At 32.3% G+C, this 72,089-nt stretch overlaps 1 protein-coding gene and 9 non-coding genes across 15 annotated transcripts; 7 read left to right on the top strand and 3 right to left on the bottom strand.

Moving 5' to 3' along the window:
- The first annotated feature begins 32,342 nt into the window (after positions 1 to 32,342).
- Positions 32,343 to 37,467, top strand: LOC112284235 (metal tolerance protein 11). 6 transcript variants are annotated; one of them, XM_024523871.3, is made up of 7 exons: positions 32,343 to 32,616; positions 34,562 to 34,801; positions 34,986 to 35,095; positions 35,337 to 35,582; positions 35,928 to 36,008; positions 36,142 to 36,372; positions 36,695 to 37,467. In XM_024523871.3, the coding sequence occupies exons 2-7, from the start codon at positions 34,609 to 34,611 to the stop codon at positions 37,040 to 37,042; spliced, it is 1,209 nt and encodes a 402-aa protein (XP_024379639.1). In that variant the 5' UTR covers positions 32,343 to 32,616; positions 34,562 to 34,608; the 3' UTR covers positions 37,043 to 37,467. The 6 variants fall into 6 exon arrangements, with proteins under 6 accessions (XP_024379639.1, XP_073391592.1, XP_024379638.1 ...); XM_073535491.2 differs by having other exon boundaries at positions 32,343 to 32,590; XM_024523870.3 differs by lacking the exon at positions 32,343 to 32,616 and adding an exon at positions 32,623 to 32,772.
- Positions 37,468 to 38,121: 654 nt separating this feature from the next.
- Positions 38,122 to 38,193, top strand: TRNAW-CCA (transfer RNA tryptophan (anticodon CCA)). Its single transcript has one exon. It is a non-coding gene; the product is annotated as a tRNA-Trp (tRNA).
- A 103-nt stretch (positions 38,194 to 38,296) lies between these two features.
- On the top strand, positions 38,297 to 38,369 carry TRNAR-ACG (transfer RNA arginine (anticodon ACG)). The gene has a single exon. It is a non-coding gene; the product is annotated as a tRNA-Arg (tRNA).
- Positions 38,370 to 38,400: 31 nt separating this feature from the next.
- Positions 38,401 to 38,482, top strand: TRNAS-CGA (transfer RNA serine (anticodon CGA)). Its single transcript has one exon. It is a non-coding gene; the product is annotated as a tRNA-Ser (tRNA).
- Positions 38,483 to 47,020: 8,538 nt separating this feature from the next.
- Positions 47,021 to 47,102, bottom strand: TRNAS-CGA (transfer RNA serine (anticodon CGA)). The gene has a single exon. It is a non-coding gene; the product is annotated as a tRNA-Ser (tRNA).
- A 31-nt stretch (positions 47,103 to 47,133) lies between these two features.
- On the bottom strand, positions 47,134 to 47,206 carry TRNAR-ACG (transfer RNA arginine (anticodon ACG)). Its single transcript has one exon. It is a non-coding gene; the product is annotated as a tRNA-Arg (tRNA).
- A 103-nt stretch (positions 47,207 to 47,309) lies between these two features.
- Positions 47,310 to 47,381, bottom strand: TRNAW-CCA (transfer RNA tryptophan (anticodon CCA)). Its single transcript has one exon. It is a non-coding gene; the product is annotated as a tRNA-Trp (tRNA).
- A 17,452-nt stretch (positions 47,382 to 64,833) lies between these two features.
- On the top strand, positions 64,834 to 64,905 carry TRNAW-CCA (transfer RNA tryptophan (anticodon CCA)). The gene has a single exon. It is a non-coding gene; the product is annotated as a tRNA-Trp (tRNA).
- Positions 64,906 to 65,008: 103 nt separating this feature from the next.
- Positions 65,009 to 65,081, top strand: TRNAR-ACG (transfer RNA arginine (anticodon ACG)). Its single transcript has one exon. It is a non-coding gene; the product is annotated as a tRNA-Arg (tRNA).
- Positions 65,082 to 65,112: 31 nt separating this feature from the next.
- TRNAS-CGA (transfer RNA serine (anticodon CGA)) lies at positions 65,113 to 65,194 on the top strand. The gene has a single exon. It is a non-coding gene; the product is annotated as a tRNA-Ser (tRNA).
- Positions 65,195 to 72,089: the final 6,895 nt, after the last annotated feature.

The following is a 72,089-nucleotide window of genomic DNA, read 5'->3' on the forward strand; positions in this document are numbered from 1 at the left end:
TACAACCTTTAAAACACAACAATAGAAGTGGAGTAATCCATTCACTTCTAAAACAAGACAAGAACAATGAATTTGCACTCTTATAAAACTATTAAAGATATGAATCTTAAAAAAAAAAAAAAAAAAAAAAAAAAAAAAATCAATATATTCTTGTGTTAATCAACAAGACTAAAAAATTACTCAAATAAAATATTATATTGGACTAGAATGGCTATCGCCAAAGACAAAAAAATTGGAAAGTCTTAAAACAAGATTAAGGATTAGAAAGGCATTGACAAGAATAAAGAAGACTTCACTCTTATCTCCATATATACTTTCTAAGTAGGAGCTATGTGGCAATCTTCTATAGGACCTCTAACATTATTGACTTTACTAGACATATGTCTTAACTTGCAAGACAAGTTATCTATATGTATACCATATAGTTAGCTCGTTCCACAAGCTATCAATATGTGTGATATGTGGTTAACTTGTTAAACAAATTTCTAACCTATCAATCAATTACAAACACGTGTATAGTCAAAATTGAATCTATGAAGCTTTTAAGAAGCTTTTCTAAAAGATATTATAAAATTAATTTATATTCATATACTTCTACTTAATTATATAAGTAACTATTGGAATAAATGTATATATCCATGATACTTTCAGATTTGATGCTACAAAAAATTTCTTGATATTAGCTCCAAAGTCTTATTGTATCCAAAATATCCAGTCATTAAAAAGTCATGACGAGCTTGAAGAACACATAATTATGTTTTTTCTTCTAGTGTATAATTATTTTTTGAAATAAAATAGATTATTTTTAAATTTGAATTTAGAAAAATCATGAGACTTGAAAAAATTATATTTAATATTATGAGTAAGAAGATCAAAAGACATATTCAATTGAACTTACTTGACAAAAGTTGAATCAAAAATCAATATTGATTTTATTGCTCAAAGGTGAAAATGCATTGGCTTTAAAAAAATTATTCTTTGTTGATCAAATATTATATTTTCTTCTTTTGATACAAGATAAGAATGCCTAGTAAGGTCATAGAATACATCTTTTTATTTTTTAGATTGATAAATGATCTTGAAATCAAATCTTCATAAAAACATGCTTTAGCAAGCTTAGTGATAATTCTAAAATATGTGCCAACGTAAAATACTTGAGGTTCTAATAATTTTTATGCATAATGATTAGATTTGAGGCACCTTCAAAATAATGAGGCCATTCTTGAAATACATCCATGATTGTAAGAAGCTCTTTGTCATAGATTTTATAGTTAATCTCAACAGCTGAAATATTTTTCGAATGGAAAGCCATGAGATAGAATTTATCATGTGCTCTCATTTGTAATAAAATGACACTTGTGGAAAAGTCTAATGCATTTAATTTAGTTAAGAATTTCTTGAAAAAATTAATACAATACAAAATTGATGTAGAATTAAATATTATCTTTACAGTTTTAAAAGATGCTTCAACTTCATTATTCTACTCAAGTTTGTTTTTACATGTCATAAATGTAAGAAGAGCCACAACTTGAAAAAAAATCTTGATGAAGATCTTGTAATAATTGGAAAATTCTAAAAATTATTGCACATCTTTAATTATTTTTAAAATCTTCAAATCTATGATAGTCTTGACTTTCTTAAGATCTATTATAAGACCATTGTTTGAAATGATGTATCTTAGAAAGTCAACTTGAGTAATATGAAATATCCACTTTTCCATCTTAGCATACATTTTTTATCTTTTAATTTTTATAACACACAATAAAGATGAATTTTATGCTCTTCTATAGTCTAAAATTAAATTAATATATTATCATAATAAAAAATGACAAAATCATCAAAAAAATCTACAAAATATATTGTATATTAGATGTTGAAAAGTAATTGTTGCATTTTTGAGTCCAAATGGCATGACATTATATTTAAAATATCCATATTTAATTTGAAATTAATTAATTATTTTATTTTATTTTTTTAATATATATCAAATTATAAATTTTTGTATAGATCTTCATTTGATTTAATTGATTGAGAAGTCTTAAAATTTAAAATATAAGATAATTATTTTTAATAGTGAGCTTGTTGAATCTTTGATAATCTATACACATCCGCAAAAATTTGTTTTTTTTCTTCATAAATAAGATAGGAGCCACGGTTAGAGATTTAGAATGATATATGAAATTTTTAGCCAAATTTTCATCAAAGTATTCCTTGAGAGCAACCAACTTGTTTTGTAATATGCCATAAATTGGTCTAAATAGTGATTGAGCTCTTTCTTGAAGATCAATGGAATAATTATAAAGACAATGCTTTCGAAAAATACTTGCATTTTATTTTTCAAAAACATCTTAATAATCTTGGTATTAGCTTAGAATGCTATTTAAAATATTTTTCCTATTGATAGTAGATATAATATGTATAATAAAAATTAACCTTTCTTTTATAGCATGCATAAAAGTTCTTACACCTATCAATAATGGTTTAGATGTATTGATCTTATTGATTTTTACTTATCTAATAGAATCTTGGACTAAATTATGGAAAAAATTAAGGTTATAAAAAATCCAATTTATTTAAGAATTATATTTTTTTAATCATAATAATTTTAGAATAATTGAATTAGCAAGAGATCTAATTATATTAAATATTATTAAACTATTATGACTACTATTTGTTACATCTAAAGAAATAATTTCATATGTAACATCTTTGAAAGATAACAAATAACCATCTATTATTTCTATATGCATAAATTTGGTTTTTTTAATTAAAAATATTTCTTATTTTTTAACAAATTCTTTGTTTATAAAATAGGTTGAAGCTCATGAATCTAATAAGGCTAAGATTTTGTGATTTTATGGTCCTAAACAAAATTCTATTGTAAAATAAGGTAAAGGATCTAATGAAAGAATATATTCTTTACTAGAAATTATGCAAGATTTCATTTACATGGTTCTTATTGTAATTGGACAAACTTTTTTTCTGATATGTTATTTTCTTTGGTAATCATATTCATCATTTTTTAATTGCATTGCTTCTTTCAATAATGTTGAATAGTGTATTTGGATTTTCCACAATTTAAGCACAAATCTTTTTGACAAAGACAAGTCTTTTCATGCTTAATGAGAAATTTAAAATGTATTGTGTGAATTTGCATAGACTTTGGCTTAGACAAGTAAGCTTCCAAAAACTTAAAAGGTGGCATTATGGCTTGATTTATACTTCTCCAACCAAATCTTTGTTTCTAACATCTTTTAAAAAGTCAAATTTTACTTGCAATAGCTTAAGTAATAAATTACTCTAATGAATCTATTCTCGACTTTGTTAAAAATAAATCTTTGAAATTATATTTTAATCCATATCAAAACTGATTGATAAGGACTTTGTAATTTCATTCTACATCGCAAGCAAGATTTTAAGATTTAGCAGCATATATGGTGGCTAAATGTGATCCTTCTTATAGTAATATGAGCTTAGTATCTACTACCATTTTTTGATCACTTTTTCTAAATGTAGCCATAAATACTTCCAAAAATGAATTCAAATCATAGAATGTTTATGAATCTTTTCTATTAAAGATACAAAGTAAAAGAGAGAAACTTTTGATAGAAGTGTGCCTATGAATCCAACTTGAGTAAATCCATTGAGATATTAGAAAGTATACAATCTTAAACAGAACTTAATTTGTTGCAAAAATCCTCAAAATTTTGATCTTGTTCCATCAAACTTCTTAAGCATATTAGTTCTTACCTTTTTGTATTTATAGAAGTGAGACTTCATAAATTTGGTTGTAAGAGTGATCTATTTGCTTCCTTCAATTGCACAACTTTTTGGCACAGATTTTTGACTTCTTCCATATGTATAGGAATAATACTTCCATGATTCATATTAAAAATATATGAGATTTATATTCTTAGAAAGTTGATAAGCTTGTGAAGATTTGTAATAGTTATAAATCTATTTTTATTTTTGTTGATAGTAGCATCTATTATTTTTTCTTCTATAGAAAACTCAAATAAATTTAAAAAATTAAATTAGGAGAGTTTAATCTCTAACCTTTAATATCAAATAAAAATTTCTATGAAGAGGCGTAATCCATTCTTTTAAGAAAAAAATTAGTATTAAAAAATTAAACTATTTATTTAATGGTGCATAGTATATAATCTTCAAAATATAATAATAAAAGTGGGATAATCCACTCACTTTTAAAAGAAGAGAAGAATAATAAATTAGCATTCTTATCAAATTATCAATGATATAAATCTCAAAGAAAGAAATCTTCAATACACTCTTGTATCACTCAAAAAGACTAAAAAATCATTCAAAAATGATAATATATTGAACTAGAATGATTATTGCCAAAAACAAGAAGACTAGAAAAGTTCAAAATAAGATTAAAGATTAGAAAGGTGTTAACAAGAGGAGAGACGACTTCACTCTTGCGTCCATATATACTCTCTAACTAAGAGCTATGTGATGATCTTCTATAGGATCTCTAACATGTATTAACTTTGCTAGATATATGTTTTAACTTACAAGGCAAGTTATCTATATATGTGCCACATAATTAGCTTGTGCTACGAGCTATCAATACATATGATACATGATTAATTTGTTGACTAAGTTTCTAACTGTTGTTCTTGTTGTGTTCAAGCTTCAGTAGACCAAAGCAATTGAATTAATAGAGGTGGATTCGAACATGGGAAAAGAGTGGTTATATCAATTGGATCTATTAATGTCACAATTGACTGTATTTTGGCTATCTGAAATCAAGTATGAAACTACAAAACACTGGAGCTTACTACTTCTGTCTTAATTCAACCCATAATCTATTCTACGATTATCAATTCAACAATACTTCTATCAATTACAATTCTTTATAAGCAAATAATAAAAAAAACAAAGATGTAGTACCAAGCTTACTCCAGCTTACGACTCTCATAGTCTGGCTCTCGGCTTACAACTCTCATAATTTGGCTCTCATCTCTCTTTTTTCAACTTATTTATCCTACCAAAAAGATGATCCGTTGGCTAGCGGATTCCAAAGGTTATGATCCTTTGAATTCTTAACCATTTATTTCACTAACAACCTACTGTTACCAACTAAACTGCCTAACCATCAGTCTAATTCTCAAGGTTGTCAATAACCAACCAGTAACTTACCACAAAGTTTATTTACCTATTCTACATAGCTCCACTCTTAATTATGCAGCGTCTTTGCAAACATTATTTAGCCTCAATTTATAAAGACGTAGTAGCGTTGGCTTACCACCTTTTGAATTGGTGACCTTCTCCTCTTTACATCTTCATCATCTGCCTCAGTGTTCGAGGATTCTCCATCCAAACGTGCCATCAGATCTTCATTCAACAAACCCAATTCCCATACCTAAGACTCACGTCAGGCAATTTGGTTATCACGCTCTTTTAACATCTTCTGCTATTATTCTGTCAATTCCAAAGGTATCTCTGAAGGTGTTATCGTAGAAATTGGCATATTGGTCCACACTAAATTATTGGCCTCCTTCACTAATGCGGCTAGATTAGTCTACAATATCACAACCTCTACTTGTAGCCGTTCTTGCAGTTCCTTCCAATTGGTCTCCATCTTTACTTTCTGAGATACCATGTTTGCCATCTTCTCCTTAACCACAAAAGAAAACTCAATGCTTGTCAAGAGTTTTCCTCCTACTTCTTACTATGGTCCAATCAATTGGGTCAACTCCCCTTTTTGTAAAAAAGAATCCGTCCCGGATTTATGTATAGTAAAGTTTAAGCCGATTACCATTGATCCGTATCATAAATTTAGTATCCATAAAATCTTCCAATTGTATTGAACCATTTGGAAATCCTTCAATAATTCGATATGGTCCATTCCATCAAACTTGAAATTTTCCTGAAATTTTTTTAAATCGACTATTATAAAGAAGTACCAAATCATCTGGCATAAAAGCCTTTGGTCTAAGCTTACTATCATAATAAGTCTTTCTTTGTTTTTGTGTTGTTTCCATTATCATTAATGCATTGGCTCTAGTTTCATCTAATTTTTTTAATTCTTCTAAATAGTGCCGTAATGAATCATGATCTCCTAATCTAGTAACTATAGCAATTCGTAAACTTTGGACTTCCAATTCAATAAGTAATATTGCTTCCTAGCCATAAACCAATTGGAAAAGGGTAGCATTGGTAGAAACTTTATACGCAGTACGATATGCCCATAAAGCTATGAACAACTTAGTGTCCCAATCTGTTCCTGCTCCTGAAACTGTTTTTGTTAAGATTTTACATAAAATTTCATTAGTTTTTTCTATTTGTCCATTGGCTCTAGGGTGATACGGTGTAGTCTTCTGATGTTTTATCTTGTATTTAGCCGTGAGTACTTCGATTGTACTATTTATAAAATGAGTTCATCGATCACTAACCAATTCTCATGGACAACCAAACCGTGTAATAATATTTTCATACAAAAAGGTTGCTACTGTACTTGCACTATCGATTTTCGTAGCTACGGCTTCAGCCCATTTTATTACGTAATCCATTGCTATCAATATATACCATTTTTGTCCATTTCTCGAGGCTAGTGTAATTGGTCCCATAAAATCAATTCCCTATTTTTCAAAAGGCGCATGAGCCAGAATTGGTACCAATGGCATTACTGAAGTTCTAGTAGGTCGACCCATTCTTTGATATGGGTCACAATGACGGACGAATTGGTGAGCATCTGCAAACATTATTGGCCATCAATAACCAGCCTATAACGCTTTACGAGCCATGCTGTCCCTTGCAAAATGTCCACTACAATTGTCCAAGTGGCACCCTTCCAATATAGTATGCACTTCAGTCTGATAAATACATCGTCGCAAAACTCCATCCTTGCCTTGTTTATATAAAGCTTCACCAATCATCATATAATATGCATATTTTAATATTAAAGGTCGTTTAAGCTTTTCATTAAAATTGGGTGGAAAGGTTTGAAATGTTAAGTATTGAATTATTTCACTATACTTCAGAGTAATTATATCTACCGCAAACAAATCTGCATCGGGTAGTGCATCGTTAATGGGTTCAGTACCCAATATATTGGATAACTGAGATAAATGGTCCACATTGGAATGTGATTTTCTTGGTCTTACTTGAATAATAAAGTCAAATTCTTATAAGAGTAGAACTCATCGTGCAATATGACCACTCAATTGAGGCTTATTAATCATATATTTTAAAGCATCATGGTCGACATGGAAAACAAATTTATAACCAAGAAGATAATGTCGAAACTTTTGTACGGAATAAATCATCCTAAATGCTTCTCTTTCAGTTGTTGTATAATTTCTTTCAGCTACTACTGATTGACGACTTGTATAATAAATAGGGTGATCAAAACCCCGATCATCTTTCTAGCTTAGCATAGAACCAATCACGACATTAGATGCATCCACATAAACTTGGAATGGTTTTGTCCAACAAGGTGTCACCAATATTGGTACTGAAACCAATTTCTATTTCAATGTTTCAAATGCAATTGTACATTCCTTTGTCTAAAATGGACTGGTCCCATCGGTTGGTGGTTTCTTCAAGAAATTTGTCAAGGAAAGGCATATAATTGTGAATAGATAGATAAATCGCCAATAATATCTGACATGGCCGACAAATGCCAAACACCCGTAACAGTCTCTAGTTGCTTTAATTCTACTATAATCTTTATTTTATCCAGATCTGTAGCAATGCCTGCTATCGAAACTATATGACCCAATAGTTTACCAAAAAGTACACCAAATTTTTATTTTTTTAAATTTAAAGAAATTGTATATTTGACACATTGATTCAAACATTGACCTAGACATTCTAAATACCTGATTCTCGTACTAAATGTACAAAAACCATCTAGAAATATTTCTATTGAAATTCATAGATAATCTTGGAAAACTTGTATCATTACCCTTTGAAATGTAGCTGGTGCATTACAAAGCCCAAATGGCATAACCTTATAGGCAAAGGTCCTCTAATCCGTAATAAAAGTAGTTTTTAACTAGTCTTCTTTTGTAATCTTAACTTGATTATAACCAGAGAATCCATCAAGAAATGAATAACATTCATGTCCAGCAACGACATCCAATATACTATCCGTGAATGGTAAAGAAAAATAATCCTTCTTTGTAGCCACATTTAATTTTCAGAAATCTTAGTAGATGCAAATTTTTCCATTTTTTTTCGATACCATGACAATCGGTAAAATCCATTCACTAAAAGGAACAGGATAGATAAATCCAACCTCCAAGAGTTTATTCAATTCTTCTTTTACCATAAGTGAGTATTTTGGATTAAGTCGATGTTGTCTTTGACATACTGGTGTAGTTTTCTCCTCCTCTATAATTCGATGCTCACAAACTTTAGTTGGAATTTCTTTCAAATCCGCATACGACCATGGGAAAGCAGTTTTATGCCATAAAAATTAATCCATCCAAATTTCTTTCTCCTTACCTTTTATACCGTCGTAAATCTATATGATTTAGAGAGCCTCCCATGTACCTAAATTAATTAGTTGACATCGTGGAATTTCAGGTGTCTCTGGACTGATGTTCTACTCAATTCTAAAATCTTTCATAAAATCTGACATATTAGAACTTTTCAACTCTAGTTCAATAGTACTAACGTGATTAACATCCTGTCTATTCATCGAATATGCAATCATATGATCAAAATCGTCAATAACATTTGGAGGAACTAAGTACTCTCCTAGTCCCTTGCATTGGTAGTTTATTCTTGTGTGCTCGACAACTTACCTTGTATCAGCATAAATTGGGTCAGATGCACCAATTTCTTCTTCTATAGATTCATCTTCACAATCCGACATGAATTCTAAACTGACAACTTGGGTTTCTCTGTGATATTGGACACAGTACATTTAAAGCACAATTTTATCATTACCTTTTTTAATTTTCAATGTACCACTGTCCCAGTCATTTCGAGCTTTAGCTTGATATAACCACGATCATCATAATAAAATTAGATATGATAATATAGAGCTTCGTAATTGAAAAATAATATAATCAATTTTGTAGGTAATCTCTACAATTATTGTATCAATACTTCATAAATTACCCATAGGTTTAACTCGATTGGAGTTAGTCATTCTCAAAACTACTATAGTAGACAATAAGTGATTCAAACCCAACTCCTCCATTGTAGTAGCATTGATAAGATTTACACTAGATCCTCCGTCTACTTGCACTCCCGATAATAACATTCCATCAATTGAGACATCAATCATAGGTGCACCCAGATTAGGATTCAAACTTACTTCTCGGATTTCTTTATTTCGAGATCTGCAACAAATTAATGAGAAATTCAAGATAGTTTGACACTCAGGTGCTACCTCCAATAGTTGCTTCATAGAGATCATGGGTCGTATGGTGCCCAAATCTTTTAGAATATCATATGGTTTTGTATTAGTGGTAATTTCTAATATCTATTTCTTCTTCCCAGTCCTAGACACCAACGCAGATAAATTGGTTTTTTCTATATTGGAAATTGATAAAACTACTGGAACTCAATTTGACGGAGCCTGTAAAATCGTTTCTTTCAATGGGTAAGATTGTTCTGCCAATTGGACTGATATTGGTTTTTTGGAATTCACGCCTCTTAGAGGATCTTTCAATGGAAATGACGTTTTTCAAAACTGTGTAGAGAACGAAACACCTTGACACGGAACCGAAGCCTCCGTAATTGGTATCTCATTGAGGTGCACAACCGATTCAGGTCTTATACTGAGTAAGGGACCCATGTCAGGACCTGAATTGGATGTCCCCGTAATTGGGTCCAATTGATCCTTCGTTTCATGATCATCCAAATATTGAATTGGTCCTTTTTCTTTTTGCTTACTTCTTGTAAGGATAGCTTGGATTACTTCTATCCGATGAATTGGTAAATCTTGAGGACCTTGATTTATCTCTTCTATTTTTCTTTGGCTTTGGATCTATTGATCTCGATTATTGAAATTGAACGGAGCATTACATTGCTGATAAGTATGTCCCGACTGCTTGTAATTCATACATACTGGTGCATAATCATCACTGGCTCTGGGATTGGGACATTCACTCGCATAATGACCTATCTGTCTACAACGGAACAATGAAATGGTCTTCTTGCACCCCCCCCTCCCTCCATCTGGCATATTGGGTGTCTCCACTGATATATACCTACTAGATTTGTTCCATGTAGGGTTAAAAAATCATCCTGGTTGTCCCATTTGTACGGAGTGTACTTGGTTCAATGACGCTGGTGGAGCATATTGCTGATACATCTACTACTCCTTCTCGTAGTTCTGGGGGTTTGATGTAGACCCCTGATTAAAATTAGAACTTTAAAAATTATTGAATGTTTGATTTTGTCGATTAGATCGATTTCCATTCCATCCATACATATTTCCCATTTGAACTTGATTGACTTTCGATTAAGTCGGTGGGATCATGGTCTGATTACTGAATTGTTGTTGCCTTTGTAAATGCCAGTAGTTTTGGATAGGGTGCTTTCCTCCGTAAAATGTACATTGAACACCCGTTTGTCTGGGTGATGGACATTCCATATCAAAATGACCTTATTCCTTACAATTATTACACCATACATTAGGTCTCGTATTAGAAGGCTTATGTCATTTCTCCTTATCTTTAGCCAAATTTTCGGCCAATTCTTCTATTTTCTTTATTAGATTTAATTATAAGGCTTTATTTGAATCTTTAACAGTCGCATTTGTGAACAACTCTGGTTGTTGATAGGTTGGCGATGTAAAATAAGGTGTCATCGTTATTGGCACTATTGCTTAGAGTGGTGTAGCATTAATTGGTTGTTGCAACATAACATTCTTCATATTGGAAGCTGCCATTTGTGGATAATTATCCATTGACATATTTCTCGGTTATATTTGTTCGCTTCTTGAACTTCAAATCATCGTGGCTCCCACTATTAACAATTGGTCATAATGACATTCTTCCCACATCTTTACTTGTACCAACGATGCTTCTACCATAGCTGGTCGAGCCTCTTTTACAAATATTTTGAATTCTGGTGGATGCAAACCATTGATTAATATTGACAATATAAACGCATCTGGCATTTGATTATTTGACCATTTATGAAGTATATCTGTGATCCGACCACAATAGGACTCTAAGAATTCTCCCACAAACATCTTCCTATTTATAAAACTTTCTCGAAGCCGATCTTCAAATCCAATTGGTTTAAAATGGATTAGGAAGGCATTCCTCAAGGCCTCCCAATTGAAAAATCTATTCATTGGTTGCCGAATATACCATTCAAAAGCTGTATCTTTTAAAGTTGCTAGCAACCATCTCAACCAAATGTCTTCAGTTCTACCATTATTAGTCACGCACGCTGTCAAGAATTGAAATATATGGTGATCGAGATCAGAGCCCAAGCAACCACTAAAAGTAGGTAATGGTACCACACTTGTAGTTCGGTCTCCTACTGCTCCCATTTGTACTGCAATTGGTACTTTTGGCACTCTCGTGGCCATTGGTGTTATCACTAGTCTCTTTACTATTTGAATCTGAATTTTTCTTCCTTTGGTTTTTGTTGAACCTGTAATTCTTTTTTGTCGTTCTCGTAGGCTATTTCTTATGCGTAATTGCTCCTGTCTTTCTTTTGTTCGTCGATTAATTCTTTGATAATCCTCTCCCCATGATTATCACTCATAATCTTTTATTTTTCTTTACAAAATCAATACTGCCTTGAATTATAACCCACATATTTGTGATCCTAAAACTGATTCTTTTTACGCTCTCATTCAACATATAATTCCATCTTCCATGCAATCAATTTCAAACATTTCATATTGTTATCATTTTCTTGGCAATGAAGCCAAAATCTTGTTCTTGTTGCATTCAAGCTTCAATAGACCAAAGTAATTGAACTAATAGAGGTGGGTTCGAACACGAGGAAAGACTGGTTATATGAATTGTGTCTGTTAGTATCACAATTGACTATATTCTGGCTATCTGAAATCAAGTATCAAACTACAAAACATCGGGGTTTAATACTTCTGTCTTAATCCAATCCATAATCCATTCTATAATTATCAATTCAACAATACTTCTCTCAATCACAATTCTTCATAAGCAAATAATAAAGAAAATAAAGAGGTAGGATCAAGCTTATCCAAGCTTACGACTCTCACAGTCTGGCTCCCATCTCTCTTTCCTCAACCTATTTATCCTACCAAAAAGATGATCCGTCGGCCAGCGGATTCAAAAGATTATGACCCTTTGAATTCTTAACCATTTATTCCACTAACAACCTATTGTTACTAACTAAACTGCCTAACTATCAATCTAATTCTCAAGGTTGTCAATAACCAACCAATAACTTATCACAAAGTTTATTTATCTATTCTATACTAACCTATTAATCAATTACAAACACATATATAGTCAAAATCACATCTATGAAGCTTCTAGAAAGTTTTTCTAGAAGATATTATAAAATTATTTTACTTTCACCTATTTCTACCTAATTATATATATAATTATTGGAATAAATATATATGTCCATGGCGATAATATTACAACATCAATATTTGTGTAGCTTGTGATTTAGGCCTCAAATTCTCTTAAAAGAAAAATTAGATTATACCTTATCAAGCTTATTATTATTATCTTACTTAATTAAAAGTTGGTTTGAAGAATTGATCTACTTAAGGGATTTGAACCAATAGGGTCAAGACAATCAAATGTAGGTTGGAGATATTTAATCTACATAAAAACCAAACTAACAAGCTCAAGAGACTAATAGGCAAGTTAGAGATACTTGATCCTAGTAAGAACCAAATATCTTATAATTTATATTAAAATAGATTGAGTCCATCGCTAATAGAAAGATAGACATGAATATGTAACTATTTGAAGAAGAATAAATAACCACAAAGGCAAATGGTTAAGCTAGAATGTATAAAGAGAGAAAAAAAATCAAGTAGTTTTAAGTCTCAAATATAAGGCTAAAAATATTTTTCTTGTTGTTGTTGATACAAAAAAAAAAAAAAAAAAAAAAAAAAAAAAACTAACCAACTAACTAAATATGAATATAGACTATATTACCAATTCAGATAGTTTTTTTAATTGATTTATTAAATATAAAATTAGTGCCAGCTTGAAATTCAAAGTGATCACCTGCCCGCCATCTTGGAATTCAAAGCTGATGCACAAAAACAGAACTTGTTAGAAGATCACCCAATGGATGATAAAGTAGTGAGTGGGGTGCAAAATTGGGGGTCATTGTGCCAAAAGAGAATAACTTGTGGGTCATTCTTAGTGATTCAACTCAATGCTCAATGCTTATGATTCTAACTCTAGGCTAGTTGTGTGTGTGTGTGTGTGTGTTTTTTATTTTTTATTTTTTTATTTTTTCTTCTTTCAGTTCCATCTCGAGGCTTGAGCATTGGTACTAGATCGGCATGTCGTTAGTTCAGCAATTGTGCGCTCAGATCTGCCCGTCCGTCTTTCCCACCAGAATGCGCGCATGTATCGGATTTCAACTCCAGGTCACCAGCTCAACAATTTCATGGGCTGGCAGTGGGCGCCACAACGTGGGGCTGCAGCGCCACCGGCATCTTCTCTGTGACATGAACGGTTGTAGGTTTGTCTTGTCTCACTTAATTCGTCGGCACTTTTTTTGCTTTCTTCGGTGGCGAGCCGCTGGCGGGGCCACCACCAGTAAGATTCCCTGACACTGGGGTCCAAAAGGTGGCATGAAATGCCACCTTCCTGTCTTGGCGCTTACAGGAACCCCACGAAGCATTTGTTTAATGTGACGCCAGGGTTGATATGTTTTCGTTTTGCAAAAAGACTTTTGGCATCTATACCATGTTCTCTCAAATTCAGTGTAGGTGAATTTCTGGATTTCTCTATACAGTATAAAAACAGAATGCAAAACTAAAATGGAAATGGGAAGCGTGATGCCTAACTCCATGTCATTTTTTATGTGTGTGTGGAATTGCGGTTATGGTGGATTCCATGGTCCATGATACCATCGTTATGTGGATGAATGCTGTTGTCACTCCTATGCCATTTTCAAGTCTTCTTCAATCGCATTGCCACTTCCAATTGAATTTGCAGATATGCAAGGTATAAATTATATGCTTGTTCAACTTGATCAATATTAACGTGTCACTTTCCTTCATTCTGTAAATTATATTACAATTTCATTATTGTAGTTACTTTGCTTTGAGACTTTACTAAATTTTTAACTAAATGTGTTGAAGAATGTACCTTTGCTAGCTTTTGAAATAAAGGAAACAGATAAAAAGAAAAACTCACAAATTTTTGAACTAAGTCTTTTATAGCAACTTAAAGCAATTACATGTAGACAATGTTGCAGACATAAAGTATGTTAATTTCTTGTAACAATTACACTTTGAGTATTTTATTTTTTTAATTTTATTAAAGTTGTTAGTTTAATATATCTTTTGTGAGACAAAGGTGATGTGTACCATAAAAAGTGAGAAAGTGTTGAGATCATTAAATGTAGCTAGCGCTCTCCATAATATTTATTATAGACTACAGTAATTACCATAGCTATAGTATTTAGAGTCTAGTGGAGAAGTATTGTTTATCCTCTCCTCTTTTCTCTTCTTGTATACGAGACACAACAAGATGAATAGATTTTGTGTATGTGAAGCTCTCTCTCCTTAGAAACCCTCTTGTGTGTATGACTTACTACTACTCTTGTGTGTGTGTATGACTTACTACTACTCTTGTGTGTGTGTATGATTTACTACTACTCTTGTGTGTATATATAACTTACTATTACTCTTATGTCTTTCTAAACATTCTCAACGCGTTATTAGCACGATTCTCTTCTACACACTATCACAATTTTTTGCTCTAGTCTTTGACTCTTCAAACCTGTTGCTACCCTTGCTCAGTGTTTGGGTCATGATCTTGTTCTTTTTGCTGGCCCCTTACATATTAGCTGCTTGCTTAGAGCACTTGTTCCTTTCTCGGCCTTACTTGCTCTCAATACTTGATCCACCCTTTGTTTGCTCACTACTCCATGTTACGACCCGCGCTTGCCACCGATCTGCCGCTGATGCTGTCATCTATCGTTGTTGCCATCCTAATGCCACTGACGCTGTCGCCCGTCGCCGTCGCCGCCCTAATCCCGCTACCGCCATCGCCCGCCGTTGCCCACCGTTGCTGTCAAGGACAAGAACTCGATGAAAAAATAATTCAGACAAGTGAGCCTTCACTCAAAGAGAGGTAACAAAATATATATAAATAAGTATATATATTGAAAGAAAAACTGGAATGGCTATTGCCAAAAGACAAGAAAACTAGAGACCCTTGAAACTAGACTAGAAGCAAGAAAGGAGTTGACAAGAGTGAAGAAGCCTTCACTCTTGTCTCTATATATACTATCTAACTAAGGACTACGTGGCGACGTTCTATAGGACCTCCAATATGTGTTGACTTTGTAGGACACATGCCTTGACTTACAAGGCAAGTTTTTCTACGTGTGGGTTACATAGTTAGCTTGATCTTCAAGCTAACAACATGTGTGGCACATGGCCAACTTGTTGATCACGTTTCTAATCCAAAAAGTCAATTAAAGACACCTATGAAGTCAAAGCAACGTCTAGGAAGCTTCTAAGAAGCTTTTATATTAAATATTATAGAATTAATTTACTTTTACCTACTTTTATTTATTTCTACCTATTTGTATATGTAATTATTAGCTTACATGATTATGTTCGTGACATTACCCCCCCTTCTAGAGACGAGTTCCACGAGGAGCGGTCATCATATGTTGATAAAATCTATGATGCGACGAATTATATTCGCTACATATTCTGATCTTTGTTCTCTTCGAAGATGATCGATAGGACCTCTCAACCATCGGTAGTGTCCTATACCAAGGCGGGAAGACCACCCAATTATTTGATCATTGTTGAGGCCTTCGTAACTTCCTTCGAATAGAATATTTGGAACACCATCAGGAGTTGTTCCTACCTCTAGCAAAATCACTAAACATCGGGAGTCCCTTCCTAAATCGTGATACCAAACGCGTTGTATCTCACTATCAATTCGAGGAAGAACATGTTGTTCTTGAAGATCTTCATCTCGATTGCATCGTCTTGAAGGTTGTGACAATCGTAATGTCTCGTCCAACAAGTCAGCAAATGAAGGCTCTTGAGTTCAATCCACTCGTTGTTGGTTCTCCATCTCCTGAGCATCACTACTACAACGAAGCTACGAACAAGAATTGAAAGTAGAATGTTATCTTGCCTAGATGTTGTTTCTTTTATAAAGAAGGTTTTCATCTTGATTTTGATGGATGTCGTCGATGAAAAGCCTCCACCACCTTTGCTGCATTTGTAAGATTCTTTATTGGCTCCCATGTACGTTCACTAATACTATATCCGTGCCAATGGACAAGATATTCTAATTTATTTTGGCGTCGCCTTGAATCTAAGACTTCTTCTACTTCAAACTCTTCATTATTATCTACTTCTATAGGAGGAGGTGGAGCTTGTCGTCTTCTTGGTATATCCACTATCTAGTATGGTTCAAAAAGAGACACATGGAATACTGGATGGATTTTCATTGACTCCGGTAGATGTAAACGATATGCAACTGGATTGATTTGTATAGAAATAGAAAATGGTCCCAACCTTCGATAGTCCAACTTGTCACAAGGACGAGTGGTCTTGATATTGCGATGAAATAACCATACCTTATCACCCTAGAAGAATGATGGTTGTTCCTTTCGATAAACATCCGCATTGACCTTTTGTTGTTCTTGAGCCTCTTTCAACTGTGCCTTCATCGTTGCATGTAGCTCTGATAAATGAATTGCTAAATCTTTCGTAGCAGGATTATCAACTTTTGAAAAGTCAAAAGTATCAAGTCGTGGATGGTAACCATAATTAGCAAAGAAAGGTGTTTGTTTTGTAGAAGAGTGTACCGTGTTATTGTAAGCAAACTCTGCCAATGGCAAAAGAGTTGTCCAATCATCTTGTTGGTAATTAATGGTACATCTTAAATATTGCTCCAAAACTTGATTAACACGCTCCGTTTGTCCATCAGTTTGAGGATGGAATGCCGAAGATAGTTTTATATCCACTTTAAGAATCTTGAAAAGAGTCCGCCAAAATCTTGATACAAATTGAGTTCCCCTATCTGATATAATATCCTTAGGTAATCCATGATAGCGATAGATATTGTCAAGAAAGAGCTTAGTTGTTTCTTCACGTGTGATAGATTTTGTACATAGTACAAAATGTGCCATCTTGGTAAAACGATCTACTATCACGAATATAGAGTCATAAGAACTTGAGATTGGAAGATCCGTGATGAAGTCCATAGAAACAGAAGACCATGGTTGTTCTGGAATGGGTAATGGCTGAAGAAGTCTAAAAGGTCGATGACGAGGAGTTTTCGATCTTGAGCAAACATCACATGATTGTACAAAATCTTTAACTGCCTTCCACATTTGAGGCCACCTAAAATCCCTAGATATCAACTCTAAAGTCTTATTATATCCAAAATATCCTGCTGTTGGGAAGTCGTGACGAGCTTGAAGAACACGTAAACGTGCTTCTCCTTCTGGAACATATAGGCGTCCTTCAAAATAGAGTAGGTTGTTCTTGAATTCAAATTTAGATAGATCATGAGATTTAGAAGAATTGTTATTGATATCACGAACAAGAGGGTCTGAAGACATACTTAACTGGACTTGCTTAAGAAAAGTTAAATCAACAGTCAATGTTGATTTTATTGCTCGAAGATGAAATTGTTCCGGCTTCAAGAGAACCGTTCTTTGTTGCTCAAAAGCTACATCTTCTTCTTTTGGTATAAGATAAGAATGTGTAGACAAGGCATCCGATAAACCTTGTTATTTTCCTAGCCGATAAGTGATGATGAACTCGAATCTTGATAAATACATGTTCCAACGAGCTTGGCGACGATTTAATACGCGTGCTCACATAAAATATTCGAGGTTCTTGTGATCCATATATATACTGACTGGACTAGAAACGCCTTCTAGATAATGATGCTATTCTTGAAAAGAATCCACAATTGCAAGAAGTTCTTTGTCATGGATCTCATAATTGATTTATGCTGCTGAGAATTTTCTTGAATGAAAGGCTACTAGATGAAGTTTGTCATCTGTTCCCATTTGTGATAAAACCGCACCCAGAGCAAAGTCTGATGCATCTGTTTCCATAAAGAATGCTTTGGAAAAATCAACAAGATACAAGATTGGTGGAGAAACAAACACTGTCTTTAAAGATTCAAAAGCAACTTCCGCTTCTTGATTCTATTGGAGTTTGTCTTTACAAGTCAAACGTGTAAGTGGAGCTGCAACTCGAGAGAAGTCTTTGATGAAGATCCAATAGTAGTTGGCAAATCCCAAAAAACATTGGACATCTCTTACCGTTTTTGGGATCTTCCAATCTATAATAGTTTGAACTTTCTAAGGATCTATCATAAGTCCATCATTTGAAATGATGTAACCTCAGAAATCGACTTGAGTAGTGTGGATTACACACTTTTCTATCTTGGCATAGAGTCCTACATCTTTTAATTTTTGTAACACACGACGAACATGAAGTTCATATTTTTTTGGATTCTTAGAATAGATCAAGATGTCGTCTAGATAACATACCACAAAATCATCCAAAAACTCTCAAAAATCATCATTCATTAGATGTTGAAAAGCTGCTGGTGCATTTGTAAGTCCAAAAGGCATGACGTTGTATTCAAAATGTCTATACCTAATTCAAAACGCAGTCTTCCATTCAACTCCTTCTTTGATGCGTACTAGATTGTATGCTCCCCGAAGATCTATTTTTGTATAGATCTTAGCTTGATTCAGTTGATCTAGAAGTCCGGATACTAAAGGTAGTGGATACCTATTTTTGATGGTAATCTTGTTGAGTCCTCAATAATCAACATACATCCGCAATGATCCATCTTTTTTCTTCACAAATAGAATTGGAGCTCCTGCCGGGGATTTAGAATGGCGTATGAAATTCTTAGCTAGATTTTCTTCAATATACTCCTTGAGTTCAGCCAACTCATTTTGTGATAAACTATAGATTGGTTCGAATGGCGGTTGTGCTCCTTCTTGAAGGTCAATTGAGCAATCATAGGGACGATGTTCCAAGAGTGTATCCACATTCAAATACATCTTGAAATTCTTGATATTGGCTTGGAATGCCACTTGAAGTCTTTTCACCAGTAGAAACGGGTGTAGCATAAATAATGTATGGTGATTCTTTCATAGCAGTATGCAAGAAAGCTTTTGCACCTATAAATACGGGTTTAATTGAACTGGACTTATGACTCTCTACTTGCTTAACTACTTTATTAGTTATACTTTTAGAGAAAGTAAGAGTTCGGAAAATCCAGTCTATTTGAGGGTTGTATTTTTTTAACCACGATAAACCTAAAATAACTGGATTAGAGGGAGATCTAATGATATTAAATACTACAAAACTATTATGACCATTGATTATTACTTCTATAGTAAGGATTTTGTGAGTAATATCTCCAGAAGACAATGGACGACCATCTATGACTTCTACATGAACAGGTTTAGTTTTCTTTACTAAAGATATGCTATGTCTTTTAGTAAATTCTTCATCTAAAAAACACGCTGAGGCTCCTGAATCTAACAAGGCAGAGACTTTGTAATATTTAGGTTGTAAAATAACATTTAATGTAAAACAAGGAGAGGGCTTTGAGGAGAGAATAGGACCTTTACTAGAAGTTGTGCAAGGTTCTAGCTGGACGGTCCCTATTGTAGCTGGACAAACTCGTTTTCCGACATATTATCTTCTTTCACAACCATACTCCTCATTTTGTGATTGCGTCGTTTCTTTGGACAATGTTGAGCAATGTGCTTTGGTTTTTCACAATATAAACATAATCCTTCTTGACGATGACGAGTCTTTTCTTGCTCAGTAAGAGGTTTGAAACGTACTGCATCAATTTGCATATCCTCTACTTCTGAATGTATGTGTTGAAGAGGTGTTGGTGTTGCCATTGAATTATAGTAACGTTGAAGTCCACTTGTACAGTTCTCAGATCGGAATTCAAAAAGGCGATTGTCGCACTTCACAGCAAAGTCAATTGCTTGACTCAATGTTTGAGGATTAGATAAGTTGAGCATTAATTTTTTTACCTCATATTGTAATCCGTAGAGAAATTGGCTAATAAGTGCAGCATCATCCCACTTGATATCAGTTGCAAGTTGTCAAAATTATGAAGCATATAATGTTACTGATCGATTACCTTATCGTAAAATACGGATCATGTTCTCCATACATGGATTGAAACTCTGCCAAAAAAACCTCTAGATTATCCAATATTGGATCTCATCGTTCAAGAAAAGATGAAAACCACGATAGTGCCGAACCTGAAAGAAGCGTACCAATGAATCTAACTTGTGATCCTGGAGTTGGATAGCTTTGGGATTGAAGTTCAATCAGAAGTTGCACTTGATTGATAAATCCTCGAAACTTGGATCTGGTGCCATCAAACTTCTCAGATAGGGCAATTCATGGTTCTCTAACATTTGAAGGGCGTTCCACCATAGGAGAAAGGACATGGTTTGGTGTAGATGTTGAAGCAGCTCCAACCATTTCTATATCTTCACTTCTTGCCAATCTTGTTGCTCCTTGTGGTGGTAAATTGAGTTGATGCATTGTAAGCATTAACTTCCTCAATTGCTCTTGCATTTGTACCATTGCACTCTTCATTTCAAGAAGTTCTGCCATGATAACATTTAAAAGAGAGAAGATATCTAATATCGCTCAAGACAAATAGAAAAGAGGACTTGCCGACAAAGAAAATACTAAGGACAATATCAGTTTAGAAGAGGGTAATCCGCAACTTCTAATACGCTTATATCTTATCAAGAAAAAGGACTAATCTACTCTTAATTAAGATTAGACAAAGCTCTAATATTGTAGGTGTACTCTTGTCAATCTGTAAAGGATAAGAACTCGATGAAAAAACAATTCAGACAAGTAAGCCTTTACTCAAAGAGAGGTAATAAAATATATATAAATAAGTATATATATTGAAAGAAAAATTGGAATGGCTATTGCCAAAAGACAAGAAAACTAGAGACCCTTGAAACTAGACTAGAAGCAAGAAAGGAGTTGACAAGAGTGAAGAAGCCTTCACTCTTGTCTCAATATATACTATCTAACTAGGGACTACGTGGCGACATTCTATAGGACCTCCAATATGTGTTGACTTTGTAGGACATATGCCTTGACTTACAAGGCAAGTTTTTCTACGTGTGGGTTATATAGTTAGCTTGATCTTCAATCTAACAACATGTGTGGCACATGGCCAACTTGTTGATCACGTTTCTAATCCAAAAAGTCAATTAAAGACACCTATGAAGTCAAAGCAACGTCTAGGAAGCTTCTAAGAAGCTTTTATATTAAATATTATAGAATTAATTTACTTTTACCTACTTTTATTTATTTCTACCTATTTGTATATGTAATTATTAGCTTACATGATTATGGCCGTGACAGTTGCCCACTACTGGTACCCGCCGCTGCCACCCTATCGCCATACCGCTGCTTGCTGCCGCCATCTTACTGCTGTTCTGCTGCCTTAATCTACAACTCTTTCTTTAAAAATATATATATATATATATATATATATATATATATATATATATATATATATATATATATATATGAATTATATATTTTTGTTTTTTCAAGTTCAAGTTTATCATTTTATTTGACTTTATATTTTAAGGTACGTTTTACTCAACTTTTTTACTTGATATTGTATATTCTTTACAACTTTATTTATAATGAGTGCTTCAACATCTTTAACTGCTTCTACTATGGTTCCAACTATTACCAGTGCATCCCAACATTTTCAAGCTCTTTTATTTCCACCATTGACTGTGGATGGAAACAATTATCTATTATGGGCAAAAATAAAAAAAATAAATTTATTTGTAAAACAACTTTCGGATGCCTTTATATTTGAAAAATCTCCTACAACAAGTATTTCTATATTTCCTGCTGTTTGTTGGAAAGTACTTCTTTTCCTTCATTGTCATGTTATACCTACATTACAACATCAATATTTGAAAATGGAAGATCCTGCAGAATTTTGGAAGAATCTTAAATCTAGGTTTGATCATCAAAAGACCATTTTTCTTCCACGTGCACGTCATAATTGGACTTACTTATACGTCTTGGATTTTCCAAATTTAAATGCTTTCAATAGTGAAATGTATAGTATTGTCTCACAATTACGATTATGTGGACAAAGTATTTCTAAAGAAAAAATGATTGAAAAAACTCTCTCTACATTTCGTCTTGTATTTGCTGTGCTTGCACAACAATACAAAAACATGAAATTTCAGAGTCACTCTGATCTCATGTCCTATCTACTTCTTGCAGAGAAGCAAAATGAGCTACTCTTACCCAATACGAAAGCTCATCCTATTGGAACTACAGTTTCAGAATTTCATACACTTAATATTTTAAAGTCTAAGAAGAAATTATATAAACATGGGAAACGTGCTCATAAGTATCAAGGTAGTCATAGTCAAGACCATTTCTACCCATATAGAAAGAATAAACGTTCTACTATTAATTATAGTAGAAAATAAAAATCAAAGATGTGTTCTTGCTATAAGTGTGGAATGATTGGATATTTAGCACATGCATGCTATACTTTAGAATATTTTATTAAAATATTCCAAAAAAATAAGAAATTACAAGCTGAGGCTCGTGAAGTTCATACCATGGATGCGTCCAAGGATTCAATTGGTGTTGATGACTTAGAGGCTTATATGAATGATAGAACCTCTGATGACGAATCAAATGATGCGCTCATTGATTCTGCAACAATACATACTAGCTTGCGAGATAGATGATTTTTTATTGAAAAATCTTCAACTTGGCAAACTAAAAATATGATGACCATGGCTGGACCAAATGCGTTTTATTTCTAAGATGGCAAAGTGATGGTAAAATTACATGCAGGTTTCATCATAAAATGTAAACATGCAATGTTTTCACCCTCAGCACCTCAGAGTCTGATCAACTACCAAGATGTGCGTAATAATGGTTATCACCTCTCGAGTGCCACTTTAAATAAAAAAGAGATTTTGGTTCTTGCGAAGAATCATAAAGTTGTTGAAAAAGCTTTTGCTACAAAAAATGGTTTATATTGAATTGTGATTCGGCCTCCCATTATATTTAATTTTGCATCATCTATCTCAAAGAGTTGTATTTCTCTCTGGCATGGACGATTGGGACATCCAGGATCCACATTATTTAGAAAAATCATTCCATGTATAACTGGACACAGTTTAAAGCTTGTAGATGTAGACTCTATGGAATTATGTCATGCATGCATGCAAGGTAAAATGATTACTCAGCCTTCAATTTGGAAACTTCCACAAGAATTACCACCAATGCTTGAAAGATTGCATGGTGATATTTGTGGTCCTATTAATCCAATATCATGACCATTTCGTTATTTTTTGGTCCTTGTTGATGCATCATGTAAAAAATTTTATGTTTCATTATTATCAACTCGAAACATGGTGTTTGCCAATCTTATATCTATGCTTATTCACTTTCAGGCACATTTTCTTGATTATCCTATAAAAACATTGCATATAGATAATAGAAAAGAATTTGCATCAAAGTCTTTTGAAGACTATTATACTACAACAGGAATTGAGTTGACATATTATGTTCCATATGAACATGCTCAAAATGGACTTGCAGAGTCATTTATAAAGCATATACAACTCATTACTCGGCCACTCTTCCTTCACACAAATCCACCTGCATCTATGTGGGATCATGCAGTTTTACATATTGCAGTATTAATACGCCTCCGCCCTTCTTCTCTTGAACTTTTTTCACCACATGAGCTCATTTCGGATCGTGTTCCAAATGTATTTCACTTATGAGTGTTTGGTTGCCGTGCTTGGATTCCAGTACCAGAACCTCAATGGCATAATATTAGAGCTCATTGACAAGAAGGCATATATGTTGGTTTTGATTCACCAAGAATTATTTGTATTGTTGATCCATCAACTGGCCCATTATTACGTGCATGTTTGCAAAATTGCCGTTTTAAAAAAACTGTATTTCCATCTCTTTAAAGAGGAGTATCCAATCAACAAAAAAATAAAGTACTCATATTTGAAGCACTAGAAACGTTTACAATGAATCTCAATCCTAAGACATCTTTAGCAAAAACTAAAATTACTAAGATTTTACATTTAAAACGAATCGCGGATGAAATACCTGATGGCTTCAATGATGTACCTAGAATTACAAGAGTTCCTATTAATGAGGCTCAAAATGTACCTGCTCATATTGTAGTGCCATTGACTACAATACCTCAAGTTATAACAACAACAACTAAAAGAATTCTTCGACCAAATAAGCAACCACGTTAGAAGAAAGCTATAAAATTAACTAATCTTGGTATTATTTTTCAAGAAATTGCCACTCATCTTACAAGACTACTAATTCATGATGATATATCCATACATAATGTACCTTCAATTCTTATGAAAAACAATCTTGGAATTGGAAGGAATAAGAACAAGTTGAATAAAAAATTATCTATTCTGTATTGTGCTACATATGATATTTGGGATAGACCACCTATTATGGTAGATGAATCATTTGCATATATGATTATAGAAGTCCTTTCTTACAAGGAAGATGATCCTGAATCTCAAACCATAGAAGAGGCGATGCGTCGCTTAGATTGGTCAAAATAAAAAACTGCTATTGAGGAGGAGTATGCCTCTTTGCGTAAGAGAAAAGTCTTTGGTCTAATTATAGATACTCTTACATCTTGCCTTGTGGAATATAAAATGGTATTAATATGCAAGCGAGATGCTCAAGGCCAAATAATCCGCTATAAAGCTCATCTTGTTGCTCAAGGATTTACTCAACGATTTCGCATTGATTATGAATCTACATATTCTCTAATCATGGATTCAATTACATTTCGATATATTATTGAAATGACAGTTCATGCCACCTTTGAGATGTATCTGATCGATGTAGTTACTGCATATCTATATGGTTCTCTTGATGCAAATATTTATATGAAAGTTCCACCTGGCTTCAAAACGGGAACTCCAAATCAACCCGCTCTAAGAAAATATCGTGGTATTAAATTATGTAAGGCCTTCTATGGTTTAAAATAATCCAGACGAATGTGGTATCAACGTCTTCAAGATTATTAAATTACAAATAATTTTATAAGTGATCTATTAATCCCTTGTTTGTTTATCAAACGAGATAAAACTGGTTTTGTTATCATTGCTGTATATGTTGATGATCTTAACCTAGTAGGCACTACATCTGCATGTGTTACACCTACAAACCTACTTATACGTGAATTTGAGATGAAAATGCTAGGAAAAATAACTTTCTATATTGGTTTTTAGATTATGCATCTTATAGATGGTAAAATTTTTCTCTACTAACTAACGTATATTAGATAAATCTTACAAAGATTTAATATGATTGATGCTTATCCATTGTCCACACCAATGGTTGAATGTGTTCATGATGGCCATGATCCATACTGTCCATGCAAGGAGGAGGAAGAAATATAGGGAGACCAATATCCATACCTCGCAGCGGTGTCGTATTACGTGCTTTCCTGCTCGAGAACGCGCCGGGCGTCTGGCTGTAGAAGGTAGTATGGAGATTCGCCGATAGTCAAGCACTCTATCAATTTTGACTGCTGGAATATAAACGACTGCAACAATGTACCGTAAATCTATACGGATGCTCTTCGACTGCTTGTCGAAGTCTTTTTTGCCCCAGCCGGTAGGTCTCTAGACATTACAGAGAATCCCGAATAATCCAAACTGTTAATCTTCAATACCACTTTGTACTTACGATCTTGTATCCACTGACTGTCTTGTTAGATTAATCCAATAAATTTCATTCACTCCGCATACTCAATCCTATAGACACCCTTTTAATCCTTCAATCATAGACGTAACTTGATTTCACAAAACAGTCAAGAGTATTCAAACCCACTTCATTAAAAATCCCGATTCACCATTACAATACTGACTTCAGCAACGATTGCCTCAGTCTTTCCAAAACTCTGCGAAGAAGAAAAATCCAAATTCTATGTCTTTCTTTCCCCGACCCGAAGCATGAAGCTCCTCTCTCTAATTCCCTTGATCTTCAAAAACCTCCAATGAAATCGAACTAGTAACCTTGCAAAAGCTTGAAAACTCGCTCCTCCGATTCCCCTTCAAACTTATTCTCCCCCTAACCTTATCCTCTTGAATTCCTTCAATCTTCCGTCTTGGATCCGAAATTGGCTCCCGCCGTCAGAGCTTAGATCCGAAATTGGCTCACGTCATCAAGGCCTTCTCCTCCGTTTTTACCTTTAAGAGATCCATTTACTGCAAACAACATTCCCTGAAACGGCACAGAGAACAGGACAGCCTGAAACAAAATCGAAACCCCGTACTCGGGTCCACATTGAGTCGCCCGACCAATTCAGGTCCCATATTGGAAAAGATGCCCATAGTAACCTAGAGGTTTACATAATTGGATCAAATTGGTCCTCACGTCAGATTGGCTAAGACCCGTAGTAAGATCTGGATTTCCCGTAATTAGATTGCATTGGATTGACCGGCCAATTCAGGTCTCATATTGGATAAGAATCCAGTAGTAACCTGGATGTTCTCGTAATTGGGTCTGCATTGGGTTGCCCGGCCAATTCAGGTCTCATATTGGATAAGAGGACCTGGATTGGATTCTCGAAATTGGATCCAATTGGCTCTTCGAAGCCGTCGTGTGAATTGGTCCTTCTCTTCCTGCTGACTCCTGTTATTGGAATTGAACGGAGCATTTCAGTATGCCCCGGCTGACTGTAACGGGGTGACTGAACCTGGCCACTCAGTATTTGTACAGGAGTTGGTCGTTGCTCCCAATATTCGAGGTAACTGAATATTAATAAAATTCCCCTTTCTTTTTATTTTCACTGTATACTCGTGTTACAACACGACAGTGGTTGGAGCACTTTTGTATTTAGCTACATCTACAAGACCAGATATTGCATTTGCAGTTAGTGTTCTTGCAAGATATAGTGCACGTCAAATATTACGACATTAGAATGGCATCAAATATTTATTACTTTATTTAAAAGGTACTGAAGACTTGGGATTATACTACACAAAATCTGGAAATCCAAAATTGATTGGATATTATGATGCAGGATATAAATCTGATATTTCAACAACTAAATCTCAAATACGATATATATTTTTAAGACATGGAGCTGCAATATCATGGAAATCAGTGAAATAAATAATAATTGTAACTTCATTCAACCATGCAGAAATTATTGCCTTACATGAAGCATCTCAAGAATGTATTTGGTTGCAATTAATTGATAAATTCATTCAAACAACCTGTGGATTTTCATATGATGATTCTTCAACTATCTTGCATGAAGATAATAGTGCTTGTATTATACAAATGCAAGTTGGTTTCATTAAAGGCGACAGGACAAAGCATATTGATCCAATGTATTTTAGTTATACTCATGACTTGATTACTGATCCAGCACTTATAATTAAGAAAATTGAATCTACAAATAACCTTGCTGATCTCTTCACCAAAGCTCTCCCATTAATCAACCATCATCGACTTACTTATGGCATTGGTATGCGGTGACATGCTTTTCTTGAATAAGAAAGTTAATGAGTTCTTTAAACAATTAAAAAAAATGATGTTGTACTCTTTTTCCTTCATCTATGGTTTTGTCCTTAAATAAAATAAGGTTTTTCTAGATAAGGTTTTAATAAGGCAACAATTGTTGATCTTATAAGATCACAGAAAAGTATAGATCATAATTCTATATAAATTTTATATTATGTAAATATTATGATGAGCGAAGAGGAGTGTTGAGATCATTAAATGTAGTTGACGCTCTCCGTAATATTTACTATAGACTACAGTAATTACCATAGCTACAGTATTTAGAATCTAGTGGAGAAGTATTGTTTATTCTCTTCTCTTTTCTCTTCTTGTATACGAGACACAACAAGATGAATAGATTTTGTGTGTGTGAAGCTCTCTCTCCTTAGAAACCCTCTTGTGTGTATGACTTACTACTACTCTTGTGTGTCTGTATGACTTACTATTACTCTTGTATCTTTCTAAACATTCTCAACAGAAAGAAAATTAGATAACTTTGAGGCAATGCAGTGTGCATTAGAAGCCAAAAGTGGTGTCTTACTGTGACCATCTATCTGGGGCCAAGTCTTCAACAAGCACACATGCAGACAAAAATATTGAAATAGCTTGGAAAAGAGCATCAATTAAATCACAAATTTTCATTTTGTCTTTTTCTTTTTGAAGGCAACTAATTTTTGTTTGATAAATTCAGTCAATTATTCTAACCACTTGTGATGCTTGAGTCAATTATCCTACTACCTTTATGATTGTAGTATTTCAAATTAAAACCTAAAATCTATTGAGACTCTTTAAAAATTACAAAATGGAAAGTAGACTGAGTTTTTATATGGTATATATTATATATCTAGAAAAGATAAGGAATGAGAAATTGATACTTGGGGCGAAACTTATTTGATTGTTGAAATCCTACTGATGAAAAACCATACATATCAAGTTGCTAAATAGTGCTTGTCTTGTTTTCAATCTCTCTACTTATGAATATGTGGGGATGCATCTGACCATGTAATGTAGCAAATCTGTGCATGGAGCAAGTGCAATAAAACTTAAAATCAGGGTTTGGTTTGTTGATGATGAATATGTAAGCTTAGTCATAATTATTACTGTTACAAATGTTGTCTTACTTCCTCTTTGAAACTCTCGAATTATTCTTTGATATGAACAAATTCAATTAAATCTCATACATTTTTAATCAAATGATACACGTGCATCATTTTAAGTTCTCAAATATTATTTTTATCTTCAAATATTTCCTCTTATTGTATTTTAAACACAGCTTATTTCATGTTTGCTTTATTCTAATTAATTTCAAATAGATTATTTCAAAATAATTTAGCAATGATGACAAGTAAAGATGGAGGAGAACTTCATCTTCTTGTGGTGATTAAATTTTATTCCAGTTTTTAAACTGTCTAATTGATAACTTTTAATCAAAGATATAAGCCCAATAATTGGATGTGTTCAACATCCAATTATAGCCTAATTTACTCAATCTATTATTAGATTCTTCTTTCATAGTTTAATTGAAAACAACATGGATTAAATTTTATCACAAAAACTCACCAGGCCACCTCTTGCTCCCAAATTTGTTAACATGTATAATATTTTATATGCTTGATCTTGATGACAATGATACTTTTATGGGGATTCACAGTCCAGGTTTTTGAATAACGAAATATCAGGGATCTCTCAAAATATCACCTCCCAAAATATCACTATTCAAACTTTATTACCATCTTCAAGTTTCTGAAGTATCATTTAATATTTTGGTGATTTGGAAAAGTCAAAGAGCAATGTGGTGTGGAGTCAAAGAGAGAAGACAATTAAGGCAAGTGAAGTAGTTTTTGATATTTCACCGCCCCTCTTTTGACATTTGGATTCTAAAATCACCCACCTTGGGAGGTGGGTGATTTTGAAGTATCAAGAGATATTTCAAAATATGATGAGATACTTTGGGAAATCATCATGGATGAAATATCACCCAAAAACCTTAAGTCTGAATCCCCTTACCTAGGGGCTTTTAAATAAATGATGTTTATTTGCATCAATATGATTCAAGGCTTGGCTTAATTAATTATTTTAAAATCAATATTAGCCCAATTTGTATGTTAACCATGTATTTCGGCATTAATCTAAAAATACATTAAAACCTTAAATTGTAACCATGAATCTTGACTATAGTTGATTGTTTGTTCCTTTGGTTTTGTATATTTGATACTAGTTCGTAGATATTTTTTAAGTTTTTTTTTTTTTAATTGGGCTTTGCTTGTTTGTTTGAATTATTTTCATTCTTCACCTTTGCAAAATGCTACTTCTTCGAATATTCTCTTATTCCAATACTACTGTAGTAAAATGCTATAAAATATACTTTCAATACCTCATCAGAATAAATTCATGACAAAATTTTGGATTTGCATTTATCAAGTTTATTCATTAGTCTAATATTTAGCTTTTCAATTGCCTTTCTGATTGCTGCAAATCTAATGCCTTTCTCTTTACTTGATGCAGCCAAGTTATATGTATATGTATATGTGTATATATATATATATATATATATATAGTTATTACCTGAGTAGGGCCATTGTCTTCCTTCATCTCACAAAGTTTTAGAAATCTTTGCAGGGACTATTCTGATTTGTTTTCTGCAGATGTGACATCTAAAATTATAAATTTAATTGATTTAATTGATTTTTGTTTTATTTTACACCAAAAGCAACATATCAAATGAAATTAGATTTTGTGTGTAGGGAAATTGGAAACTAAATGCAAGGCATCTTACAAAGAAATATATTTAAAAATTTGGTGCACATGAAATTGACATATTGGGAGGAAAAACTATTTGGATTAATACAATGTACCATATTCATGCTTTTAACATGTGAAATTTATTTTTCTACTTTGCACCTCTTTAATAGTATATATTTTCATCTAATTTACTAAATGAACAATAGTAATGATCGGCTTTTCTGTGAAATAATTTCTGCCCAATTTATACATGGTTTGTTTTTTAAAGTTTGGCATTCCTATGTAGTTGTCAATAAACAGATCGGATTACCAATCAAAATATTTCAGAAGTTACACACGCTTTTTTTAATGCATTGAGCTTCATAATAGGTAATTTACTTCATGAAGTTTGATTAAAAAATAAGAACAGAAAATTACATATTTGTAACAGCAGGCAGTATAAAATAGCATTTGGTGGTAACTTAAAATAATAAAGAAAGTAAAAAATCACCAAAGAACTAATATATTTCACATGTTAGTAGAGGCATCAATTAACTATCGAAAAAATTCCTGTAGATTCCTCCTACTCTGTGCAAATAAATACTATTTTCCTCAAAATTAAAACACAGAATTAACAAACAGACAAACAAACAAACAAGAAAACATCTTCGCAAGCAACTTTTGTTTGTAAATTAATCTCTTTTTTCTCTTCTTCTTTGGCCTTTTTTTAATAAACATTACTAGGACACTGAGCTCATAAATGTGTGATGAAATGGGACCCTAAAACCGCCGCTTCCTTGATGGGGAGAGAACCATTAGGGCCAGACTCCGAGTTGTCACGTTGAACTAATAATTTTCATCCCACGACCCTCAGTACAGGAGAGAAACATTCTTTTTGCTTGTACTAGTGAGACCTCAACTCAAGGATTGCGTATCTTGTTTTCTAACTACAACTACTTTCTCTCTATTTACTTAATTAATTAAGATTTAAAATTTTCTACTCAAGCCATCTGTTGTTTCTAAAACCAATTTTAATGGAAGTGTGCTTCTGGCAGCTTCCGAACTTCTTCTTCGAAGGATGAACGTATCCTTGAAAACGAAGACCATGGAATAATTCTGTTTAGTCTTTCAGAGCCCCCTAGCTGCTGACTGTACTGACAGACGTCAAAACGTGGGCAATCCGCACATGGTGACCTCTGTTTTGCGGAGCCTACTTGGAGCCTACGTGGCCCTTATGAGTAGATGCAATAAAGGATGACGTAATCGGGTAGTGTCAGCAGGGTCTTCCTCACAATGACCAGCTTTGTAAATGTGAACTGCAAGACTGATATATGTTTTGTTTTTTTTTTGTTTTTTTTTTTTTGGAAAGGAATCCGTCGTGGAATTCAATGTGGGCTTTGGGAGTTGGCTCCAATTTACTTGGAACAGAGTTCTCCTTTTGTTGCTTAGACTGATGGTCAACCGTTTCACGTTCTTCTTTTCCTTGATCCTGGAATCCTTCCATGACTATTTTTATACCACAATATGTTAGGGTAGAGTCTGTGGCACCCCACCAATTTTGTTTTTGTTTTGTTTTTGTTTTGGAATTGATACGTATTAATCATAGAAACATTTCCTGAGAGACGATGATTTTTAACATTGAAAGGAAATGCGAGTAGAACAATGCTGGCGAAAAGAATTAAATTCTGCATCATTCTAAGTGAACGGAATGTCTAGTTACATATGATGTGCCGTGATGTGGTTGAACGCCCTCATACAGAACGGGGAGATACCCGGCACATAACGGGTCCTCAATCACACCAGGGTCTGATCCCTTGTGCGAGATGTGTTCGTTTTTGCAGCTGGAGGGAGGCTCGCGAGGGACGCATGAGGCGCTTCGATCCTTGCGAAAAATGCGATCATTTGGGACGATTATTTCCTTTCTGAACGCTTCTGCTTAAGAAGACAGCACTTACGACAACACACAGCATTCAGATTGCTGAGGAGACCTTCCAATTGCCTAGATTCCAGCATGTGGTGTTCACCATTGGTATGGTCGAAGGTTGGTGAGGTGCCGGATGCAACAAGCCTCGTGGAAGTGCGGTAACCTTGGGGTGATGGGTGGGTGGGTTGCGAACTGAAGCCTGGTACGGTTTGGCGGATAGTTTTTTTCAGATCTGGAGCCATCGGGGAGTGAGGAGGGTTGGATAAGCAGAGTAGATCTGGGCTTGGTGCTTGTTAATTGAAGTGTGGGATGAGGACAAGAGGTGGTATCATTGGGAGTTTCAGCGTTACTTCTGGAGGTGATAGACTTGGTTGGCTGCTGCCGTTGAGGATGTGGACTGTGGGGTAGAATAAGGAGGCTTTTTTCTCGCTTGTATGGATTGATTGTGGGCTTCTTGATTTAACTCGTGGCCCTTGATCGTTGATTTTGGAGCTGTTTGATTGTCATGAGAAAGTTGAGACTGGGTCGAGAATTGAGAGTTAAGACTGTTAAGACTGTTGGGGGAGCTAGTTTTTCAGGTTCCCTTGTCCTTAGTGCAAGTTTCGGGGAGGTTGAGAGCATTGCCGCAGCTCTCTCTTGGAGGTTGAAAGTACTAGTGGTTCAATTGAGCGGTTCGAGGAAGAGAGAGTGGGGTATGTGGTGTGAGGATTGAGGACTAGGGTGGCTGCTTTTGTGTTATCTAAAAGTATACGGGAAGACACGCCGTATGATATATTCCATTTGGTTAAAGAGGTAACGCGTTTATTGTACTGGTTCCTTTGCACTGTTTGGATTCTGTGGCAAGTGTGTGGCTTCCTTAAAGTGCTGCTCGTGCAGTGAGTTCGATTCTGGAATCACTGAACTCAACAGCTTTCATTTCATCGTACTTCATCGAACGAGGATATTTCTGCTGCTTTGTTCGTCAATCAGTTGTCGGACGGTTTATTTTTATTTATTTTTGGTCGTTGCATTGTGAAGCTTCTGCAGTATCTGCGCTTTTTTGGCCTGTCCCAGATCACTAGCAGGACATTATCTGTGAGCTGCTCAAACTTTCAGAGTATCCAACTCTGGGTTTTGTTTGAAGTCCTCTTTTCACTATGTCAGTTCTCCAGTGAGAAGAAGAGACTTGAACCTCGCTACAGCATTAGTATGTAGCGTCAAATTTTGATCAGTGACCAAACCGGTTTGCAGTGCTTAACGGACCAAGTTTCGGATGTAGCAGATTTGCAACGTTCCGTCTTGGTTGCAGTCTGGAACAGGATATTTTATGCCGTCGAAGTACGCATTATCTTTACAATTTCGCGAGCGGAAGTTTGTGGTTGCGACAGTTTTGGTGTAGCAGTATAGGTCTTACTGAGGGTTTTCCTAGAATCGGCTAATTACGCCGCTGGCTCTATTTGTGGCAGAACCTAGAAACCCAGCCCGCAGTGGTTGATGTTGACCTTCCGTAAGTTGTTTTGGGTTGGTGCTTTTTGAATGTCCTATAAAGAATCATTGCCTCGTGAGGTCTCTATTGTATAGTATTTTGGTAGGTGGATCGTCCGTACATACTTTAGCAGATGCATGCTTACTGTTTCTTTCATATTGATGGGATTACAACCATCTCTCCTAGGATATTATTTTTGCTGTTACCCCGCGAAATAATCTACATGTACTGAAGATGGTACGCGCTTTTATATTAAATTTTCTAACTATAATTTATGAGAGCCAATTTAAAATGATGCTATAATTTAAAATATGAGTATTTCTACTGTCGCCTCTCATCCCTCCCCTCCTCCACTACCTCCCCCCTCTTTCACATAACACCAGTTAAGGTGTAATTGGACCTCATTAAAAGTAGAGTGCAGTACTTGCGTGGTCTACAGTCTGGTTGATCTGTTTGTGGACAGGATTCGAAGCCTTTGCTACATCTTGTTGGTTTCTTAGCCTTTTCTTAATTGGATGCTAAATTACACGTGCCCATTGCCTACGGCAGGCAGGATGTATTTGGTACATGACACATTTACAGGAAGTTAGTGTTCGGCAGTCCGTTTTGTGATGAACATTCCGTCGAGATCAAAGTTTCTGATCAGCCCAGAATATCCTTACCAAGTCAGGTTTTTGAGCAGGTCTACTGCGATAACATTTACGTGCGAGACACTGCCGCGATTCAACAATGGAGTCCAGGCTAGGCATGACAGAGGAAGGGACGGCGATGCAAGCGTTATTAGGGGCTGACAGCAATGGGGACACACCATGGCGGTTAAATGTGGATTCGTTTCGCTTGCCAGGACATCATCATCCCGAGTCCTCAAAGACTGCTGCTGCCGATTGTATGCAAAATGCAAAATTTGTCATGCAAAATTTTAGTACGTTTCTTGTCCTTGTCCTTTTTCTCGCATGTTTCTCAGGTGATGTTATGAAATCGTTCCAACTCCAACCCCTATTTACGAAGTTGAGCCAGATTCATATAGCTTGAATCACTTCTCTGTCGGAATCTGTACTTTTCAGTGATTCATCAAGACCTTTAACAGGGCAATCATACGTCTGCAGGTGGTGAAAAAGGCATTGATGAATACTACAGGCAGCAACAAGAGATGTTGGAGAGCTTCGTTGAAATGGATTCTATTGCAGAACGAGGGTACACACCCACCACCACTGAAGTGAGTCCTGCAAGCGAATTTTATCTCTGCATATGTCAGTCTAATTTGATATTTCGGTCACCTCCAGTAATTTATACCATTTCGTTCATCACTGCAGTTTGATGCTCATGCATGGTTTTCAATTGTCAAGTGGTGTTGGAAATCCCACGTGCAGTAGGAACAAGAGTAAGAGTGATATTATTTTTCTGAATTGATGATACTTGTCAGTTCAAACCTTACAAATTCAACGTCTGCATTGTAGGAGGAGAGAGACACCATAAAACGAGGAGAAAGATTTGCCATCCAGATCTCAAATATTGCCAATTTGGCCATATTTGCGGCAAAAGTATATGCCTGCCTGAAGAGTGGCTCCTTGGCTATTATTGCGTCCACCTTAGACTCTTTGCTAGACTTGCTTTCTGGTTTTATTCTTTGGTTCACGGCAATGTCAATGCGCAATCAGAACCCCTATCTGTATCCGATCGGCAAGAAGCGGATGCAACCGTTGGTAAGTAAAAGATACGCTCTTTCCGAACTCCTCTAAGTTCAGATTTAAAGAGCAGGAGCTTATTATAATGATGACAACAATTGCTTATGTTATGGTTCTAAAATTTGTTTGAATGTTTTACTTCCGGAAAATGATGACGCACGTTAAAGTTCTAACCAAAGTGATGAGCATTCACCAGTCACGCGTGTCCAATACTCCATTACCACCGTTAATGGGTCATTAAGTAATGAGTTCTAACTTAACAGTCAGTATTTAATAGCAAACTGTGGCTGCTCACAGTAAACCTCCGGTAGACTGTACGATAACCAACGACTTCCCTGTTGTTTTTTCTGAATCCTCCATCAGGGTATTCTAGTTTTTGCATCAGTAATGACAACACTGGGCCTTCAAATCATTATGGAGTCCACCCGGACATTGATCTCACAGGCAAGGCACACTTCTTGGTGATGTTATAGAGGCTGCAATGCCGTGGTTTTAAGAAAACCTTCATCATCTCTTTAGTATATTTGGATACGCCTCATTAAAAAATAACATTGCGGCTTGCACTAATTGAATGCAGGAACACTCGCTTGCACTGATTGAGTCCAGGAACTGGGTGGTTGGAATTATGGTCGGAACAGCAATCGTGAAGTTCATGCTGATGGTATATTGTCGGCTTTTCAATGATGAAATCATAAGAGCTTATGCGCAAGACCACTTTTTTGACGTTATGACCAACATGATCGGGTTGACTGCTGCAGTCCTGGCCAGCATATTTTCCTGGTGGATTGATCCAGCAGGCGCCATTGTAGTAAGTCAAAAATTGAAACCTCCTTCTGCTAACAAGTTACTCATAAGGTTTTGTGTTCATTGACTGAAGAAGGATTCTGTTAGCACATCAAGTCTATGAGTGTAACAACTCGACTCAAAGCAATGACGTGCCATTTCAGTATGCGGTCAGCACTCGACACAGTCAAGCACCAAACCAACTGGCGTGATTTGCATGGGGTAGATGATAGCCGACTTCAACGCAGATTCTTATGAATTAACTTAGTCAGTTGCAGTGGGGGCTTCTCCATGTTTCAATAATCAGATACGATACAATTCTTATCAGTTACTGTTGGTACACGCAGCTTGCTCTTTACACAATGCGGACATGGTCGCTCACAGTTCTCGAAAATGTGACGGCATTGGTTAGTCGATCAGCCTCCCCGGACTTTTTACGTAAGGTGACATATCTGTGCTGGAATCATCACAAGGAGATACGTCAAATTGACACCGTCCGTGCATACACCTTTGGGTCACATTACTTTGCAGAAGTCGATATTGTGCTGGCAGCAGACATGCCTCTGCGCCAGGCACATGATATTGGCGAATCACTTCAAGACAAACTTGAGTCGCTACCGGAGATTGAACGAGCTTTTGTTCACCTCGATTACGAGGTTACTCATCGACCGGAGCATGCCTACAGAGATAAGTGACGATGCACTAGGCACACCAATCCTGGCTTCGAGTCAGCCTTGCCAAGCAAACAACTCCACCCAACTGATTGCCCCCCTCCCTCTGAATGATCTGAACTTCTTAGACTTCATAACAAAAAGGACTATCACTGTAAATACCTGCTGCCCTCTCAAAACAAGAGATAGGTCCCACAACACGCAGTTTTCAAACCAACTACCTTAATAAATGGTTGTGAATCCAACACAAGCAAAGGAAAGGCATACCAAATGCCATGATCAAACGCATCCGAGAAGTACCACAAGGGCTTCGAAATCAGATGGAAAACCTAGCGGCAGAAAACAAATCAGGTTCGATGTAACGACCAGCATGTGATTGAACATGTCCACTTAATACGATTGATGTAACCAAATGCTCCATAAACAGTCAATAAACTTGGTTAGACGGACACGCTAGTTGCATATCCTCGAATTGCCCGCGGATGATGATGTGCGCTGTGTGCATCACTTGTGATGTCGGAGGAAGGAGTGAGCGACTGCGGGAGGTGTTGGGGGCAACGGAGCGGTGTGGTTGAGCGGGTCACCTCATGTGGAACGGGGTGTTGTCAACAGAGAGGAAGGTCACCTTTTGGATAGAGCTGTTTGAATGTGTGCACAGTTGTTGACATGACCGGAGAGCGGAGTTGAGAATGCGTGGGGTGATTGGAGTGAACGTTTGGGGGCTCGTGGAAGGAGCGTGGTCCATCCCAACCATGGTGGAGCGCAGCGGCGGCAAATGCAGAAACGGCTCCGAGGAAAAGAAGGTGATGGTGAGACCTGGACAGTGGGCGCATCTGGGAGTGGGATTACAGCCAGGATGGAGCCAAATACATGGATTCCGTCAAGGCAGCCAGGGGTGGCGCGGAGGGAACGAGGGACAAAAGCAGTCCCAGGACCGAAAGCCGGGACAGAATCCGGTGGAAAGGGAGCGCTGGGGGAAGGGGGCAAGGGATTTGCGACGGCGCATGGGCCACTCAGCGGGGTCAGAGGGGGCGGCGGTGAGTGGTGCCTGGGGCGGGATTGGGTTGATATTGAGAACCGGATGAGAGACGTGCATCGCCGTGGGATCCGTGGCGCAATGGTAGCGCGTCTGACTCCAGATCAGAAGGTTGCGTGTTCGATTCACGTCGGGTTCAAACTCCCGAAGGAAATGGTGACCACCCTGCGGCCTCCCTAGTTCGCTTCGCCCCTGGCCCACCCTGAGCGGGGGGGTCTGATTGTGGTCGGTCGAGGGGCGCTGACCGTGTGGCCCAATGGATAAGGCGCTTGCCTACGGAGCAAGAGATTCTGGGTTCGATCCCCAGCATGGTCGTGGGTCGCCGGAATTGTAGATTGTGGCGCGTGTCAATTTGGCCGAGTGGTTAAGGCGGCAGACTCGAAATCTGCTGGGGTTTCCCCGCGCAGGTTCAAATCCTGCAGTTGACGACTCCGCCGCTGCCCATTGTTTCTCCTCCCCTTCCGCACTCTCGTTTTCGTGCCCCGCGCCCCCCTTCTCGATTTTCCCTTCTCTTGAATTACCCCATTCTCCAGTTCTTTCGATGCGAACCTCCTTCGGCTCATTCCATTTCCATGCAGCAAATGCCATTTCAATGATTAAGCACTCCTTTCCAACACATAACCTTCTCACATTTCATCCAATATGCACAACTCTTCTCTAACCATCTTCATTCCAATTTACAAGCTGAGAGTGATTTATTTAATTCCAATTTACAAGCTGAGAGTGATTTATTTAATTCCAATTTACAAGCTGAGAGTGATTTATTTAATTCCAATTTACAAGCTGAGAGTGATTTATTTAATTCCAATTTACAAGCTGAGAGTGATTTATTTAATTCCAATTTACAAGCTGAGTGATTTGTATAGTTCCTAGTGTTAAATACTCTTGACAAACTTTTAATGACAATTTCTAGTATTGGCCCCCTCCTCTCTTATGTTGGCACTACACTCTTTGTAATAGAAATTATTAACATAGTAGATAATCCGTATCATGCAAGAAAATAAAAAAAAAAAGAAACAAGGTTGCAAGAGCTTGAATAAGAAGTCACAAAGTTTGCTTTTGTGATTCTTAAAATGATATCTTGTATATCAAGGATGGTTGGATGTCATGAAGAAAGTTGGAAGTTTTGTATTGGTTATTAAATTAAATTCTCATGATAAAATACATCTTAGTAGTGGAGAAAATTTATTGTTTTAGTTTAGTGACCATATTTTTCAAGTTGAGTGTTACCTTTGATAGCATGGAAAGAATAGAAATCCTTATTTTTAACTACAAATTTTTTTTGACTACAATTATATTTTTAATTTCTACTATTAAGAAGAAATTATTTACGAAGTGTTGTAATTTACATTTATTCATCTTCACAATGTTGGAATTTGAGTTGAAGTATTTGATATCTATTTAGAATCTTTTGATGTCAAATAGATATATTAGTTACAAAGTATGCCATATTGTTCGGATTAAAGTTTGTTGTTGGAAAAATTTGTATCTTTTAGCAACTAGAATATTTAATCACATATAATATAGTCGAAGATAGTGTAAATGCTCAAATTGTTTCTTTTGAATGAATTCTTAGATTGTCATAGATTAAAAGTACAAAAAAGTAGAAGAAATTGTAATTGAAAGCACTAAATTATGTATTATGAAATAATTAAGGATGCAATAGAATAATTTGCAAGACCAATGCTAAATAAGAAGCAATTCATAAAAGATTATAGAAAGAAGGATTCTTTCACAAACTAGCAAATAGAATTGTCACAAATACATTGTTATGATTAAAAATGATAATATTTATATAAGTATTGTGGTAATTGAGCTTATTTAGATTTATTATGTAAAAATTGCTAGCTTATGAAGCCTCAGCTTGATATTGTAGTCTTTTGAGAAAAACTAATAATATATATCAAATCATAAGACTGTCCAAATAACTTGGTGATTCAAAAAAGGGTTTTTTTTCCTAATCACTTTTAAAGTGTCTTTGCATTGAGTGAGAAGGCGACTTAAATTTTAAGCCTTGATTTTGCAATAATAAGAAAGAATATACTTCCAAAGTGTATTGCTATTGATTCTATACTATGTTTATACATTATCATCTTATTTTTAATAATTTTTTAAGCATTCTTAATATTATATATAATTAATTGGATTTTTCAACCTATAACAACGTGTAATTTTTTAGAATCCATTTGCAATACATCTATTAGAATAATATGTTCTAAAAATTTGACTTAAATTGTGTTAATGGAAAATCTTTTAATGAAGATGTGTAATCTTACATCTCTGATTTTTTACAATATGGTAGTCATATCATTTTGATTCTTTAATGCTATTATAATAAATTAAAATATCATGCAGCTTATTTATAAAAAAGTAATCTTTTATATTTAAAAAATATAAATTATCAAATGCCAAAATATTATTGTATTATAATTAAAAATAAAAATAATATTATATTTTTAATGGCCATATGTAATTGTTAAGGACTTGAACTACAAACAACAAATTTTTCAACACACTTTTGTATCATTCAAGTATAGTAGATATTTACTCAAAGTTAGTATTGTATTAAAACTAGAATGATTGTTTTCATAGATAAGAATATTAAAGACTTTTGAAAGAAGATTAAAGATAAGAAAAGCATTGACAAGAGTAAAGAAGATTTTATTCTTTCTTCCATATATACTATATACCTAAGAGCTATTTGGTTATTTTCATAGATATTGTTAATGAAAAGCATTAACTTTCTTTGCTATATTTGCAAGTTTTTTGGGTAGCTTTCATATCCATTTACTAATACCATATCCTTGCTATGAAAAAAATACTTCAACTTATTTTGGTGTTATCTTAAATCTAAGACTTCTTCAAAATCAAATTCTTAATTATTATCTTTTTTAATAAGAAGAAGTATTATTTGTCTTTTTCTAAATACATCCACTTTCTTATATGACTAAAAAAAAAACATATCAAATTCATGATGGATCTTTATGGACTTAAATAGGTGTATTCAATATGCAACTACATTGATCTATTCACAAATAAAAAATAGTTGAAGTCTTTGATAATCTAACTTCTCAAAACATTTATTAGTCTTGATGTTACAAAAAAATAACCATGCCATATTGTCGATGTAGAGTTGGAGTTGTTTCTTGCAATAAGTATATGTATTCATCTTTTGTTATTCTTAAGCTTCTTTTAATTAAGTCTTCATTATTGCATGTAGCTTTGATGAATGATTTCTCAAATCTTTTGCAATTAAGTCCCTCTATCAGATATAATAACTTTTAATAATCTATAATAGCAATAAATATGACTAAAAAAATATATAATTATTTTTTTACTAAAAATAGTTTTTATACATAGTATAAAATATACTATCTTAGTAAAAAATCTACTATTATAAATATAAAATAATATAAACTTAAAATTAAAATATTTGTAAATTTTTTTATAAAAAAAAAAAAAGACCATGATTTTTGTGGTATTGGTAACAGCTAAAAAAGTCTATAAGGTCAATGATAAGAAGTTTTAAATCTTAAACAAACATCACACGTTTGTACAAATTTTTTTATCTCCTTCTACATTTGAAGCCATTAAAAAAAATTGATATTAATTTCAAGATCTTGTTGTATTTAAAATATTTCTAATTATAAAATCTTGACAAGTTGAAACAATACAAATTCATATTTCATTTTGTGGAAGATATAAGCATATTTAAAAAAATATATTTTGAGCTTAAACTAAAAAATATTATGAGATTTAGAAGGATTATTTTTAATATCATGAATAAGAAGATTTAAGGACATACTTGATTGAACTTGCTTAAAAAAACTAAATCAACAATTAATATTTATTTTATTACTTAAAAAAGATATAATTCTTATTTTAGAAGAATTATTTATTATTGATCAAAACTTGAAATTTTTTCTTTTTGTGTAAGATAAAAGAATCTAAAAAGGCTGTCTAATAAATCTTATTATTTTTCTAATCAATAAGTAATCTTAAATTCGAATTTTGGAAAAATTACATGCTCCAATGAACTTAATGATAATTTAAAATATATGCTTATATGAGATACTTGAGATTCTTATTATTTTTATATATGATGATTGAACTTGAATTATTTATACATGTAAAAAATATGATATTATATTCAAAATGACCATGCTTTATTGAAAATGTACTCTTTTATTCATGTTTTTTTTAATGAATTTCTAATTATATATTTATCATAGATTTATTTTTGTAAAGATCTTTTTTTAATTCAATTGATTAAAAAGTCTTAATATCAAAGATAAAGAATATTTATTTTTTATGATAATCTTATTAAATTATCAATAATACATTTACATCCATAATTTTTTTTTTTTTTTTTTTTTGTTACATATAAAATAAGAATTCTTATTGGAACTATTAAATGCCATACAAAATTCTTAAATAATTTTTTGGTCAATGTATTCTTCAAATGCAACTAATTTATTTTGTGATAAACTATAGATTGAACAAAATAGAAATTGAGCTTCTTCTTAAAGATCAATTAAGCAATCATATTAAAAATGATTTGAAAGAATAAATGTATTTTTTAAAAAAATATCTTGATTGTTTAAAAATTAACTTAAAATACCATTTAAAGTTTTTTTACTATAAAAAATAAATATGGTTTAAATAGCAAAACTTGACACTTCTTTTGCAACATGCATAAATGCTTATACACCTATCAATAAAAATTTGACTATATTAAATTTATAATTTTTTAATTAAATAAAAAATAATATATTGTATTACAAAAAAACTCATGATTATAAGAAATTAAATCTATTTAATAGTATTATTTTTCTAGCCAAAATAAACCTAAAATTAATAGATTTGAAGAACATATAATCATATTACATACTATTAAATTATTTTATTCATTAGTTTCTACATCTAAAACAATAATTCCATAAACAATTGTCAAAGACAAGAACTCAATGAATGCAAATAAATAAGTAAGTTTTCTTTCAAAAAAAGATAAAAAATAAAAAAAAATAAAAAAAAATATTTATTTCCAAAAGAAATTTGAGTAGCTATTGTTAAAAGACAAAAAAAAAAATTAGAGATCCTTGAAATTAGACTAAAAGCAAGAAAGATATTGATAATAATTCAAAAGGCTTCACTTTTTCTTCTATATATACTATCTAACTAGGAGTTACATGGCAATACTATATGAAATCTCTAGCATGTATTCAATTTTTATGATACATGTCTAATTTGTAAAAGAAGTTTTTTATACATGCATTGCATGATAAGCTTGTATTACTAGCTATCAATAGGTGCAACATGTGGCTAATTTTTTGGCCAAGTTTTCAACCTATCAATTAACTACAAACATATATAAAATTAAAGCCATATCTATGAGGCTTCTAAAAAGGCTTCTCTATGATTTCTACATGCAGGAACATATATTTTTTTTAAAATAAATATAATTCTTATTTTTTAAGAAAGTCTGTTTCTAAAAGAAAGTAAGGTTCTTGAATCTAATAAAGCAAAGACTTTATAATTTTTTGGTCCTAAAAAAATATCTATTATATTATAAGGTGATGGATTTGAATAGAGAATAGGATCTTTAGTTGGTGTTGTATAAGATTTCAATTGCACGGTTCCTACTATAGTTGAAAAAACTTATTTTTGGATATTTTTTCTTCTTTAGTAAATATGTTCTTTATTTTATAATTTTTTTGCTTCTTTGAATAATGTTGAGTAATGTGCTTAGGTTCTCTATAATATAAGTACAAACATTCTTGAAGATATTAACTCTTTTCTTGCTTAAAAAGATATTTAAAATATACTATATCAATTTGCTTAGATTTCCACCTTGATAAATAGGTTTCTTAAATTTTAAGAATTTTAATTATGACTTGATTATTTCTTTTAAAACCAAATCTTTGTTCTTGGTATTATAAAACAAATTCAAATGTTCCATGTAGTAGCTTAAGCAATAAAATATTTCAATGTGTTTATTTTCAATAAATTCAACAAATAAATTCAACAAATAAATTCAACCAACTTCTAGGCTTAGGCTACAATAAAACCTTTTTAATAGTCATTTACATACAATCAATTTGACTCATGTTTGCTTTAACAGTTCAACTTAATTTTTATGTACATCAAATGAACATTAAAACAACATTCTTAAATAGATCTTTTTAAGAAGAAATATATATATATATATATATATATATATATATAGAATAAGTAGTTATTTTACAGAATGAAGATACCTAGTGTATAGTATAAACAGGGATAGATAACTACTGAAAAAGTGGTTCAACAGGTAGAATGGATGAATAGTTAGAAAAAGTAATTATCATCTATAGTATAGGAGTTGATATCTCCGGATAATATAAGGAAGATGGGAGAGAGGAAGAAAATGCCAGAGTGCGAAAGTACTAAGCCGGGAAAAGCTTGATGCTATTTCTTCTTCTTAGTTTTCTTATTTCTTATGTGTTAGTGTTGATTCTAGTGAAGAGAATCGATTTAATGAATCAATGTTTGATTTATGAAGTTGTTTATGGATCACTGTTTATCAATTGTTGTGAAAGATTGAGGATGTATGGAAGTTTCCAGTCACTGTTTATCGCAAGGCTGTAAGTTCAATGGAGAGGAATTGTAATCGAAGGAATTACCTTGATCAGATTCTATGGATTGGAAGTTCCATGGTTTGGGTTATGCTTGTGTGTTTGTAAATTACACAGGGTACTGAAATTGATGTCGTGATTGTTACCGTATTGATATGAGAGAGTGGACAATAGGAGAAAAAGTCAATTGTTCTTTTGTATTGTAAGCATTCAGCAATAGAGGTTAATTGTAGGACCTTAACAATTGGAGCTCATATACATGGTCTTTCTTTGAGTTCGAATTCTACTATATGGATTTATTTTGGGAGGTTTCTTCTGGAATAACTAAAATGACAACCACAATATATATATATATATATATATATATATATATATATAAAGGTCTTAGATAAAGTCATTTTTTACAACTTGGTATGATGTAACACCTTCACAAAACCATTTATGAATTAAAACAAACACCCAAGGAATAGTTCAAGATAATCAATACATTTCTCGATACTCTTGAATTTATAAATTTAACAACTGATGGTAGCATATATTATCTTCATTATAGATCAAAGTTTATCATTCTCATCGTATATATAGATGATATCATTATTGCTAATAATAGCTTTTTATTGCTTCATAAAATAAAAATATAATTTTACTTCCACTTCTTATACTTTGATCTGGGAGAAGTTTATCAAATAAATACCTAAAAGTCTTTACTTTTATCTTCCAAATAATCTCTAATATACTACAATCTATATAAAATGTATACACATAACATCCTACTACTACAACTACTATTATAGCTATTTATAATTCTTGTCTTTTTTAATAAAATTTATTTTATGAAATTTGACATGTCTATAATGTTTAAAAAAAAAACCTAAATAGTCTAGAATCCATAAGATGCCTTTTAATCTTCTTCCAACTTTCTATAATAGCTTCTAAAATTGGTAAAACTATTTTTACTAAAATCTTTAAAATAGATTTTTAAAATATTTAGAAAACATCGAATTAATGTGAAATAATTGCTTTGGAATCTTTTTATGATATTATAATGTTAATATTAAATTAAAGATACTTTATCATATCTAAAAATATTTTAGAATAATAAAACTAATATAAATCAACTAATAATTATAGAATCTACATAATCACTTAAAAATAAGATTCTTCAATAAAATTTATATTCCTAATGTGTATCATTTATAAGTTTATAAAAAACTATAAGAAACAAAAGATATTTTTAAACATTAGTCTCATATTTAAATACATATTACTAAAAATAAGAAAAAATAAAAATACTACAAATAAGAAAAAACAAAAGTACTAAAATAACTAAGATAATTGCCTTCAAGACATACTAAGATTCTATTTTATTAGTTTTTAACTTAATAAGAATATTTTGTCTCCTAAAATCTTCTAAATCCTAAATGATACTTAAGTAGTTAAAAAAACCTAACAAATTAATATATTCATGATCATCCAAAATGAATAAATAATTTGTGATTCATTCATATATTAGGTTTGTTTACAAAGGTCACATTCAAAAACTTTCAATAGTGAAAATCTATTTGTATTTCTTCTAAGTGTAATATGTTAGGTTTTTTATCTTAATTCCATCTACTTAATTAACCATCAGAATTAAACTTAATGAACAACACAAAACTTCCAACTTTCTTCATGACATCCAACCATCCTTGATATACAAGATATCATTTTAAGAATCACAAAAGCAAACTTTGTGACTTCTTATTCAAGCTCTTGCAACCTTGTTTCTTTTTTTTTTTTATTATTTTCTTGCATGATACGGATTATCTACTATGTTAATAATTTCTATTACAAAGAGTGTAGTGCCAACATAAGAGAGGAGGGGCCAATACTAGAAATTGTCATTAAAAGTTTGTCAAGAGTATTTAACACTAGGAACTATACAAATCACTCAGCTTGTAAATTGGAATTAAATAAATCACTCTCAGCTTGTAAATTGGAATTAAATAAATCACTCTCAGCTTGTAAATTGGAATTAAATAAATCACTCTCAGCTTGTAAATTGGAATTAAATAAATCACTCTCAGCTTGTAAATTGGAATTAAATAAATCACTCTCAGCTTGTAAATTGGAATGAAGATGGTTAGAGAAGAGTTGTGCATATTGGATGAAATGTGAGAAGGTTATGTGTTGGAAAGGAGTGCTTAATCATTGAAATGGCATTTGCTGCATGGAAATGGAATGAGCCGAAGGAGGTTCGCATCGAAAGAACTGGAGAATGGGGTAATTCAAGAGAAGGGAAAATCGAGAAGGGGGGCGCGGGGCACGAAAACGAGAGTGCGGAAGGGGAGGAGAAACAATGGGCAGCGGAGTCGTCAACTGCAGGATTTGAACCTGCGCGGGGAAACCCCAGCAGATTTCGAGTCTGCCGCCTTAACCACTCGGCCAAATTGACACGCGCCACAATCTACAATTCCGGCGACCCACGACCATGCTGGGGATCGAACCCAGAATCTCTTGCTCCGTAGGCAAGCGCCTTATCCATTGGGCCACACGGTCAGCGCCCCTCGACCGACCACAATCAGACCCCCCCGCTCAGGGTGGGCCGGGGGCGAAGCGAACTAGGGAGGCCGCAGGGTAGTCACCATTTCCTTCGGGAGTTTGAACCCGACGTGAATCGAACACGCAACCTTCTGATCTGGAGTCAGACGCGCTACCATTGCGCCACGGATCCCACGGCGATGCACGTCTCTCATCCGGTTCTCAATATCAACCCAATCCCGCCCCAGGCACCACTCACCGCCGCCCCCTCTGACCCCGCTGAGTGGCCCATGCGCCGTCGCAAATCCCTTGCCCCCTTCCCCCAGCGCTCCCTTTCCACCGGATTCTGTCCCGGCTTTCGGTCCTGGGACTGCTTTTGTCCCTCGTTCCCTCCGCGCCACCCCTGGCTGCCTTGACGGAATCCATGTATTTGGCTCCATCCTGGCTGTAATCCCACTCCCAGATGCGCCCACTGTCCAGGTCTCACCATCACCTTCTTTTCCTCGGAGCCGTTTCTGCATTTGCCGCCGCTGCGCTCCACCATGGTTGGGATGGACCACGCTCCTTCCACGAGCCCCCAAACGTTCACTCCAATCACCCCACGCATTCTCAACTCCGCTCTCCGGTCATGTCAACAACTGTGCACACATTCAAACAGCTCTATCCAAAAGGTGACCTTCCTCTCTGTTGACAACACCCCGTTCCACATGAGGTGACCCGCTCAACCACACCGCTCCGTTGCCCCCAACACCTCCCGCAGTCGCTCACTCCTTCCTCCGACATCACAAGTGATGCACACAGCGCACATCATCATCCGCGGGCAATTCGAGGATATGCAACTAGCGTGTCCGTCTAACCAAGTTTATTGACTGTTTATGGAGCATTTGGTTACATCAATCGTATTAAGTGGACATGTTCAATCACATGCTGGTCGTTACATCGAACCTGATTTGTTTTCTGCCGCTAGGTTTTCCATCTGATTTCGAAGCCCTTGTGGTACTTCTCGGATGCGTTTGATCATGGCATTTGGTATGCCTTTCCTTTGCTTGTGTTGGATTCACAACCATTTATTAAGGTAGTTGGTTTGAAAACTGCGTGTTGTGGGACCTATCTCTTGTTTTGAGAGGGCAGCAGGTATTTACAGTGATAGTCCTTTTTGTTATGAAGTCTAAGAAGTTCAGATCATTCAGAGGGAGGGGGGCAATCAGTTGGGTGGAGTTGTTTGCTTGGCAAGGCTGACTCGAAGCCAGGATTGGTGTGCCTAGTGCATCGTCACTTATCTCTGTAGGCATGCTCCGGTCGATGAGTAACCTCGTAATCGAGGTGAACAAAAGCTCGTTCAATCTCCGGTAGCGACTCAAGTTTGTCTTGAAGTGATTCGCCAATATCATGTGCCTGGCGCAGAGGCATGTCCGCTGCCAGCACAATATCGACTTCTGCAAAGTAATGTGACCCAAAGGTGTATGCACGGACGGGGTCAATTTGAGGCATCTCCTACTGATGATTCCAGAATAGATATGTCACCTCACGTAATATGTCTGTGGAGGAGAGGCTGATCGACTACCCAATGCGGTCCCATTTTCTAGAACTGGTAGCGACCACGTCCGTGTACTTTTGTAACGTACATTGATTCTATAAAGCAGAAATACTTGTTTTTGCTTGATGTCTCTATATATTCACTTTATTCCACAATGTTACTTTAGCCATAGTAACATTGCTTGTTTGTGTGCTTGTTGTTTAAACCACAGAACTTTCTATTTTGGTAAGGAATTAGAATCTAAGATATTGTTGTACTTTTAATATTTCAATTCCATACATAAAAAGATTTTGGAATAATTTTGGAAAGAAATTGAGTTGAGTATCCCATTAATTTTTGTTTAAGAATCAATGTTTAAGAATCAATGTTATTAGTCAATTCTACCTAAAGTCCATAGAAATGTTGAAGGTCTTTGTCAATTATGTTTTTGGCTTCAACTTTGATAACTATTTTTATAATCTTAGCAATGCAAATTGATTTTTGTGTCTTATAGATCTTTTCTATTTTTTTAAAGTTGTGTTTACCATTTTTTAAATGTAGAATTAATAAATGAAATTTTTTGACTTATAAAATGTATATATTAAGTTGTGTTGACAATGTGGCTACTAACTCTTTTTTGCCATGCATGCACCTCTATAATATGGTACTATGTCAATTAAAACAAGTGAGCTTTTTTATATATTTTTTTCTTCTTATTTTAGACTTTAGTCCACTTTTATAATTAATTGAAAGATAAAATTCTTTCCAATTTTATTATAACAACATTTCAAATGATGTCTTGTTTTTGCAATATCAAGTAATTTAGTTATCTATATAATATATAAATAGGATCTAATTAGACTATAGATATTTATTTGAGTTTCTAATGAGATAATATGTCTTTGTGTAATTTAAAAGGGAGACTTGCATCTTTGGACCTTATCTAATAAGTTTAATTCTTATTGATTTGAGTAGATCAAAGACATTGGTCACAAAAGTACTTCCTTTTGCTTCCTACGTCTTATATTGTGACTCTTATTTGTTTGTGATTTTAGCCAAGCTATTAGTACTATACATAATATAGGCTTTGATCTAAATTAAAATCTATAGTTTATTGATACTAATATTGGTTTAGAACTTTATAATATTTTGATGTTTTATTTTTAAATTCTATATAATCTTTTGTCATGGATATACATATTTATTCTAATATTTACCAATATAATTAAGTAGAAATAGATAAAAATAGATTTATTTCATAATATTTTTTAAAAAAGCTTCATAGATACTATTTTTACTTTAAATATATTTTTAGTTGATTGATAGGTTAGAAACTTAGTTAATAAGTTAATTACATGTTAGTAGCTTACAAAACAAGCTAATAATATGGCACACATATAAAACAAAATTGTCTTGCAAGTTAAGATATGTATCTTGCAAAGTCAATATGTTTTAGAGGTCCTATATGATATCAACACATAGCTCCTAGTTAAGAATATATATGGAAGTAAGAGTGAAGTCTTTTTCACTCCTATCAACGCCTTTCTAGTCCTTAGTCTTGTTTTAAGACTTTCTAATCTTCTTGTCTTGGGCAATAACCATTCTAGTTTAATACTATATCATCTTCAAGTGATTTTCTAATCTTTTTAAATGACACAAGAGTGTATTGAGGTTTTCTTTCTTTGAGATTCATGTCCTTTACATCTCCTCTATAGATCACTCACATCCATTCTTTAATTTTTATTCATGAATTTGAAATTGATAGGAGATGGTGTTATTATTGAATAAATTTGATGGTAAACACTTTTTAAGCACCAAACTTTGCCATAATGAGTCCAAATTTCTATTGTACCTCCAAAATATAAAAGAATTAAAAAAATGTAAAAAAATCTATATATTTTTATACATATATAGTTTATTTCTATATAAATTATCTATATTAGATTTTAAAAATCAAAGATAGATGGTTGGAATTAAAAAATAATACTATATATTTAATTAAGAAATTTATTGCAACAAGTAAGAAAAATTTAAGTAGAATTAGGAAAAAGGGTCTTTCTTGCTACCAAAATCTTATACCACATAATAAACTTTTATTAGCTTTGATGTTCTATAATAATATAGAATTTTAATCTTTATTTCTATTATTTATTTTTACAAGTGATTTAAACATTAATGCTACTATAGCTTTACTTAAGCTAATAAGATTGGTCTTGTCTTTATTGATGGATTAACAATATTATAACCATCCAATATTGGTTAAAGTACGTTGCATTGTCATGTGGTAGCATGGCTATATAGTAAAAAATAAAAATATAGATATTATTATAAAAGAGCCTAATAAAAAGATGTAGTAGAAAAATAAGGATAAATAATAGAAAGAGAGTAATAGATTTAGTCTTAATATTACTTTTTGTAAAAGGAATACTTCTATTTACTTTGTAGATGCATAAATAAGCCAAATCAAAGTAAATAAGATAAGAAATTGATATAGACATGTTTAAGAAAGAGTTAATATAAGATTAAAGTAAAACTTAAATCACATTACCAAAAATTAATGCCTACAAAGGACCAAATATTAATTTGGATCAAAATCAAATCTTGATGTACAAAACTATCTCTATATAATGAATTTAGGATTTGTTTGTAGATTAGAGAATAAAATACAAGAAAAAACTAGAGGAGAGATTTTTTAGCATTGGTTTCATGTTATTTGGATCAATATTAAGATTTTGAGGAATTTTTAAAATTCATAATATTCTTAGTAGGTTTAGGTTTTAAAAAAAATAATTGTTTATAAATTTGAAGGTTTCTTGAGTTTTGTGGTGTATATATGAGTGAAATTTGGGAAATATATTGGTGTGCTTGTTTTGAATGAGTATGCAAATTTTGAGATTGATTGAATAGTTAGATTGAAGTATATGAGGGTTTTTATAGGTTGAGGTCTCAAAAATTGGAGTTTGAAGGTCAATGAGTGTTTCTAAGATCATCAGCAATTTTTTAATTGGATTGAAGTGAATTTTTTTTGTATAGACAGTAGACTCAATTTCTAAGGTTTAGGTGGGATTTAAGAATAGTTTAATAATTCAAAAAGAAGATATTAGAGCTAGAATTTTAGCATTAAGGTTAAAATAGGAGGCTACTCAACATCCAATTGGATTATCTTGCATCTCTCTCAATTGATAAGTGCAATCGATTTCATCTTTCTTATGCTTTTTTTTAACTTAGACATTAAGAAGTGTACAAATTTTGAATTGATATTAATATTTTGATCATTAATTTTTGAGATTTCAATCATCTAAAGGATTTGTTAAGAATTCGTTTAAGATTTAGAATTTAATTAGGATTTGCTTAGGATTTGGTTAAGGATTTGTTTATGATTTAGGATTTATTAAGATTTTATTAGGATTTGATCTAGGATTTGGTTAAGGTTTAATTAGGATTTCAATTAAGATTTGATTTAAGATTAATTTAGATTTATTAGAATTTTAATTAAGATTAAATTAGTATTTTATTAGGATTCATTTATGATTTATGATTTTTATTATTTCTTTAAGATTCTATATTTTTTCTTCAAAAGTTTTATTTCTAATATTTTTTTAATATATATATATATATATATATATATATATATATATATACTTTATTTTAAAGATTAATTTAGGACTTATATGTATTTTTTTTTACAACTTCTTTTAAATTTATCTTAGATTGGTTAAAATTTGATTAGAATTATTAAGATTTACTTAAAGTTTATTTGAAATTCTATTAAACTTGGTAGGATTTTTGTTGCATTTCTATTTATCTTCCATAGTTAGGTGCTTGGTACATTCTCAAGCAAGAATACACATAATACAACAACGTAGTCTTATCTGCAATGTAATTTTTAAATGATGCTTTAATCTTTGTTTTTGTTTTTTTGTACCTTTTTAAATTAACATGAAAAAATTTATTATTGAAATAGGCAATTTTTTTACAATTTTATCTTTATTTGTAATTTGAATTGTCACAAAATATTAATGATTTATTTATTTTTTATTTTATTTTTATTTTTTTAATAGCTATTAGATTTATTTTAATTCAAGATGAATTTCAATTCTAAGAAAAATATCTCAAGCGTGTATATGGTATTTTAGATCATCTTTATTTTCTTAATAGGATTAGAGAGGTATCATCCGCATATTATACCATGATATGTTGTCAATTAGTCATTGTTAATTAAATAGCACTGATTTAACAAAGCTTTGCTTCTTTATCAATCATGGCATTGAATACGTCAAGAATGATAAAGAAGAAATAAGGTATAAGTGGGCATCATTGTTATATCCATCTTTTAATTTTAAACAAATTGGAGAGTGAACCATTAATTTTTACTCAAACACTTGTATTAATAAATAATAAACAGATCATGTAGATAGATTCTATAGAAAAGCCTATGATAGACATTATTTGAAGCAAAAGATCTCAATCTATCATTTTATATGCCTTCAAGAAGTCAAGCTTAAGAAAGAATAGAAGTTATCTTAACTTTTCTATTTACACCATAGTTTCATGTATTAGTAAGAAGTTGTTTAGTATGAACTACATGGATAAAAAAACTAACTAGTATCTACTATTTTTTTTTCATAAGTATGGGCTGTAAGCATAATTATAAAGCTTTTGCATATATTTTGTATCGAATATTGAAGAAAATAATTGACTTCTAGTTTGTAAAATTGCATTGGATTTGTCTCTTGTGTGACAATGATATCATCTCTTGCATGACATTAAGTAATAGATGGTCATAATTTATGTTCTCTTCTAACATAACAAAATAATATAATCGAATTATATTTTATTAATTTTTATAAATCTTAAAAATGATGCCATATGATTCTAGTAATTTGTCCACATACATGTCCTTCAAGGCTACCATAAATATTGCCAATGTAAAGAAGGTATGGAATATTTCTTTTTTAGCAATATCTAACTAATAAAAAATGTAGCTAATTGCTTAGTTTCTTGCACCTTTTGTTGTAATAGTAGTTGATTAGATTGAATACAATTGGCTATAAAAACTTTGATAGATATAAGTAAGAGTGGCTTTGCTATTATAGATCTAGTCATGCTTGTCAACTAACTTGGTAATATTCAATACTATAGACTTTTTCTTATGTACTTGAAAAATATTTTTTTGTGCAAAAATCATTCAATTTTTGTTATTTTAGGCAAGACCAAGTATTTTATTTTTTATTTTTTATTTTTTTATTTTAGACAAGATCAAATATTTTATTCTTTTATTTTCTATTTTTTTATGTTATTACAATTGGTTGGTACAATTGGCCATCACAATTTAGCACATTGCATTTTTTAGGTCTTATTGTAAGATAGTCATTGTTGTAGCAAGTTGTAGCCATAAAGAGGCATCTTCATGTTGTCATTTGACCACCTTGTCTATTTAGTATATTTTATAAAACTTCAAGTATCATCAAAGTTTACTATAAATAGATAAAGATAGATTTAAAGTCTATAAGCTTCAAATCTTAATTTAAACTATTTTATTTGAGAGATAATAAATATTCATTATATATGGAAATATTTACTTGGCCTTAGGTTGAAACCATATATGTTACCAAACAAAGAAATAATTTGAGTGTAGACTATCGCCTAATAATAAGTAATCAATACTTGTAGTTACCAATCTTGGTGATATAAATGGATATACACAATTGAATCTAGCCATTGTGTATGTATTATTACTCTATTAGCTATTTCAACTATACTTAGGTCCATTTAATAGGAACTTATTTTTCAATCTAGAATAATATTGTAAGAAAAGTAAATAATCCATGTTTATTTTTTAATATGATAGAATCATTAATATTTGATTCTTCAGTTAGACTTTTTATATAATATAAGTCTCTTATGAAAATCTATTAAAAATCTACTAAAAATGTGATTAATATTTTTTTCTATAGTACACATCATTTCATTGTTTAGTATAGAATATATATATTAAGAATAGCTATGTTTGCTCTTTGCACCTCATGTACTTGCTTCTACTATGTTTGATCAGTATTAGAGTGGTTTGATTGTTCTATGAGATGCAAAATATAAAAAAAAAAATCATAAATAAATACTTCTATTGCTCGCTCCTATCTTATGTATCTTATTATTATAGGCAACATCTTCTTCTTAATTAAAGAAACCAGCTTTGAGTTTCATTTATTTTTTAATACTAACAACTTTATATCATAGAGATTATGTTTTTGTATACAAATAAAATCTAACTTAGATATATAGGCATGAAGGTAATTACAAAATATATCTATTTTAATAAAATCATTAAGATTTTTGCTCATTTTGTATTGTCACAAAGATTTTCATTCAATAAAAGAAAGAAAAAGAAGAGATTAAACTTCATATTTTATGTTCATGATTCAATGCACAAAGTCTGCTGATTTTTCTCTTTGTTGGAAGTAATAGAAAGATCTTTAATGTTGTGATAATTTTATATATTGGTTTTTTTTAGCCATTGTCTTATTTGAAAAAAGAGTCAGTATAAGTGATTTTAACAAGTCAATTGATATTCTTTGCTTCTGTAGCCATTCAATAAAATATATATATATATATATATATATATATATATATGCAATAAGTTCTCAATTTGTTCTTTATGACAGTCATACTACATTCTCAAGTGACTAAAATATACTCTTTGATCTAATATCAGTTGCAACAAATTACACTAGATGTAGAATTTCTAACATATCAAGGTAGCTTTTATTATATACACTCACAAAAAAAGACTAAAATATGTGACTTAATATAGATAGATTAAGTTGGAAGCCATGGCTAGAGATGTATATATTAAGGTTTAAAAGGACTAATTTGTATCTTTGCTCCCACAAGATTCTTTAATCTAAGCTTGATCTATGTCAAATCGATGTGTATCAAAAAAGCACAATGATCATTAACATATCATCTTGAGTTCTTGAATAGTGTCAAATAAATATGGCAAAGGAAGGAGGCTTCATTTCTTAATACATTTGATATCAATGAACTATTTATTAATTATTCAATGACAAGTGAGATCTTTGAAAATTGTTAAGACTAACTTTTTTACTTCTAAATAATAAAAAAATAATCATGATTAGCTGGTTTAATCTCCCTCTTCTTCTTATTTGGATTATTATAATATTTTTAAGGCAATAGTAGATATATTAGTATGTACTTAGCTATTCCACTTATTATAACTTTTATTAGATTTATTAAGATCTAAAAAAATTTTATATTAAGTAATAATTCATATCCTTATTCTCTTTATCTTGTCTGCCATATTGCCTAGTTTGGATTTGATTATTATAAGATTTACTATGTTGTTCTAATTAATTTTTTTTATTAGGTTGGCAAAGTCCTCATTTTTTTGTCAATTGGCCAGAACTAGCATTAAAACCAATCAACAATGTCTATAATAGTGGCACTTCTATTCCTTAAAGAGGTGGTATAAAATTTTTTTTGGACACGAGTGGAATTATTTGGTTAATATGTGTTTGTAGTGTTTGCCAATATTGAGATGTCACTTAATCTGTTGCCAAATAGACTTGCAACTATACTTCTTATATATCTATTTATTATTATTTTAATAATAATAAGTATTTTCTAATAAAATAAGATATAAAGAGACGTGAACTACATCATATTGAGAGATTATTGTAATTAACTTATATGTGCATCATATTGCCATTCACTAAATTGACTACATTAATTGCAAGGTTGTATGAAATATTGGTTATTAGCGTGATGCAAAACTTTTGATTTGTGCCATATTTGTTGCTCTAATCTCTTTCTAAGATAGCTTTAAGACTTAAAGTACTATTTCTTATATTATTCTTACAATTGTGAGAGAAGGCTTTTAGTATCATCTAAATTGGCATCTTCATTCTAATAAGTTGACTAGATTTAAATCTTGACTTCTATAGTTGAAGAATGCATGTTATTTATCAACTAATATGTAAAATTTGTATCATTATTCTTTATAATGCAACCTTGTTCTTACAAACTATACTAAAAAATCTATGACTTAAATTTTTTTTAAGATATTATTCTTCTTTAATCTATGTTTTTAAAAAACTTAAAAATTTATGCATTATTTTTATAAATAATCTACTATCAATAAAATAGATTATTATTATATATTTTTATAAATATTCTATCTTCTATTTAAATTCTTTTTATATAATCTAATATCTAATACTTATATATTTAAAGTAAATAAATATAAATACTTATTAAATCTTTTAAAAAATATTTATTTGAGATAATATATATAAAGATGATATCTATGAAGTTACCAAGGTTGGATGTGAGTACCACTAGCTCTAGTTCTATTGTATTATAGTATTTTACTTGTATCTTTTATCTAAAGAAGTAGGAACTATGGAATGTAGGTGTCAAGGACACAAAATTTAAAGAAAAAAATCCTCAATATACTCTTGTGTCATTCAAAAGAACTAAAAAGTCACTCAAAGATGGTAAAATATTAAATTAAAATGGCTATTGTCAAAAACAAGAAAACCAAAAAGTCTTGAAACAAGACTAAAGACTAGAAAGGCATTGATAAGAGTGAAGAAGGCTTTATTTTTGCCTTTATATATATTCTTAACTAGAAACTATTTGGCAATATCTTAAAAAACGTCCAAAACATGTTGACTTCATAAAATATATATCTTAATTTGTAAGACAAGTTTTCTATATTTACACCACATAGTTAGCTTGTTTTGTAAGCTATCAACATGTGATTAACTTATTAGCTAAGTTTATATCTTATCAATCAATTAAAAATATATATAAAATCAAATCAATATCTATGAAGCTTTTAAGAAGCTTTTCTAAAAAATATTATGAAATAAATCCGTTTTTTACTTATTTCTACTTAATCATATAGATAAATATTATAATAAATATGTATATCCATAACATTACCTCCCTTTCTAATGACAAGTTGGACATGTAGTCATTGTATATTGAAGAAACCCAAGTTATGGCAAATCATATTTGTCACATACTTTGATCTTTGTTCTCTTTGTTCTCTTTGAAGATGTTTGATAGGTCCTTTCAGGCATTGATAGTGTACCATATCAAGATAGAAAGGCCACCTTGTTATTTGATCATTCTTGAAGCCTTTATAACTCCTTTCAAATAAAATATTTGGAACATTGTCAAAAGTTGTTTCAAGCTCTAATAAAATCACCAAACATTGGAAGTGTCTTTCAAGGTCACTATATCTAACCATTTATTCAAGAAAAGATGTATTATTCTTCAGGATCTTCATCTCAATTACATCATCTTAAAAGTTGTGACAATCGCAATGTTTCATTTGATAAGTCAATAAGTGATAGCTTTTGAGTTGAATCTACTGATCATTAGTTCTTCATCTCTTTAGTATCATAAATACAAAAAAGTATCAAACAAGAGTGGAAGGTAAAATGCTATCTTTTCTGGATTTTATTTCTTTATAGCAAAGATTTGTTATTCTTCATCTTGATTTTGATGGAAATTGACAATGAAAAATTTCAACTTTCTTTATTATATTTATAAAATTCTTTGCTAGCTTCCATATGCATTTATTAATATCATATCTGCGCTAATAAATAAGATATTCTAACACATTTTGGCACTGTTAAATTATGTGAAGATTTGCTCAAGATTGTACTAAGCATCTAAATATGGAAGGTAGAATGGAAATTACAACAATAAAATCCTAACTCTAATAGAATATTAAATAAATTCTAATTAAACCTTAAAAATTCTAAGCAAGCTTTAATCATATTCAAAAGAAACCTTAAAGAAATTACAAAAGAAATTATAAAAAATCTTAAAAGAATTCAAAAAAAACTATAATAAATCTTCAAAGAATTCCTAAGAAATTTTAAAGAAATATCAAAATATTAAAAAATGCATCTAAAATAAATCTCAACCAAATCTTAATTTAATCTTAGTTAAAATTCTAATCGACTTCAATCAAATTCAAGGCCAAACCCTAAACTCTAAACTCTAAAACTTAAATAAATCTTAAATCCTAAATCTTAAGGAAATATCAAATCTTAAATAAATCTTTAATCAAATCCTAAATTCTAATTCAATCCTAAACTATAATCAAATCTTAATCAAATCCTAAGCAAATCCTAAATCTTAAATTTTAAATCTTAAATCCTACGCAAATTCTAAGCAAATCCTAAATCCTAAATCCTAAGCAAATTCTAATTCAAACCCTAAATCTTAGTCCAATCTAAAATCTTAATTAAACCTTAAATAAATCATAAATCCTAATCTAATCTTAATCCTAAATCAAACCTTAACCAAAATCTAACCAACTCCATCTAATCTTGGCATAATTTAAAACCTCAATATCTATCAATTAAACTATTGATCTTCTTTAAAATATTCTATACTTTTCAAAAATTAAATTAACAAAAAGCATACAAAATTTGAAGATAATTATATTTATCAAATAGAAGGAAAATTCTAAAATTTGCTTGAATATTGGCCTCCTACTTCAATCTAAATGTTGAACTTCAAGCACCAATATCTATTTTTCAAACCAATCAATTATTCTCAAATCTCACATATGTGTAGCAAATCAAGTCTATTATCTTTATGCACAAATTTCACTTTAATTCAACTAGTAGAATGCTAAAGATCTTAGAAATCCTACCTGTCCCTCAAAGTCCAATTTCCAAGACCTCAACCTATTTGAAATTCAATAATCTTCAATCCAACCATTCGATCAAGATCAAACTTACAACATATATTTTAGACAACTATTTTAGATAACTATTTATATAAGTCCTCAAAATCTAAAGCATAGATATACCATCAAATTAACAAAATTTTCCAAAATATAATACCATTTTTATTTTACATATTCCAAAATCATCCAAAATAATTATAACTTTGCAAAGCTTTTACAAAGTCATTACATACTCAAATCACTCAAAATTAGTACTTAAAGAAACCATATCAAGTCTGCTCATAAATCTTATTCTTTCATCTACCAAAGAAGCGTGGAGTTCTTATAGGTGTTTAGTTTTGTACCTCAAGGTCTGATTTTAATCTAGATTGATAACCAGTCCTCTCCAAGTATCAAATTTTGTCTTTTTGAATTAATTTTTATTCAAATCATCTTCTAACTTCTTATATATATTTATATTCTTTATTTTTTTAATTACCTTATTTTGTATTATTTATGGTCTTACAAAGTAAGTAGAAGCCTATTTTATAAAAAAGTAGTATTTATACTTTTAATTTTACTTTCTTTTAGACTATTATATATTTTTTAAAATAATTTGCTATAATATTTGAAGTAAGATCTTCTATAATATAAAAATTTCTTCACCCTTTTCACCTATTAGTCATGTTACAGCATGACAATGCCACCTTAGTTCTAAAACTTCTTCTACTTTAAATTCTTCATTATTATCCACTTTTATAGAGAGAGGTGGTATTTTTCTTCTTCTTAAGATATTTATTGTCTTATGTGACTTAAGTAGAGTCAAATAGAATATAAAATAGATCTTCATAGATTCTAGTAGATGTAATCAATAAGCAATAGGATTGATTTGTTCACTAATAGGAAAAGGTCCAAGCCTACAATAGATAATTTATCACAAAGACAAGTAGTCTTGATATTTCTACAAAATAGCCATACCTTATTATCTACATTAAATTGTGGTTGTTCTTTACAATACGCATTTGCATTGATCTTTTTTTGTTCTTGAGCTTCTTTTAATTGCGTCTTCACAATTGCATGTAGTTTCCATAAACAACTTCTCAAATCTTTTACTATAAGATATCAATTTTTAAAAAGTCAAAAGTATCAAGTCATGAATCATAATCATAATTGATAAAGAAAGATGTTTGTTAAGTAGAAGAATGTACCAAATTATTGTACGTAAACTTTACTAATAGCAAAAGAGTTGTCCAATCATCTTGAGGATAATTAATGATACACCTCAAATACCACTCCAAAACTTGATTTAGCCATTCTGTTTGTCCACGAGTTTGAAGATAAAAAGCCAAAGAGAGTTCTATATCCACTTTTAATATTTTAAAAAGGGTTCTCTAAAATCTTGATATAAATTAAGTTTTCTTATTTGATATAATATCTTTGAGTAATCCATGATAAGAATACATGTGGTTAAAAAAAAACTTAGTCATTTTTTCACCTGTGATAGATTTTGTACGTAGTGCAAAATGTGCCATCTTGGTAAAAAAATATACTATCACAAAATATAGAATCATACAAACCTGAGATTAAAAGATTCATGATAAAATCCATAGAAATAAAAAACCATGGTTTTTTTAGAATAGGTAATAGTTGAAAAAATTCATAATGTCGATGATGAAGAGTCTTAGATCTTGAAAAAATATCATATGATTGTATAAAAACTTTGATTGCCTTCTACATTTGAGGCCACCAAAAATCTCTAGATATTAGTTCAAAAATCTTGTTGTATTCAAAATGTTCGATTATTAAGAAGTTAAGATAAGTTTGAAGAATACGTAATTATATTTTGCCTTTTGAAATATATAATTTTCCTTTAAAGTAAAATAAATTATTCTTAAATTTGAACTTAAAAATATCATGAGACTTAAAAGAATTATTTTTAATATCATGAAGAAGGAAATCAAAAGACATACTTGATTGAATTTACTTGACAAAGATTGAATCAATAGTCAATGTTGATTTTATTGCTCAAAGATGAAAATACTTTGACTTAAAGAAAATTGTTCTTTGTTTATCAAAAGCTGCATCTCCTTCTTTTGGTGCAAAATAAAGATGCTTAGAAAGAGCAATGTGATAAATCTTATCTAAATCTACAAGTAATCTTAAGATCAAATCTTGATAAAAACATACTCTAATGGGCTTGGTAATAATTCAAAACATGTGCCAATATGAACAACTAAAGATTCTTGTGATCGGTATATATAATAATTCGACTAAAAGCGCCTTTTAGATAATGATGTCAGTTTTCAAATGAATCAACAATTGCAAAACCTCTTTATTGTGGATTTTGTAGTTAATCTCAACTACTAAAAATTTCCTAGAATGAAAAGCAATTGAATAGAGTTTATCACCTTCTTCCATTTGTGATAAAATATGATCCATAGTAAAATCTAATGCATCTATTTCCATGAAGAACGTCTTAAAAAAATTGACACAATACAAAATTGATGCAAAAATAAATATTACCTTTAAGGCTTCAAAAGATGTTTTTTATTTTTTTGTTCCACTAAAAGTTTGTCTTTATATATTAGATGTATAAGAGGAGCCTCAACTTGAGAAAAATTGTTGAAAAATATTTTATAATAATTAATAATTCTAAAAAAATATTACATATCTTTGACTATTTTTGTAACCTTTCAATCCATGATAGTCTTGACCTTCTTAAGATCCATCATTAATCCTTTGTTGGAAATAATGTATCTTAGAAAATCAACTTGAGTAGTATAAAACACACACTTTTTTATCTTTGTATATAATCCTACATCTCTAAGTTTTTGTAAAATACAATGAACTTGAAGTTTACATTCTTTTATATTCTTAAAATAGATTAGAATGTTGGCTTAATAATGAATAATAATATTATTAAAAAATTCACAAAAGATATCATTCATGAGATATTAAAAAGTAGGTGGTGGATTTATGAGTCCAAAAGGTATGATATTATATTCAAAATATCTATATTTAGTTTTAAAAGAAATCTTCCACTCATCTTTTTTTTTAATATAGACTACATTGTATGTTCTTTATAGATCTATTTTTATATAGATCTTTGCTTGATTGAGTTAGACAAAAAGTCTTGAAATCAAAGATAAAAAATACTTATTTTTGATAGTGATCTTGTTAAGTTCATGATAGTCTATGCTTATTTACAGAGATCTATCTTTTTTCTTTACAAATAAGATAAGAGCTCTTGTTAGAAATTTCGAATAGCTTATGAAGTATTTAGCTAATTTTTTATTAATGAATTATTTTACTAGAACTAATTCATTTTACAATAAGCTATAGATTGCTTTGAATGATGGTTGAACTCCTTCTTATAGATCAATTATACAATCATAGATTCAATGCTCTAGAAGAATATCTATCTATATATATATATATATATATATATTTTTTTTTTCATTGTCTAAATATTGATATTATCTAGAAATATCATTTGACATCTTTTTACTATCAAAAATGGATGTAACAAATATAATAAAAGATGGCCTTTTATTTGCCTCATGCATAAAAGCTCTTGCACTTATTATTAAGGGTTTGGATGAACTAGACTTATTTATTTCTACTTCACTACTAGAATTTTAAATTAAACTATAAAGAAAGTTGAAGTTACAATAAATCCAATCTATTTGAAGATTTTATTTTTCTAAATACAATAATTCTAAAATAACTAGATTGGAGGAAGATCAAATCATATTAAATATTACTACCCTATTATGATCTTTAATTGCTACATCTAAAGGAGCAGTCTCATGAGTAACTTCTCGAAAAGACAACAAACAACCATATATGACTTCGACATGCACAAATTTGATTTCCTTGACAGAAGATAATTCTTATTTTTTGACAAAGTTTTCATCCGTAAAAGAGGAAAAGAGGTTAAGGTTCTTAAATATAATGATATAAAAGCATTGTGATTTTAGGCTCCTACACAAACAACTATTTTTTCGTTGTGGTTGCTAACAGTTCTAGAGAACGGAACCGCATTGGGTAGTCGATCAGCCTCTCCTCCACAGACATATTACGTGAGGTGACATATCTATTCTGGAATCATCAGAAGGAGATGCCTCAAATTGACCCCGTCCGTGCATACACCTTTGGGTCACATTACTTTGCAGAAGTCGATATTGTGCTGGCAGCGGACATGCCTCTGCGCCAGGCACATGATATTGGCGAATCACTTCAAGACAAACTTGAGTCGCTACCGGAGATTGAACGAGCTTTTGTTCACCTCGATTACGAGGTTACTCATCGACCGGAGCATGCCTACAGAGATAAGTGACGATGCACTAGGCGCACCAATCCTGGCTTCGAGTCAGCCTTGCCAAGCAAACAACTCCACCCAACTGATTGCCCCCCTCCCTCTGAATGATCTGAACTTCTTAGACTTCATAACAAAAAGGACTATCACTGTAAATACCTGCTGCCCTCTCAAAACAAGAGATAGGTCCCACAACACGCAGTTTTCAAACCAACTACCTTAATAAATGGTTGTGAATCCAACACAAGCAAAGGAAAGGCATACCAAATGCCATGATCAAACGCATCCGAGAAGTACCACAAGGGCTTCGAAATCAGATGGAAAACCTAGCGGCAGAAAACAAATCAGGTTCGATGTAACGACCAGCATGTGATTGAACATGTCCACTTAATACGATTGATGTAACCAAATGCTCCATAAACAGTCAATAAACTTGGTTAGACGGACACGCTAGTTGCATATCCTCGAATTGCCCGCGGATGATGATGTGCGCTGTGTGCATCACTTGTGATGTCGGAGGAAGGAGTGAGCGACTGCGGGAGGTGTTGGGGGCAACGGAGCGGTGTGGTTGAGCGGGTCACCTCATGTGGAACGGGGTGTTGTCAACAGAGAGGAAGGTCACCTTTTGGATAGAGCTGTTTGAATGTGTGCACAGTTGTTGACATGACCGGAGAGCGGAGTTGAGAATGCGTGGGGTGATTGGAGTGAACGTTTGGGGGCTCGTGGAAGGAGCGTGGTCCATCCCAACCATGGTGGAGCGCAGCGGCGGCAAATGCAGAAACGGCTCCGAGGAAAAGAAGGTGATGGTGAGACCTGGACAGTGGGCGCATCTGGGAGTGGGATTACAGCCAGGATGGAGCCAAATACATGGATTCCGTCAAGGCAGCCAGGGGTGGCGCGGAGGGAACGAGGGACAAAAGCAGTCCCAGGACCGAAAGCCGGGACAGAATCCGGTGGAAAGGGAGCGCTGGGGGAAGGGGGCAAGGGATTTGCGACGGCGCATGGGCCACTCAGCGGGGTCAGAGGGGGCGGCGGTGAGTGGTGCCTGGGGCGGGATTGGGTTGATATTGAGAACCGGATGAGAGACGTGCATCGCCGTGGGATCCGTGGCGCAATGGTAGCGCGTCTGACTCCAGATCAGAAGGTTGCGTGTTCGATTCACGTCGGGTTCAAACTCCCGAAGGAAATGGTGACTACCCTGCGGCCTCCCTAGTTCGCTTCGCCCCCGGCCCACCCTGAGCGGGGGGGTCTGATTGTGGTCGGTCGAGGGGCGCTGACCGTGTGGCCCAATGGATAAGGCGCTTGCCTACGGAGCAAGAGATTCTGGGTTCGATCCCCAGCATGGTCGTGGGTCGCCGGAATTGTAGATTGTGGCGCGTGTCAATTTGGCCGAGTGGTTAAGGCGGCAGACTCGAAATCTGCTGGGGTTTCCCCGCGCAGGTTCAAATCCTGCAGTTGACGACTCCGCCGCTGCCCATTGTTTCTCCTCCCCTTCCGCACTCTCGTTTTCGTGCCCCGCGCCCCCCTTCTCGATTTTCCCTTCTCTTGAATTACCCCATTCTCCAGTTCTTTCGATGCGAACCTCCTTCGGCTCATTCCATTTCCATGCAGCAAATGCCATTTCAATGATTAAGCACTCCTTTCCAACACATAACCTTCTCACATTTCATCCAATATGCACAACTCTTCTCTAACCATCTTCATTCCAATTTACAAGCTGAGAGTGATTTATTTAATTCCAATTTACAAGCTGAGAGTGATTTATTTAATTCCAATTTACAAGCTGAGAGTGATTTATTTAATTCCAATTTACAAGCTGAGTGATTTGTATAGTTCCTAGTGTTAAATACTCTTGACAAACTTTTAATGACAATTTCTAGTATTGGCCCCCTCCTCTCTTATGTTGGCACTACACTCTTTGTAATAGAAATTATTAACATAGTAGATAATCCGTATCATGCAAGAAAATAATAAAAAAAAAAAGAAACAAGGTTGCAAGAGCTTGAATAAGAAGTCACAAAGTTTGCTTTTGTGATTCTTAAAATGATATCTTGTATATCAAGGATGGTTGGATGTCATGAAGAAAGTTGGAAGTTTTGTGTTGTTCATTAAGTTTAATTCTGATGGTTAATTAAGTAGATGGAATTAAGATAAAAAACCTAACATATTACACTTAGAAGAAATACAAATAGATTTTCACTATTGAAAGTTTTTGAATGTGACCTTTGTAAACAAACCTAATATATGAATGAATCACAAATTATTTATTCATTTTGGATGATCATGAATATATTAATTTGTTAGGTTTTTTTAACTACTTAAGTATCATTTAGGATTTAGAAGATTTTAGGAGACAAAATATTCTTATTAAGTTAAAAACTAATAAAATAGAATCTTAGTATGTCTTGAAGGCAATTATCTTAGTTATTTTAGTACTTTTGTTTTTTCTTATTTGTAGTATTTTTATTTTTTCTTATTTTTAGTAATATGTATTTAAATATGAGACTAATGTTTAAAAATATCTTTTGTTTCTTATAGTTTTTTATAAACTTATAAATGATACACATTAGGAATATAAATTTTATTGAAGAATCTTATTTTTAAGTGATTATGTAGATTCTATAATTATTAGTTGATTTATATTAGTTTTATTATTCTAAAATATTTTTAGATATGATAAAGTATCTTTAATTTAATATTAACATTATAATATCATAAAAAGATTCCAAAGCAATTATTTCACATTAATTCGATGTTTTCTAAATATTTTAAAAATCTATTTTAAAGATTTTAGTAAAAATAGTTTTACCAATTTTAGAAGCTATTATAGAAAGTTGGAAGAAGATTAAAAGGCATCTTATGGATTCTAGACTATTTAGGTTTTTTTTTAAACATTATAGACATGTCAAATTTCATAAAATAAATTTTATTAAAAAAGACAAGAATTATAAATAGCTATAATAGTAGTTGTAGTAGTAGGATGTTATGTGTATACATTCTATATAGATTGTAGTATATTAGAGATTATTTGGAAGATAAAAGTAAAGACTTTTAGGTATTTATTTGATAAACTTCTCCCAGATCAAAGTATAAGAAGTGGAAATAAAATTATGTTTTTATTTTATGAAGCAATAAAAAGCTATTATTAGCAATAATGATATCATCCACATATACGATGAGAATGATAAACTTTGATCTATAATGAATATAATATATGCTACCATCAGTTGTTAAATTTATAAATTCAAGAGTATCGAGAAATGTATTGATTATCTTGAACTATTCCTTGGGTGATTGTTTCAATTCATAAATGGTTTTGTGAAGGTGTCACACCATATGAAGTTATAAAAAAATGACTTTATTTAAGATCTTTACATATATATATATATATATTTCTTCTTGAAAAGATCTATTTAAGAGTGTTATTTTAATGTTCATTTGATGTACATAGAAATCAAGTTGAACTGCTAAAGCAAACATGAGTCAAATTGATTGTATGCAAATGACTATTGAAAAAGGTTTTATTGTAGCCTAAGCCTAGAAGTTGGTTGAATTTATTTGCCACAAGGTGTGCTTTGAAGCGATCCACTACTCCAAAAAAATTGAGCTTAATTTTAAATATTTATTCACAAGAGTAAAAAAAGACTTTACTTTTTTTTCCATATATAAAATATACTTAGGAACTATATGATAACATTCTTTAAGACCTTCAACAATTTTTTATCTTGTAAGTCACATGTTTAATTTGCATAATAAGTTTCATATATGAGTGCTACATGACCAACTTATTCTTCAAGTTGTTAATATGTGTAATATGCAGAAAACTTGTTGATCAAATTTTAAACTATGAATACATAAAGAATTATATCTGTACACATAAAGTTTCTAAGAAGCTTTTTTATATGATATTATCAAATCTACCTACATTTAATTTTTATCTAACATTTATTATTTAGTTAGTTATGTATATTTGTGACATTAGCTTTCTTCTAAAAGATAGATGGAAATATAAAACAATAAATAGAACATGGTCTTAGTCAAAATGGGTATTAAAATCTCTTCAATTATTTACCACATTTAGAGTCTAGAATTTACAAATCATGTAACAACGTATAGATATGTCATTTGTATAGTTAGTTAAAACCATGGAAGTTTCTAGAATTGGACTTAGGTTAGTGGACCAAATAGGATCGTCTGTAGAACATTCTAGAAAAATTTAAGGTGATTATTTAGATGAGGCCCACCATAGAGTTTTTTAGAAAATGCTTAGGACAGTTATTTAGATAGGACCTACGATAGAATTTTCTAAAAAAAGAATTTAAAGAAGTTATATAGATAGAATATATTTCTTAGGAATATTTTAGAAAGTCTAGGGTAGTAAGACAAGGTATAAATAGGACTTACTAAGGCTTTTTGAGATATCTAGTGAGATATGGCTTTAGATCCTTTCATTTAGTAAAGTTTGGTTTTGCATCTTTTTGTTCACTTTTGTTATGTTTTGTTTTCGTCTTCTAAGTTATCTTTCATGTACTATTTTGTATAGTTTCATTCAATTTTTTTTTATTCTATTTTATCTTAATTTGTGATGAGATATTATATTGTTGTCAAATAGAAGGATCATGGATTTTTGAGATGGTCTCGTCTTGTTTCATTAATATTTGAGTAAATATTAGAATATTTATTTTTAGTAGTATATGAATAATCATTATATAGTTCAAGGTCAATTGTTGTCATCACGTTGGATATTGTGTTGAGGCTATTATGAGCTACTCTTCAAAAGTCAATTAGGAGGTGAAAAGATATTATAATAATACATTTCAATAGAAAAATTATAGTATGGAAAATATGGCAGAGCAATCCCTGATGGAGGCTCAAATACAATACTTCCTTGGCCAAATAGCTACTTTGCAAGGGCAAATAGAAGCCTTGAGGACAAGAGAGTCGACATTAGCTAGGTTAAAATTGAATAAACTTAGTACGTACTCTGAGACTTGAAGACAAGAAGATATATGTCAATGGCTCTTTAATATATGACAATACCTCCAACTATTTGAGGCAAATACCATTGAACGAATTATATATGCAGCTAGCTATTTGAGGGATGTGGCAGCCATTTGGTGGTGACATTGAGTTCAAAGCTATAGAAGTCAAGGTGGATTTTCAAACTGGGAGGAGTTTGAGATCGAATTCAGGAATCAATTTTGGCTCTTTAATATAGAGAAGATATCATGAGATCAATTGGTAAATCTTACAGAAGCTAGGTCAGTGTAAGTTTATGTCTTTCGATTCAAGTCCCTATATCTCTAAATTGATAATATTTTAAACACGGAAATGATAGATTGATTCCTACAAGGTTTGAAACTTGAGGTCCAATGAGAGGTGGAGCTTAGGAATGAGCAAACGTATGAAGATATAATTTGGATTGCAGAGAGGATTAATGCTATAGATTTCAGAAATTATGGAGCATTACCTATAGCATGAAATCTTCTGTCGCACTATAATATTATGGCACAATAACTAACACTAATAGAGATTGATGCCTTACAAGAATCATTGACACTACAAAGACAACATATATTGGTACAAAAGAGATTGTGTTTCTATTGTCGAGAGCTAAGCCATCAAATTAGAGGTTGCTAAAAACGTCAAAGTACAAGTATTAGTAAGACAAGGCAAATTTTCACTTTTGAAACTCACAAAGGTGATAATGAGTTAGAACAAAAAAACAAGGCTCTGTAATAAAGGTACAAATGGCCAGTGCTTTTTGTAGCTATTGTCTTTCAAAGACAAATGACATAGCCTTGGATATCTATAAAAAGAGCCTATTTATCCATCTAATGGTGTTGTATTGTAACATGACTATATGGTGAAAGATGATAACATGGAGCTTATTATAGAAGAGCCAATTTAAAAGATAAAATAAAAAATATAAATAAAAAATAAGAAGGTAGTAAAATATTTAGTAGTAATGTTGTCTTTTTAGAAAGGTAGCTTCTATTTACTTTATCATAGATAAGGCAAAATAAGGTACATTGGAAAAATAAATGATATAAGCATCTTTAGAAAGAAGTTAAGAGTAAATTCTAACAAAAATTATCTAGAAAAATTATATATTGATACTCAAAAAAGGCCGGTTGTGAATCAGGATCAAAATCAAACCCTGAGGTACAAAATCAAGCCTTGATGATGATTTTAGGATTCTTTTTGTAGTTTGGAGAATGAATTTTGAGAACAAACTAGATAGGATTTTTATGGGCATTATTTTTGTATGATTTGGATTCACAATGACTTTGTAAGAACTTTACAAAGTTGAGTTTGTTTTCGGATGACTTGGATTTTGTGAAATAAAATAGGATTGATGTTTTGGACAATTTCAAGAGTTTTGTAATAGATCTATAGATGAAATTTTGTAGATTAATGGTTATAATTGTGTTTAATATGTATTATAAATTTTAGCTAGATCTAATAATTGAATTAAAGGTTATTGAGGTTTAAGTGGGTCTAGGTCTCAAAAAGTAGAATTTTAGATCCAGTGAGGGTTTTTAAGATTTCTTACAATCTACTAGTTAAATTCGAATAAAAATTATGTATTTAAATAGTAGACTTGTTTTTCTTTGTTTGTGAGAATTTTAAGATTAATTGAATGGTTTGATGAGAAGAAATTGGCACTAAAAATTCAACATTTAGATTGGAAAAGAAGGCCAATCCAAACCTAAGCACATTTTTGTGATTATCATCCATTTGAAGTTAAGAATATTATCTTGCTCTTCAAAAATTTTGAGCTCAATCCAAGAGTTGGATTAGAAGAAATCAAGTGCTAAAGTTTTATATTTTTGAAGGATATTGGTTTTTGCTACTGGATATTGCTTATTGGTACTGGATATTGGTTTTTGCTACTAGATATTGGTTATTACTACTAGATATTGGTTTTTACTACTGGATATTGGTTATTGCTATTAGATATTGGTTTTTGATACTGGATATTGGTTTTTGCTACTACAAATTGATTATTGCTATTAGATATTGGTTTTTGCTACTACAAATTGATTATTGCTATTAGATATTGGTTTTTGGTACTGGATATTGGTTTTTGCTATTGGATATTGGAAATTGCTATTGGATATTGGTTTTTGCTACTAGATATTGGTTATTGCTATTGGATATTGGTTATTACTACTAGATATTGGTTATTGCTATTAGATATTGATTATTATTACTAGATATTGGTTTTTGCTATTAATTATTGACTATTGCTATTGGATATTGGTTACTGCTATTGGTTTTTTGTTATTGCTACTAGTTATTGGTTATTGTTATTGGTTATTGGCTACTGCTATAAGTTATTGGTCACTGTTATTAATTATTGGTTATTACTACTAATTACTGTTATCAAAGCTGATTACTATTACTAGTTATTTGTTGTTACAATTTTTCTTTTATCTTCCATAGCTAGGTACCCAATGCATTTTCAAGCTAAACGCAACGTAATATAATAATGACACTACTAAGGGGACAATTATGTCGAGTACTTGTAGATTGTAGTTCTACAAAAAATTATATCTCAACTAAATTACCGATGTTAGGGACATAGTCCTTAGACCTTTCTAGAGACAAGTTTCTAGAACCTTCTAGAAAGAAGTCTCTAGAAACTTCCAGAAGATTCCTTCAATATTCTCTTAGAATATTCTTCAAAGATTCCCCAAAGATTCTTCAAAGATTCCCTAAAGATTCCTTTAGAAGGCTCTAGAAGATTCTTAGAATATTCTAGTAGATTCTAGGAAGTTACTTGAGAAGCTTCCTAACTCTTGGGTAGTTGCTCGAGAAGCTTCATAGTTCTTGGGAAGCTTCTTGATGCGCTTCCTTAGAACCATAGGCCAGTAGTATATATAGGAGTCGAGGCTGAAGGGTTCTTCAGTCTCGACAACGCATCTCTTGAAGCTCTAGCTCAATTCTCCTAGCGTTACTCTTGTACTCATCTGATAATCTAGTTCTTGTCATTTCTTCTTGAACTTCTTGTTTAGATTTCTTGTTTGTATTTTTGGTCCGTGACAGTTTGTCGAGACTGCCTTTATCTTAATATCAGAGCTGAATCCTTCTTGTTTGAGAGCGGATTGCCCCTCTTCTTGAAGGTATTCTAGCGCTTTAGGGGTTGCGGATTACCTTCCTCTAAACTGATATTTTCTCAATCACAATATCAGAGCTTAGTTCTTTGAGGCAGAGAGTGGACTACCCCTTTCCTTGAAGATACTTGAGCGTTCTAAGGGTTGCAGATTACCCTCTCTTGGACTGATATCAATTCCTTCTTTTTGTTTAGCATAGCTAGTGGAAAAGACTGTTAACATCGATTTCAGAGCTT

The sequence above is a fragment of the Physcomitrium patens genome, chromosome 7 (assembly GCF_059467195.1).
Source record: "Physcomitrium patens ecotype Gransden chromosome 7, ASM5946719v1, whole genome shotgun sequence".
NCBI lineage: Eukaryota > Viridiplantae > Streptophyta > Bryopsida > Funariales > Funariaceae > Physcomitrium > Physcomitrium patens.

Excerpts from the sequence above, each read along its gene's own strand:
- LOC112284235 (XM_024523871.3), top strand. The coding sequence starts at position 34,609 with ATGGAGTCCAGGCTAGGCATGACAGAGGAAGGGACGGCGATGCAAGCG. Across the intron at positions 35,583-35,927 it reads AGAAGCGGATGCAACCGTTG|GGTATTCTAGTTTTTGCATC; the intron begins GTAAGTAAAAGA and ends ATCCTCCATCAG. Across the intron at positions 36,373-36,694 it reads ATCCAGCAGGCGCCATTGTA|CTTGCTCTTTACACAATGCG; the intron begins GTAAGTCAAAAA and ends TGGTACACGCAG.